Source organism: Triturus cristatus, chromosome 1_1 (assembly GCF_964204655.1).
Source record: "Triturus cristatus chromosome 1_1, aTriCri1.1, whole genome shotgun sequence".
Lineage (NCBI taxonomy): Eukaryota > Metazoa > Chordata > Amphibia > Caudata > Salamandridae > Triturus > Triturus cristatus.
This window is the reverse complement of record NC_140579.1, coordinates 645,919,981-645,990,051: the sequence shown is the minus strand read 5'-3', so window position 1 is coordinate 645,990,051 and position 70,071 is coordinate 645,919,981. Positions and strand designations below refer to the sequence as shown.

The window sequence follows — 70,071 nt, the reverse complement described above, 5'->3', positions numbered from 1 at the left end:
CCCTCTAAAGCAGCTCTGCGTACCTGGTTTCTCTGGCTCTACAGCAGCTCTGCTGACCTGGTTCTCTGGATCTAGAGCTGCTCTGCTGACCTGGTTCTTAGGCTCTAGAGGAGCTCTGCTGTCCTGGTTCTCTGGCTCTAAAGCAGCTCTGCTGACCTGGTTCTCTGGCTCTAGAGCAGCTCCGCTGACCTGGTTCTCTGGCTCTAAAGCAGCTCTGCTGACCTAGTTCTCTGGCTCTAAAGGAGCTCCGCTGACCTGGTTCTCTCCCTATAAAGAAGCTATGCTGACCTGTTTTTTCTGGCTCTACAGCATCTCTGCTGACCTAGTTCTCTGGCTCTAGAGCAGCTCTGCTGACCCAGTTCTTAGGCTCTAGATCCGTTCTGCTGACCTAGTTCTCTGGCTCTAGAGCAGCTCTGCTGACCCAGTTCTTAGGCTCTAGATCTGTTCTGCTGACCTGGTTCTCTGGATCTAGAGCAGATCTGCTGACCTGGTTCTCTCCCTCTAAAGCAGCTCTGCTGTCCTGGTTCTCTGGCTGTAAAGCAGCTCTGCTGACGTGGTTCTCTCCATCTAAAGCAGCTCTGCTGACCTGGTTACTATGGCTCTACAGCAGCTCTGCTGACCTAGTTCTCTGGCTCTAGAGCAGCTCTGCTGACCTGGTTCTCTGGCTCTACAACAGCTCTGCTGAGCTGGTTCTCTGGCTTTGAAGTAAGGGTGGGCGTAGTTCGCGAAGTAGCACTTCGCGAAGCTACGCAAAGTGAAGTTCGCACTACGCGAGCTACGCGTAGCACTTCGCGAACTGCGAAGTAACATGTTCGCACTGTGCAAGATGTTGTTTTCAATGATTGCACAGTGCGGACAAGCAACCGGCACTGTGCAATCATTGAAAATGGCATCTTGCACAGTGCGAGCTGTAGTTTTCTGCTGCTCGAGTAGATTTTTCCTCGAGCTGCAGCTTTCTCAACGCGAACTGGAAGTTTCTCATCGCGAGCGGTCGCGAGCATACGCGACCCCTCGCAATGAGAAACCTGACCTTCTCGCGTTGTGAATCTCGCCGGGAGGTTTATTTTCCATGCTCGCGATCGCGAACAAGGAAAAAGTCTCGCCAGGATGTCATTTTGCTTGCTCGCGGTCGCCAACTTGATGTTGAGGACCGCGAGCAAGCAAAAAATGACCGCAGCACTACGCAACACTACGCTACGCGTGTTCGCACTGTGCTACGTGCAGTTCGCGTAGTGCGAAGTAGCGCGAACTTCGCAAACTACGCGAGAGTAGCGTAGTGCTTCGCCCAGGCCTACTTTGAAGCAGCTCTGCTGACCTCGTTATCTGGCTCTAAAGCAGCTCTGCTGACCTGGTTCTCTGGCTCTAAAGGAGCTCTGCTGACCTGGTTCTCTCCCTATAAAGAAGCTATGCTGACCTGTTTTTTCTGGCTCTAAAGCATCTCTGCTGACCTAGTTCTCTGGCTCTAGAGCAGCTCTGCTGACCCAGTTCTTAAGCTCTAGATCCGTTCTGCTGACCTGGTTCTCTGGATCTAGAGCAGATCTGCTGACCTGGTTCTCTCCCTCTAAAGCAGCTCTGCTGTCCTGGTTCTCTGGCTGTAAAGCAGCTCTGCTGACGTGGTTCTCTCCATGTAAAGCAGCTCTGCTGACCTGGTTACTATGGCTCTACAGCAGCTCTGCTGACCTAGTTCTCTGGCTCTAGAGCAGCTCTGCTGACCTGGTTCTCTGGCTCTACAACAGCTCTGCTGAGCTGGTTCTCTGGCTTTGAAGCAGCTCTGCTGACCTGGTTATCTGGCTCTACAGCAGCTCTGCTGACCTGGTTCTCTCACTCTAAAGCAGTTCTGCTGACCTGGTTCTCTGGCTCTAAAGCAGTTCTGCTGACCTGGTTCTCTCCCTCTAAAGCACCTCTGCGTACTTGGTTTCTCTGGCTCTACAGCAGCTCTGCTGACTTGGTTCACTGGTTCTAGAGCACCTCTGCTGACCTGGTTCTTAGGCTCAAGAGGAGCTCTGCTGACCTGGTTCTCTGGCTCTAGAGCACCTCTGCTGACCTGGTTCTATGGCTCTACAGCAACTCTGCTGACCTGTTTCTCTCCCTCTAAAGCAGCTCTGCTGGCCTGGTTCTCTGGCTCTAGAGCAGCTCTGCTGACCTGGTTCTTAGGCTGTAGAGCAGCTCTGCTGACCTGGTTCTTCGGCTCTAGAGCAGCTCTGCTGACCTGGTTCTCTGGCTCTAAAGCAGCTCTGCTGACCTGGTTCTCTGGCTCCAGAGCAGCTCTGCTGACCTGTTTCTCTCCCGCTAAAGCAGCTCTGCTGTCGTGGTTCTCTGACTCTAGAGCAGCTCTGCTGACCTGGTTGGTAGGCTGTAGAGCAGCTCTGCTGACCTGGTTTTCTGGCTCTACAACAGCTCTGCTGACATGGTTCTCTGGCGTTGAAGCAGCTCTGCTTACCTGGTTTTCTGGCTCTAGAGCAGCTCTGCTGACCTGGTTCTCTCCCTCTTAAGCAGTTCTGTTGACCTGGTTCTCTGGCTCTACAGCAGCTCTGCTGACCTGGTTCTCTGGCTCTAGATCAGCTCTGCTGACCTGGTTCTTAGGCTCTAGAGAAGCTCTGCTGACCTGGTTCTCTGGCTCTACAACAGCTCTGCTGACCTGGTTCTCTGGCTTCAAAGCAGCTCTGCTGACCTGGTTCTCTGGCTCTAGAGCAGCTCTGCTGACCTGGTTCTCTCCCTCTTAAGCAATTCTGTTGACCTGGTTTTCTGGCTCTACAGCAGCTCTGCTGACCTGGTTCTCTGGCTCTAGAGCAGCTCTGCTTACCTGGTTCTTAGGATCTAGAGGAGCTCTGCTGACATGGTTCTCTGGCTCTACAGCAGCTCTGCTGACCAGGTTCTCTGGCTCTAGAGCAGCTCTGCTGGCCTGGTTCTTAGGCTGTGGAGCAGCTCTGCTGACCTGGTTCTCTGGCTCTACAATGGCTCTGCTGACCTGGTTCTCTGGCTTTGAAGCAGCTCTGCTGACCTGGTTCTCTGGCTCTACAGCAGCTCTGCTGACCTGATTCTCTCCCTCTAAAGTAGTTCTGCTGACCTGGTTGTCTGGCTCTAAAGCAGCTCTGCACACCTGGTTCTCTCCCTCTAAAGCAGCTCTGTGTACCTGGTTTCTCTGGCTCTACAGCAGCTCTGCTGACCTGGTTCTCTGGATCTGGAGCTGCTCTGCTGACCTGGTTCTTAGGCTCTAGAGGAGCTCTGCTGTCCTGGTTCTCTGGCTCTAAAGCAGCTCTGCTGACCTGGTTCTCTGGCTCTAGTGCAGCTCCGCTGACCTGGTTCTCTGGCTCTAAAGCAGCTCTGCTCACCTGGTTCCCTGGCTCTAAAGCAGCTCTGCTGACCTGGTTCTCTCCCTATAAAGCACCTCTGGGTACTTGGTTTCTCTGGCTCTACAGCAGCTCTGCTGACTTGGTTCACTGGTTCTAGAGCACCTCTGCTGACCTGGTTCTTAGGCTCAAGAGGAGCTCTGCTGACCTGGTTCTCTGGCTCTAGAGCACCTCTGCTGACCTGGTTCTATGGCTCTACAGCAACTCTGCTGACCTGTTTCTCTCCCTCTAAAGCAGCTCTGCTGACCTGGTTCTCTGGCTCTAGAGCAGCTCTGCTGAGCTGGTTCTTAGGCTGTAGAGCAGCTCTGCTGACCTGGTTCTCTGGCTCTAAAGCAGCTCTGCTGACCTGGTTCTCTGGCTCTAGAGCAGCTCTGCTGACCTGTTTCTCTCCCGCTAAAGCAGCTCTGCTGTCGTGGTTCTCTGACTCTAGAGCAGCTCTGCTGACCTGGTTGGTAGGCTGTAGAGCAGCTCTGCTGACCTGGTTTTCTGGCTCTACAACAGCTCTGTTGACCTGGTTCTCTGGCTCTACAGCAGCTCTGCTGACCTGGTTCTCTGGCTCTAGATCAGCTCTGATGACCTGGTTCTTAGGCTCTAGAGAAGCTCTGCTGACCTGGTTCTCTGGCTCTACAACAGCTCTGCTGACCTGGTTCTCTGGCTTCGAAGCAGCTCTGCTGACCTGGTTCTCTGGCTCTAGAGCAGCTCTGCTGACCTGGTTCTCTCCCTCTTAAGCAATTCTGTTGACCTGGTTTTCTGGCTCTACAGCAGCTCTGCTGACCTGGTTCTCTGGCTCTAGAGCAGCTCTGCTTACCTGGTTCTTAGGCTCTAGAGGAGCTCTGCTGACATGGTTCTCTGGCTCTACAGCAGCTCTGCTGACCAGGTTCTCTGGCTCTAGAGCAGCTCTGCTGGCCTGGTTCTTAGGCTGTGGAGCAGCTCTGCTGACCTGGTTCTCTGGCTCTACAATGGCTCTGCTGACCTGGTTCTCTGGCTTTGAAGCAGCTCTGCTGACCTGGTTCTCTGGCTCTACAGCAGCTCTGCTGACCTGATTCTCTCCCTCTAAAGTAGTTCTGCTGACCTGGTTGTCTGGCTCTAAAGCAGCTCTGCACACCTGGTTCTCTCCCTCTAAAGCAGCTCTGCGTACCTGGTTTCTCTGGCTCTACAGCAGCTCTGCTGACCTGGTTCTCTGGATCTAGAGCTGCTCTGCTAACCTGGTTCTTAGGCTCTAGAGGAGCTCTGCTGTCCTGGTTCTCTGGCTCTAAAGCAGCTCTGCTGACCTGGTTCTCTGGCTCTAGTGCAGCTCAGCTGAGCTGGTTCTCTGGCTCTAAAGCAGCTCTGCTCACCTGGTTCCCTGGCTCTAAAGCAGCTCTGCTGACCTGGTTCTCTCCCTATAAAGAAGCTATGCTGACCTTTTTTTTCTGGCTCTACAGCATCTCTGCTGACCTATTTCTCTTGCTCTAGAGCAGCTCTGCTAACCCAGTTCTTAGGCTCTAGAGCCGTTCTGCTGACCTGGTTCTCTGGATCTAGAGCAGATCTGCTGACCTGGTTCTCTCCCTCTAAAGCAGCTCTGCTGTCCTGGTTCTCTGGCTGTAAAGCAGCTCTGCTGACGTGGTTCTCTCCATCTAAAGCAGCTCTGCTGACCTGGTTACTATGGCTCTACAGCAGCTCTGCTGACCTAGTTCTCTGGCTCTAGAGCAGCTCTGCTGACCTGGTTCTTAGGCTGTAGAGCAGCTCTGCTGACCTGGTTCTCTGGCTCTACAACAGCTCTGCTGAGCTGGTTCTCTGGCATTGAAGCAGCTCTGCTGACCTGGTTATCTGGCTCTAGAGCAGCTCTGCTGACCTGGTTCGTAGGCTATAGAGCAGCTCTGCTGACCTGGTTCTATTGCTCTACAACAGCTCTGCTGAGCTGGTTCTCTGGCTTTGAAGCAGCTCTGCTGACCTGGTTATCTGGCTCTAGAGCAGCTCTGCTGACCTGGTTCTCTCACTCTAAAGCAGCTCTGCTGACCTGGTTTTCTGGCACTAAAGCAGCTCTGCTGACCTGGTTCTCTGGCTCTAAAGCAGCTCTGCTGGCCTGGTTTCTCTGGCTCTACTGCAGCTTTGCTGACCTGGTTCTCTGTCTCTAGAGAAGGTCTGCTGACCTGGTTCTTAGGCTGTAGAGCAGCTCTGCTGACCTGGTTCTCAGGCTCTACAACAGCTCTGCTGACCTGGTTCTCTGGCTTTGAAGCAGCTCTGCTGGCCTGGTTCACTGGCTCTATAGCAGCTCTGCTGACCTGGTTCTCTCCCTCTAAAGCAGTTCTGCTGACCTGGTTTTCTGGCACTAAGGCAGCTCTGCTGACCTGGTTCTCTGGCTCTAAAGCAGCTCTGCTGGCCTGGTTTCTCTGGCTCTACTGCAGCTTTGCTGACCTGGTTCTCTGTCTCTAGAGAAGGTCTGCTGACCTGGTTCTTAGGCTGTAGAGCAGCTCTGCTGACCGGGTTCTCAGGCTCTACAACAGCTCTGCTGACCTGGTTCTCTGGCTTTGAAGCAGCTCTGCTGGCCTGGTTCACTGGCTCTATAGCAGCTCTGCTGACCTGGTTCTCTCCCTCTAAAGCAGTTCTGCTGACAAGGTTCTCTGGCTCTACAGCAGCTCTGCCGACCTGGTTCTCTGGCTCTAGAGCAGCTCTGCTGACCAGGTTCTTAGGCTCTAGAGGAGCTCTGGTGACCTGGTTCTCTGGCTCTAAAGCAGCTCTGCTGACCTAGTTCTCTGGCTCTAGAGCAGCTCTGCTGACCTGGTTCTTAGGCTGTAGAGCAGCTCTACTGACCTGGTTCTTAGGCTCTAGAGCAGCTCTGCTGACATGGTTCTCTCCCTCTAAAGAAGCTATGCTGACCTGGTTTTTCTAGCTCTACAGCATCTCTGCTGACCTGATTCTCTGGCTCTAGAGCAGCCCTGCTGACCTGGTTCTTAGGCTTTAAAGCAGCTCTGCTGTCCTGGTTCACTGGCTCTAATGCAGCAATGCTGACCTGGTTCTCTCCCTCTAAAGCAGCTCTGCGTACCTCGTTTATCTGGCTCTACAGCAGCTCTGCTGACCTGGTTCTCTGCCTCTAGAACAGCTCTGCTGACCTGGTTCTTAGGCTCCAGAGGAGCTCTGCTGACCTGGTTCTCTGGCTCTAAAGCAGCTCTGCTGACCTGGTTCTCTGGCTCTAGAGCAGCTCTGCTGACCTGGTTCTCTGGCTCTAGAGTGGCTCTGCTGACCTGGTTCTCTGGCTCTAGAGCAGCTCTGCTGACATGGTTCTCTGGCTTTAGAGCAGCTCTGCTTACCTGTTTCTCTGGCTCTAAAGCAGCTCTGCTGACCTGATTCTATGGCTCTAAAGCAGCTCTGCAGATCTGGTTCTTAGGCTCTAAAGCAGCTCTGCTGACCTGGTTCTCTGGCTCTAAAGCAGCTTTGCTGACCTAGTTCTCTGGCTCTAGAGTAGCTCTGCTGACCTGGTTCTGTGGCTCTACAGCCACTCTGCTGACCTTTTTCTCTCCCTCTAAAGCAGCTCTGCTGACCTGGTTCTTGGGCTGTAGAGCAGCTCTGCTGATCTGGTTCTTAGGATCTAGAGCAGCTCTGCTGACCTGGTTTTCTGGCGCTAAAGCAGCTCAGCTGACCTGGTTCTCTGGCTCTACAGCAGGTCTGCTGACCTGGTTCTCTGGCTCTAGAGCAGCTCTGCTGATCAGGTTCTTAGGCTCTAGAGGAGCTCTGGTAACCTGGTTCTCTGGCTCTAAAGCAGCTCTGGTGACCTAGTTCTCTGGCTCTAGAGCAGCTCTGCTGACCTTGTTATCTGGCTCTATAACGGCTCTCCTGACCTGACTCTCTGGCTCTACAGCAGCTCTGCTGACTTGGTCAATGGCTCTACAACAACTCTGCTGACCTATTTCTTTCCCTCTAAAGCAGCTCTGCTGACCTGGTTCTCTGGCTCTAGAGCAGCTCTGCTGACCTGGTACTTAGGCTGCAGAGCAGCTCTGCTGACCTGGTTCTTAGGCTCTAGAGCAGCTCTGGTGACCTGGTTCTCTCCCTCTAAAGAAGCTATGCTCACCTGGTTTCTCTGGCTGTACAGTATCTCTGCTGACCTAGTTCTCTGGCTCTAGAACAGGTCTGCTGACCCAGTTCTTAGGCTCTAGAGCAGCTCTGCTGACATGGTTCTCTGGATCTAGAGCAGATCTGCTGACCTGGTTCTCTCCCTCTAAAGTAGCTATGCTGTCCTGGTTCTCTGGCTCTAAAGCAGCTCTGCTCACCAGGTTCTCTGGCTCTAGAGCAGCTCTGCTGGCCTGGTTCTTAGGCTGTGGAGCAGCTCTGCTGACCTGGTTCTCTGGCTCTACAATGGCTCTGCTGACCTGGTTCGCTGGCTCTGAAGCAGCTCTGCTGACCTGGTAGCTGACCTGGTTCTCTGGCTCTAGAGCATCTCTGCTGACCTGATTCTCTCCCTCTAAAGCAGTTCTGCTGACCTGGCTCTCGGTCTCTAAAGCAGCTCTGCAGACCTGGTTCTCTCCCTCTAAAGCAGCTCTGCGTACCTGGTTTCTCTGGCTCTACAGCAGCTCTGCTGACCTGGTTCTCTGGATCTAGAGCTGCTCTGCTGACCTGGTTCTTAGGCTCTAGAGGAGCTCTGCTGTCCTGGTTCTCTGGCTCTAAAGCAGCTCTGCTGACCTGGTTCTCTGGCTCTAGAGCAGCTCCGCTGACCTGGTTCTCTGGCTCTAAAGCAGCTCTGCTGACCTGGTTTTCTGGCTCTAAAGCAGCTCTGCTGACCTGGTTCTCTCCCTATAAAGAAGCTATGCTGACCTGTTTTTTCTGGCTCTACAGCATCTCTGCTGACCTAGTTCTCTGGCTCTAGAGCAGCTCTGCTGACCCAGTTCTTAGGTTCTAGAGCCGTTCTGCTGACCTGGTTCTCTGGATCTAGAGCAGAACTGCTGACCTGGTTTTCTCCCTCTAAAGCAGCTCTGCTGTCCTGGTTCTCTGGCTGTAAAGCAGCTCTGCTGATGTGGTTCTCTCCATCTAAAGCAGCTCTGCTGACCTGGTTACTATGGCTCTACAGCAGCTCTGCTGACCTAGTTCTCTGGCTCTAGAGCAGCTCTGCTGACCTGGTTCTTAGGCTGTAGAGCAGCTCTGCTGACCTGGTTCTCTGGCTCTACAACAGCTCTGCTGAGCTGGTTCTCTGGCTTTGAAGCAGCTCTGCTGACCTGGTTATGTGGCGCTAGAGCAGCTCTGCTGACCTGGTTCTCTCACTCTAAAGCAGTTCTGCTGACCTGGTTCTCTGGCTCTAAAGCAGTTCTGCTGACCTGGTTCTCTCCCTCTAAAGCACCTCTGCGTACTTGGTTTCTCTGGCTCCACAGCAGCTCTGCTGACGTGGTTCACTGGTTCTAGAGCAGCTCTGCTGACCTAGTTCTTAGACTCAAGAGGAGCTCTGCTGACCTGGTTCTCTGGCTCTAAAGCAGCTCTGCTGACCTAGTTCTCTGGCTCTAGGGCAGATCTGCTGACCTTGTTCTCTGGCTCTATAACGGCTCTGCTGGCCTGGTTCTCTGGCTCTACAGCAGCTCTGCTGACCTGGTTCTATGGCTCTACAGCAACTCTGCTGACCTGTTTCTCTCCCTCTAAAGCAGCTCTGCTGACCTGGTTCTCTGGCTCTAGAGCAGCTCTGCTGTGAGAAGTTGGCCTGGCATATGCTGGTCACTAGGTATAGTGGCCACCTTGCACCAGTCCAATTCGACTCTTGGTAGATAGGTTTAAAGACAACCTTTTAAAGCAAGCTATCCTAGTGGTAGCTGTGGAGAGCAGCCTTCAGGCTAAGTCTCTGAGGAATGTAAAGCAGCTTGTTTTACCTTATAATCTCTTGAATTACCAAATGAAAAGACACCACACAGGTATATATATCAAATATATATGTATTTATTTCTAAATATACTCTACTAATCCCTTTATAAGATTAGAGCCAGGTAAACATTCAAAAGATCAACAGCTCTCAATAAATTAAGCACAAATATGGCTGTAGCCCTAGGGGCGTACCAGACCATATACTAAAAAAATGGCTGAACAAACTCGACTTGCAAAATGAAGAGGCCTAGGGCCTTGGGAATCGCTGGGGTTTCACTTCTGCAGTGTTAGCAGGTAAGTAATCAGCCCACAGGAGACGCGTGCAGTGTCTAAACACACATGCGGGTTTTCAATATGTTTCAATGGCAAATGTTGCTGTTTGTGTTTTACAGTTCTAGGGCACTTCGCAAAAGTCAACAGGCAAGCAATTTACAGGGTAAGTATTTCGAGGGCCAACACACACTTGGGCACCGGAGTGCACGAGTTACCTCACCCAGGGAAACTGGGTGCATAGGTGTCCTTTGGTGTCGGGTCGCGATGCTGTTTCCAATGGACGTCACTGGATTCTTGCTGCTTGTGACGACTAGGCCTGGGCGATAAATTCCGTTCCGTTCGCGGAATTTGGGTAATTTCGCGTTCCGCGGAGAACGCGAAATTGCAAAAAAATCTACGTTCCGCAACTTCGCGAAATTTTTTGCTTGTTCGCGTTCTCAATATGCGTGTTCGCGAGATATTTCACCCCGAGCACGCAAACAGCGATCGCGAACAGGAAAAAAGTATCGCGAACAAGCAATTCCGCGTGTTCGCGGAATTTCTGCATGTTCGCGGAGATTTTTACCATTTCGCGGAGATTTGCGTAACGCGATTACGCAAATTCCGCCCACCCCTAGTGACGACTGGAGAGGTGTCCGTTCGAATCCGATGATGGATTGGAGTTGCAGAAGACCTAGAAATTGAGGGGACAGAGTTCAGAGTCACTTGCCAGTGACCGGTGGCCAGCAAGATGGATGACCACAGCTGTCGCGTCTCCTCAGGTCGGTGATGGTGTTTTGTCTCTTCGCTCACGAGGTCCAGGAAGGCTCGACAATGACCACCAGCTGGATTCGGGACGTCCCACAACGTCTGCAGCTGTCGACGGTGTCGGCACCCGGATTAGAGCCAACAAGCCTTGGCAGCCGCAAGTCTCGTATGGAGTGAAGATTGGCAATGGTGCAGACCAGCAAGGTCTGATGTACTTACCCAGCGAGGATAAGTGAGGGCAGTCCCAGAGCAACCAGGCGAGCCCTTGGAATTGATGTGGAAATCTTCAGGTGAGTTACTAGGCAACGGGCAAGCAACCGCAAAGACGTCTTTGCAGGAAAAGTTTAACAACAGTCCACGGTCACTCGAGATGGGGTAGGCCGCTGAAATTCGGTTCTAGACTTGCTAGGGACTTGGACAAAAAGTGGTTCAAAGCACAACTTCGTTGGACGTAGGTTAGGGCTTGCACTTGAAATCAGTGCACGGTTCCCTGGTATTGCTGTTCCTCGTCACTCGTGGGGTCCAGATGCCACAGCTTCGCTTGGGACTCAAAATGGCCGTCGAGAGGTCAGGATATCTGCTTCAGGGGATGCAGGGACTTCGGGCTCTGACGGGAGCGGTAAAGTTTGCAACCGTTGTAGAGAGTTTTGGTGCCTGCCAAGCAGGGGAGTCACTCCTTGACTCCAAGGGAGATTCTTCAGTCTTCCAGAGATAGTGGAAAGTCGAAGGGCCAGGATTCTTCTTAGTTGAGCGTCGTCCAGTTGTAATCTAAATTGCATTGGCAATGTGTGGTATCTTATAGTGAAAAGTTGGGAGGGACTAGCTCTATGACCACTCTTCTAGGAGGGTCAGGGTAGTGGGTGGTTACACCCACTTCCCTTTGTCCAGTTTCGCGCCAGAGCAGGAGCAGGTAGCCCCTGAACCGGTTTGAGCTGGCATATGCACAGAGGAGCCTACTGCTCCCCCAGTGCAGGACTTCAAAGCACTCTAAGAGTGCACCCACCCAGCTCCAATACACTAAATCCTGTCTGGGAGGTGGTGACACCTCCCTGTGACAGGAAACCCTTTGTTGGGCTCCCTCCACTGCGAGTTTCAGACAGCAGCAGGAGGGCAGCCCGGTGTCTGTGCTGGTGGCATCCATTTTGTGATGCCAGGGCTCTGAAAGATTTCTACCGTGTAGTACAGTGGGTACATGTCGTCCCCTCTAGAAGGGTGGGATCCTACTCTCACACCAGTTACTGGTGTGGCGGTAGGATTCCAAGTTGTTTGACACCAAACACGACATGTTTTGATGCAGTCATTCCAAAGTTAGCATTTACCGCAAGGTTATAATGCACTTAAGAGTATATGGTTTAACCGCATCCACAAACAGTAGCGGAGAATAGACTCTGCCAGCTGCAGAGGGGTGCTGCTCAGGCAGAAGCACCCCCTCACATAGTAAGCCATGCACCCTGCCCTTGGGATTGATAGGGCCTACCATAGGGGTGACTGATAGGTTTATATGTGTGTGTATGGTGAGATATAGGAACCTATACCTCAGTGAGGAGTGCTAACACTACCTCACACAGGCTGCAGTAGCAGGCCTGTGGTGTCAGATTGTGAGTGCTTCCCAGGGGTGGCATAATACATGCTGCAGCCCTTGGTAGGCCTGTGAAGTACCAATGCCCTAGGTACCTAAGTTACCATATACTAGGGGCTCATAAGGTACCACAGTATCCAATCACTAGTGCATCTAATATGCACACCAAGTTGTTTAGAGAGATCAGTTAGACTGGGGCCCAGATTAGCAGGGACCCAGCCAGACTATAGCCAGAAACCAGTGTATACATCAGAAAAACGTGGGGGCAACACAAGTGCAGATCCTACTCTCCTACACAACACCCCCCCCCCCCCCAAATGCAGGGACATTAAACTAACCTTGACCAGTTGAGTCTTCATGTTCTAAGTGGAAATACCTTGAGAGTCTATCTGCATTGGCATGTTGGGTCCCAGGTCTACGTTCCACTGTATAGTCCATCCCCTGTAGGGAAATGGACCACCTGAGCAGTTTAGGATTTTCACCTTTCATCTGTTTGAGCCATAGGAGGGGCTTATGGTCAGTCTGAACTATGAAGTGAGTGCCAAACAAGTATGGCCTCAGCTTCTTCAGGGCCCACACCACAGCAAAGGCCTCCCTCTCAATAGCTGACCAACGTTTCTCTCTAGGGGTCAGCCTTCTGCTTATAAAAGCTACTGGCTGGTCTTGACCTTCATCATTAAGTTGAGACAGTAAAGCTCCCACACCCAGCTCTGAAGCATCTGTTTGGACAATTAACTTCTTTTTGTAATCTGGACTCTGTAAGATGGGGGCAGTGCACATTGCCTGCTTGAGGTCATCAAATGCCTTTTGACAGCTAGCTGTCCACTGAACCTTTTTTGGCATTTTCTTGGAGGTAAGATCATTTAAGGGGCTCACTATAGATCCATATCCCTTAACAAACCTCCTGTAATACCCAGTCAGGCCCAAGAAGGCTCTCACCTGTGTCTGGGTGGTTGGAGCTACCCAGTCCATTATGGTCTGGATCTTGCTCTGCAATGGTTGAACTTGGCCTCCACCTACAAGGTGGCCCAGGTACACAACCTGACTCTGCCCTATCTGGCACTTAGTGGCCTTGATAGTGAGGCCTGCTTTCTGCAGGGCCTCCAGTACATTCCTGAGGTGGACCAGGTGATCCTGCCAGGTGGAACTATAGACAGCAATATCATCAAGATATGCTGAGCAATAGGTTTCCATACCAGTCAGAACTTTATTCACCAACCTCTGAAATGTGGCAGGTGCATCCTTCAAACCAAAGGGCATTACCACAAAGTGATAGTGCCCACCAGGGGTCGAAAATGCTGTTTTAGCCTAGGCATCATCAGCTAACTTGATTTGCCAATAGCCTGCTGTAAGGTCAAATGTACTGAGATACTTGGCTGAGGCCAAAGTGTCTATTAGTTCATCTGCCCTTGGTATTGGGTAGGCATCAGTCCTGGTGACTGCATTGAGGCCCCTGTAGTCAACACAAAACCTCATCTCTTTCTTACCGCCCTGGGTGTGAGGTTTTGGGACAAGTACTACTGGGCTAGCCCAAGGGCTATCTGAGGGCTCAATAACACCTAGCTCCAACATTTTCTGGACTTCAGTCCTGATACAGTCCCTGACATGGTCAGGTTGCCTGTAGATTTTACTCTTTACAGGCAGACTGTCTCCAGTGTCCACCTCATGGGTGCACCAGGAAGTCTGACTTGGGGTCGGGCTAAACATATGTCTAAACTGCTGTAGCACTTGTCTACATTCAGTTTGTTGATGTTCAGTGAGGCTGCTTGCCAAAGCAACACCATCAACTGACCCATCTTCAGGGTTCTGTGAGAGCAGGTCAGGGAGAGGGTCACTCTCCTCCTCCTGGTCCTCATCAGTTGCCAGGAGCAAGCTCATGTCAGCCCTGTCCACATATGCTTTAAGTCTGTTGACATGGAGCACCCTAAGGGGGCTCCTGGGAGTGCCAAGATCTACCAAGTAGGTGACCTCTCCCTTCTTTTCAACAATTGTATGGGGGACACTCCATTTGTCCTGGAGAGCTGCTGGGGCCACAGGCTCCAACACCCACACTTTCTGGCCTGGCTTGTAAACAGTCAAGACAGCCTTTTGATCATGCCAAGCTTTTTGGAGTTCTTGGCTTGCCTCAAGGTTTTTACTGGCCTTCTTCATGTACTCTGCCATCCTGGAGCGGAGACAAAGTACATAGTCCACTACATCTTGTTTGGGAGGTTTGAGAGGTAACTCCCATCCCTCCTTCACCAGACATAATGGTCCTCTAACAGCGTGCCCAAACAGAAGTTCAAAAGGGCTGTAGCCAACCACCTTCTGAGGGACCTCCCTGTATGCAAACAGAAGGCAGGGAAGTAAAAGGTCCCATTTTCGCCTAAGCTTCTTTGGGAGTCCTTTAATCATTCCCTTTAGGGTTTTGTTGAATCTCTCAACTAACCCATTGCATTGTGGGTGATAGGGAGTAGTGAATTTGTAGTTTACACCACACTCCTTCCACATTGCAGTTAGATATCCTGACATAAAGTTAGAACCTCTGTCAGAGATTACCTCCTTTGGGAAACCCACTCTGGAGAAAACTCCAATGAGGGCTCTTGCTACCACAGGAGCTGTGGTAGTCCTTAGGGGTATAGCTTCTGGATACCTGGTGGCATGATCCACTACCACCAGTATAAATCTGTGCCCAGATGCTGTTGGTGGGTCAAGGGGACCAACAATGCCAATCCCTACCCTTTCAAAGGGAACCCCCACCACAGGTAGTGGTATCAGGGGGGCCTTTGTGGTGCCACCTGTCTTGTCACTGGCTTGACAAGTGACACAGGAGCGCAAAACTCCTTTGTGTCTTCAGACATGTGTGGCCAATGAAAATGTGGTACAAGCCTGTCCCAGGTCTTGTTTTGGCCCAAGTGTCCTGCCAATGGGATATCATGTGCTAGGGTCAAGAGGAACCCCCTAAACTTCTGAGGAATTACCAGCCTCCTGGTGGCTCCAGGGGTAGTGTTAAATGGTAGCGGCAGTTTCAGTCGATAACCTTTCAAGTATTGCCCGGCGGTAATCGCCTCTCATACCACTCGATAATTTACCAATGAAAGAGGCAGGCGCCGGAGACTGGAAGGCAGGAAACAAAGTTTTATTCCGTCGGACAGAACACATCAGATCAGACAGCAAGGTATCGTCACGAGGTGCTCTAACTGCATCTCTGAGACCTGGTCTCTTATACACAGGTTTATTGCTTTATTACATATGGTACATTCTTGTTGAGGCTTTGATGTACGGAAAGACATTCCTTGGAACCCCCACTTCAAGCTCGTTCCAGCACATATCTACAGTAGAAGTCCCCACCCCACCCACAGTAGGAGATGGCTATCACGCAGCTGGATATTCCGCCAATTCCCGGGGGTGTGTGCAACCGGCCGGGTCTCAGGGGGTAGGGGCTTTGATCCACCGTAATCCCTTTGATGTGGGGTGTTTCCCTTACAGTAGGAGCAATAAACTGCATCCGCAGGGCTAGGTGATGGCCTGGGATCGGTTCGGACAATGGGGCGCAGAGGAAGGGGGTTTATCAAAGAGGGGCATGACCATGTATGGGATGTCGGTCAGGTGTGGAATGTGGTTCCATGGCAGGGTCGCGCTGAATGAGAGGGTTTATGGCCCGTGTATGAGAGAGCGGGGGCGGCCGGCGCGCGGGGGATGCTCGCAGCGCCAGGGGAAAGCGCTGGCGATCGAGAATGAGCGGGGAGAGAGTGGGGTGCCTAAAATGGCGGCCGTGCATTCGCTGTGCGTGGCGCTGGGGAGAGGCAAGATGGCGCAGATAATGTTCAGTTTGCAAGCTAAATTTCCACAGTCCTCCCTTTTAACATATCTCGCCAGCTTGCCTGGCCGACATTTATCTTCGTTAACCTTCAGCTATAATATCGTTAATGTCTTTCGTACATTCCTAAAAGATACAGAGTTTTTAGGGCAGGCAGGAGTAATCTGACACATTTGCTTATAGTTACATACAGTTGATAAAGTAGGCGAGGAGGTAGTACATACAGAGTTACATCAGCTGTGCCGCATGTCAGGCCCAGGGACAGGAGGAGGGGAGTTTGTTTGAGCACAAATAGGATACTGTAAAGCAAACAGGATGTTTCTGGCAAAACAAGGGATATTTCATACATTACTTAAGGCCCAGACTTCGTGTGGATCGAAAATAGTCAGTATAGTCGTGTACATGGCTGGTGTTGTATGAATGTCACTATACAAAGTTACATTTTCTTAACTTCTCAGTGTACAGTCGGAAGTGATTGATGCAACATCATGAAAACCTGATAGGAAGATAGTTAATATAAAAAGGTGGTTGGGAGAGGATTTTCAACTTTGACATGGGTTCTTCTTTCCAGTGTCCTTTTTTTATAAAGAGCCATCACTGGTAAGCTCTTATTGTTGTTCTTCTTTCGTTGGCACTGTTGAGCACCGGCGGTGGAGCTAAGGTCCAGCTCAAATCCAATTTCTCACGTTGCAGGGTGTGACCATTCACTGTTCTCCGATCACAGCCCTGTTCCTTAACACAGTTCACCATAGGTACTTTGAGACAGGGTACCTGCTTTTTGTTCTTCTGTATGTAAGTCAGATTCATAATCCATATAAAAGAGGGTGAGAGAGAGAAGGGTGTGACGTGCTTCGGGATGCCGAGGGAAGAGGGGGTGGAGTGGGATCGGATCAAAAATGTGGACCAAGGGGAGCAGAATCTTCCAGCACTGGGCCCATCAATCGGGCCCGACGGGTTGAGACTTCAGGCACGCTGGTCAGTGAGCAGGGGGGCCTCGATGTAGCACTTCGAGCTTATCATCCTGAAAATGGTGTCTCGTCTCACGCCCTTTTTGCTTCGTAGCTTCCCCCTTGGTCGATGTCATAGATGTTCCATGGTCTGCAGCCAGGCTGTGCGTCACGTCCGACCCCTCCCTTCCGATGGCAGCGCGTTATCTTTAAATGAGTACAAGAAACAAAAATCTTAGAGAGTTGGCAGGGAAGACATTTACATACTTCATCCTCTCTCCCAACCACCGAGTAGTTGCGGACATGCTTTTATCGGTTGCTGTATGATTGGTGTCTATTAACTCTGATGTTAGTGTGTGCGTTACTAATCTATTAATCATTGCTGTGGTGCAAGTTTCTGTGGGTGTCCCTGTCCATCGTCTGGCCCTCTAGGTGCCGATTCCTGCGCCCGATACTGGTTGCAGGAAGCCTGACATCTGTCAAACTTCTAGTCTATTAAAAATTCGAACCGGCTTCTCCGGCAGAGACTCGTTCGTCTCAACACAAGTTTTGTTAATACATACTTCCTTCCGAGGACTGCTAAGTTTATGAAAAGAAAGTGCGAGGTGCTACTGTCACGGGTTCACGAGTATCCATTTCGGGGAGGAACATAAGCTAAGCATTATTTTTGCTGGGGACAATAGGTAACCCTTTATCAGTTTAGGCGATGTATTATTAGTGAATAAGGTCATCAGCTGTTTCGTTCGAAATACTCTAAGGCGGCTAGTATAGGGCTGGGGTTACCTTGGGAGAACGGGGTGCTTTAGACATTCTATTTCGGGGTAATTGGGCGGGGGCAATTCTGGGCGGTGGAGATGGTGTTGTTAAAGCTCTGAAAAAAAACGGAAACCACTGACATATAGTCCCCGTGATGAGGGCCAAATTGGGAGACATCAGTCGTCTTACCTGTCCTTTCTTTTCTCAGCCAATTAAGCTCAATATTTGTAGAAAGGAGAGGTAGTAACGTGGCAAAGTACGGTCATTTTGTTTCAGTCAATTTGTTCGAACACCACCGTGCTCCAGGCCAATTATACACTTACCGAGGAGGTATGTGTCGTTAATTTATTCAAAAAGAAAGAGGGTAAGAAGGCTTTTTAGTGAGGGAGGGAGAGAGAGAGAGAGAGAGAGAGAGAGAGAGAGAGAGAGAGAGAGAGAGAGAGAGAGAGAGAGAGAGAGAGGTAGGTGTGCATCAAGTAGGCTATTTGGCATACATACGACACAAAACGAGAGAGACATGGGTAAGATAATAGGCTACTTGGTGCACACACAACATGGAGTAGCATGGGTCTGTTCCATGTAAGAAAACACAAGCGGGGAAAAGACATAAATTCGGTGATCACGTACACACAAATGCCGGATAGGGTGTGACAGTACATGCATCAAGCGCAGAAACTTAAGACGGAGACTCAGGGCTACGTTGATTATGGGGACCTCTCCTTTCCTGTCCTCCTTTCCTATGCATGCTGCGTACTTTCAGTATTTTGTAGTTTATCCTAGGGGGTGTCGGACCCTTTATTCTCCTCCCTTTGATCGGTGGGCGAGCACTTCAATCATACAGTGACGCTCTCTTCAAGTGACCTAAGCATGAGGTGCATACACATTCATACCGTGTAATCATAGCACACACGCACAATCATGCCATACAGTTTCTCATGTTCTCAATGGTGGTCTGCACTTCACGCACTATCTCACAACGTTTGTCTAAATTTTCCCTGATATTGAACTCGGTGCGGTCCATGTCCACTTCATTCTTCAGTCGGAGCTTCGTCGTGACCTATAGAGGGGAAAAAGAGGGGAGGGGATGTGCAGTATTCAAAGTACCCTAGCGCGCGCAGACACGAAAAAGTTCTACTTACCACGTACCGGGCTAGTCGCAGGAATGGGTGATACCACAGACCTATTATTCTTTTTGTCCGAGACAAAGATGCTCTAATTTATTTCATTTCCTAAATTCGGGTTCCCTTGTCATACATGCATTTCTCAATCGGTCGTGTATTAAGGTGCAAGATACCATACCTTGCGTTCGGCATATACCCTGAGCTATGGTTGACCATTGTTTAACAACTCTTGGAAAAAGATAGGTGTGATGGGTACAAATTCCGTTAATCAAAAAGATTCAGGCAAATGGGGACAGCATTATCTGTTTTCTATTGCTTGGGAGTAACAATCATTTATTCAAAAGAAGAAATCTTTATCAACCTATGTGATTAGTCATGACACTGATTCCGTAATTCTTTCAAGAGGCCCTTTATTTAAAACAATGTCAGTATACAAGATACGGGCCTACAACCGTTCAGGCCGGCCACGGTGTGAGAGGCGTCGAGTGTCATGAGCAACGCTACTACGGCATAAAATCGGTTCCCTCCCCGCCCCTCCCCGACCATCATGTGTGGAAGCATCGCATATATATATATATATATATATATATATATATATATATCTCTCTTTTTAACACAAATGTCACGTGACTGGAACGCCACAAGGGTTTGTAGGCCTCTCCTACATCGGCGCCATCTTGGGGCGAGGTCGGGCCAGAGTACAGTCTAAGTCTTTCCATGAATTAGCTGTTGGACCAGAATTCCTTTCAGTAGTTCGAGAACTTTCGTTAGCGTCAACTTTGCGTCAGCATGGCGTCACTGCGACCCCGTAGAAATGCCATGGTTCGTTCTTGGGGCGGGGCAGCAGGCGGGTTCTTCCGCCGACGCTTCGAACCAGTCTTTCTCACTGCACCAAGCGGAGGCAAGGTGGCTGCCGTCCGGGGCAAAGAGCAATGGCGGCAGTTTGTCCTTACCAGAAGTCCGTGGGAGTCGAGTGTCAAATGACTCCAGCCGATTCTGCAAAGCTGAGGGGAGCATTTTGTCAAGGGTGGGGCCCACGCCCAAGCAGACAAGCTTTCGAGTCCAGAATTGTCTCACGGTGGGCTTAGGCCTGGATCCGGAGGAGCCGACCGCCGGAGTCAAAAGGCAGCAGCAGTAGCAGCTCTTTGGTACAGCCACCGGGTGGGTCCAGTAGCAGCGACAGCAGAAGTTCGGATGGTATCGCCACCGGGATGATTCCAGTAGCAGCAACGACAGCAGTTTGGATGGTATCGCCACCGGGGTGGGTCCCCAATTACTTGGCTGCGGGGGCCCACTCCTCGCGTCGGGCGCTAGTGGCGATCCTGGTGAACCCGTGCTTGGGCGGTTGTCCGGTGGTCGCGTGCAGCGGCAGGGTGCAGCTTAGCTGGCCGGTGAGTCAAAGACGGTTGGGTGCAGCTTAGCTGGCCGGCGAGTCAAAGACGGTTGGGTGCAGCTTAGCTGGCCGGCGAGTCAAAGACGGTTGGGGTGCCCTCATCTGCTGGCGAGCCTCCACCTGGGGAGGTGGGGGAGGCCCGTCCGCGGCGCTTCCCCCGGCCAGGGCACCCCTCCGTTATTGAAGAAAGAAGAAAAGAATGGGAAGATCCGCACAGCGTGTCAGGGTGCAACTCAGCAGACCGATGAAAAAGACGGTTGGGGTGCCCTCATCTGCTGGTGAGCCTCCACCTGGGGAGGCGGGGGAGGCCCGTCCGCGTCGCTTCCCCCCCCACCAGGGCACCCGCCGTTATTGAAGAAAGAAGAAGAAAATGGGAAGATCCGCACAGCGTGGCAGACTCCGCCTTGGCGCTGCCAGAACTTCGGCGCTTCGTATAGCCTCCGGCCTATTCGCACAGTCGTCCGCCACTGATGTCAATGGATTTTTGCATGGCTTTTATAGCCCAAAGTCGACTAAAAGGACCGCCCAAAACAGGCCAATGTTGCAATTTCGAGGAAGGAGAGGCGAGGACGGTGTCACGTGGACGTTAAGGCTTTGGGATGGAGGTTGCAGCAGACTGTCATGTAAATAGTTGTTTTAAAACGTGTTTTAACCTGTTTACCCTGTTGGTGTGTTTGTTATATCTTATAAGTTATTAAAATGTTATAACTATACTACTTCGTTGGAGTGTTTGTACATATTTGCAATCTGGTGACGAGCACAAGGAGGTTACTGTGCAATCGGAAAAATAACATAGCCCAATTGTGCGCGATCTAGCCCTAGTTTGGTGACGTCGATGGTGGGTGTCAGCAGGCTTCCGTTTGTGCAGGATTTTGTCATGCTTTTCAGCGGGGTGGGCAGTAGGGCAGACATGTTTAGGTAGCGAGAGTAATGGAGTCGGGCTACCTCGTGGCCGTCTCGACCGTGAGCTTGGCTCCTTCCCTTGGTTTCATATGTCCCACAAAGGGCTAACTCCTAGCGTTACTTTAGTTTTTGTAAGGTCAAAAAGGATCCCACCAGTGCCTTTACTATTTTGTCGATTCCTGTTCGTTCATCCTTCGTTAGTCGATTCATTCTGGTGGACTCTTTCTTTCTCATCTCAGGGTCATCCAACGTTATTGCCGACGTTGTGTTCAGTACAGGAGGCTCGGCCGGCGCGGAGGCCGTGAGGACCGAGGCCCCTGTACTGCTTTCGCTCGTGTTTGGGGGTTGTGGGTGTTGCACTATTGATTGGGAGGGTGCGTATGGAGGGGGCATGTAAATGATCGGGGGACCTAATAGTAATTCATCATTCGTTCGCTGCTTAGAGGATAACTCAGGGTAGAGCAAAGAAGGGGTCCTAACAGCGTACTGGCCTGATGTTTCGGGCTCCTGTCTTAGTTTAGTTTCCCTTCTCTCCTTTATTTCTTCTTCTAACTTTCTAGCGGCAAGGTGAGCTGCTTTTCGTAATTCCTTTTCTGCTTTTACTTCTTCCCTCTTTTTCCGTTGCGTTGCTTCTTTGCGCCACATGCCGATACTGTCAAGCATAGTAGGCGTCGTCTTATTGCTACGCAGAGCTATTTCTAGCACTTCTATCTTATGGTCGTCGAAGGATCCCATCAGTGGCCACTGACTCTCGGGGTCCTTCTTTGTATATTTATGCCATAGCTTGGTATAAGCTACGGCGACTAGTCCATATTTAGTGAACATGTCCTTATTAGGGGTGCCTTCCAGTGGGGCCGGATGGTCCACCTCTAATAAGCGGTCCGGGCAGAACCAACTACCAATCAGTGGGGAGAAGATAGGCATGACGGGTTTCAATGGGGACAAAAGTCAGCACTACCTATCTTTTCACTGCTTGCAAAGACTAGACAGAATATCTCTATTCCTCGTTATTTGTAAGCAGAGAATACCTCCAAAAGAACCAATATCGAACAACTAGTGTTCGGACAATCAATCAATCAATCAATGGGGAGATAAAGATAGGCACGACGGGTTACAACGGGGACAAAAGTCTGCGTTACCTACCCTTCACTATTTGCAAAGACTAGACAGAATATTTCTATTCTACGTTATTTGCAAACAGAGAATATCTCAAAGAGCACTATTCTTCAAAACAATCAATGTTCGGACAATCAATCAGTGGGGAGATAAAGATAGGCACGATGGGTTTCAACGGGGACAAAAGTCTGCGTTACCTACCCTTCACTATCTGCAAAGGGAGAGAGAGAGAGAATTTCTACTCCTCCCCGTTTGTAGACAGCGAATATCTCAAAGAGAACAATCAATGAGCACAATCAATGAGCAATACTAGTATTCCAAAGCTTCAAACAATCAATCAATTATTTCGCAATTTGTCGTGTATCACGACCTTACCCGGACCGCGTGGACAGTTTCTCGTCTTCCGCCTCCAGCGCCCGATCGTCCTCTACTCTCCGTATTTGCCGCGGCACTCCTGATGGTTCCCAGTCAGGACCGTAGATCACTCGAGAGAGGTCTGCTCGGAACCAGTGAAGTTCGGATGATCGGCTGCCAGACGAGGGTCTATTGGGCAGGAGCACTCCCGATCGTTACAGTCGTTCACTCTGTCGTCGGGACCTCTCCCACTGGATCCACGTGTCGCTGATGGGCCCCACGCTTGGGACGCCAATTGTTAAATGGTAGCGGCAGTTTCAGTCGATAACCTTTCAAGTATTGCCCGGCGGTAATCGCCTCTCATACCACTCGATAATTTACCAATGAAAGAGGCAGGCGCCGGAGACTGGAAGGCAGGAAACAAAGTTTTATTCCGTCGGAGCAGAACACATCAGATCAGACAGCAAGGTATCGTCACGAGGTGCTCTAACTGCATCTCTGAGACCTGGTCTCTTATACACAGGTTTATTGCTTTATTACATATGGTACATTCTTGTTGAGGCTTTGATGTACGGAAAGACATTCCTTGGAACCCACACTTCAAGCTCGTTCCCACACATATCTACAGTAGAAGTCCCCACCCCACCCACAGTAGGAGATGGCTATCACGCAGCTGGATATTCCGCCAATTCCCGGGGGTGTGTGCAACCGGCCGGGTCTCAGGGGGTAGGGGCTTTGATCCACCGTAATCCCTTTGATGTGGGGTGTTTCCCTTACAGTAGGAGCAATAAACTGCATCCGCAGGGCTAGGTGATGGCCTGGGATCGGTTCGGACAATGGGGCGCAGAGGAAGGGGGTTTATCAAAGAGGGGCATGACCATGTATGGGATGTCGGTCAGGTGTGGGATGTGGTTCCATGGCAGGGTCGCGCTGAATGAGAGGGTTTATGGCCCGTGTATGAGAGAGCGGGGGCGGCCGGCGCGCGGGGGATGCTCGCAGCGCCAGGGGAAAGCGCTGGCGATCGAGAATGAGCGGGGAGAGAGTGGGGTGCCTAAAATGGCGGCCGTGCATTCGCTGTGCGTGGCGCTGGGGAGAGGCAAGATGGCGCAGATAATGTTCAGTTTGCAAGCTAAATTTCCACAGTAGGATCTCTAGCCTCAGAATATAGGAGCCCCTCATCCCAATAAACCTTATGGGACCCACTAGCACTCCCAGCAGCCTCAGCAGCAGCCAGCTGTCTGAGGGGTTCAAGACTGGAGCAGCACTGTTGCTGGGGAACAACCTTTACAACGCAACTTTTACAACGCACTACCTTTACAACGCATTTTTTACAACGCATAATCCATTACAACGCATGACATTACAACGCATGACACTACAACGCATTTTTAAAAACTACCTTTACAACGCATTCCATTACAACGCATACTACCATTACAACGCATACCATTACAACGCATAATATTACACTACACTATCCAACACTTACCCTACTGATGCACCCCCTGGAGTTAGAATAGTAATTTTTACCCCTATACTATCCAACACTTACCCTACTGTTGCACCCCCTGGAGTTAGAATAGTAATTTTTACCCCTATACTATCCAACACTTACCCTACTGTTGCACCCCCTGGAGTTAGAATAGTAATTTTTACCCCTATACTATCCAACACTTACCCTACTGTTGCACCCCCTGGAGTTAGAATAGTAATTTTTACCCCTATTCTATCCAACACTTACCCTACTGTTGCACCCCCTGGAGTTAGAATAGTAATTTTTACCCCTATACTATCCAACACTTACCCTACTGTTGCACCCCCTGGAGTTAGAATAGTAATTTTTACCCCTATACTATCCAACACTTACCCTACTGTTGCACCCCCTGGAGTTAGAATAGTAATTTTTACCCCTATTCTATCCAACACTTACCCTACTGTTGCACCCCCTGGAGTTAGAATAGTAATTTTTACCCCTATACTATCCAACACTTACCCTACTGTTGCACCCCCTGGAGTTAGAATAGTAATTTTTACCCCTATACTATCCAACACTTACCCTACTGTTGCACCCCCTGGAGTTAGAATAGTAATTTTTACCCCTATACTATCCAACAATTACCCTACTGTTGCACCCCCTGGAGTTAGAATAGTAATTTTTACCCCTATACTATCCAACACTTACCCTACTGTTGCACCCCCTGGAGTTAGAATAGTAATTTTTACCCCTATACTATCCAACACTTACCCTACTGTTGCACCCCCTGGAGTTAGAAAAGTAACTTTTACCCCTATACTATCTAATACTTACCTTAAATGTAATTTAATATTATGCGTTGTAATGGTATGCGTTGTAAAGGTAGTATGCGTTGTAATGGAAATGCGTTGTAAAGGTATTTTTTAAAAATGCGTTGTAGTGTCCTGCGTTGTAATGTCATGCGTTGTAATGGATTATGCGTTGTAAAAAATGCGTTGTAAGTGCATGCGTTGTAAAAGTGTGCGTTGTAACGTCATACATCCCTGTTGCTCTTTGCTCAGATCTTCCCTGATAGGGCCCCCTGCCCCCAAGAACTCAACCTGACCAGGCTCAAGTTCCTCTGGGGCAGTTCCTTCTACAGGCTCTGCTTCGCCTCCCTCAGGAGGGGAATCTGAGATCTGAGACAGAGGGGAAGGCCCAGACTTAACCCTACTGCTCTTCCTCTTGGGTAGCACCTGGTCCATAGTTTCAGGATCCAGAGCTGGTTCAGCTTTATGCATTTTGGCTTGTGACCTGGTGTGAGAAGTTGGCCTGGCATATGCTGGTCACTAGTTATAGTGGCCACCTTGCACCAGTCCAATTCGACTCTTGGTAGATAGGTTTAAAGACAACCTTTTAAAGAAAGCTATCCTAGTGGTAGCTGTGGAGAGCAGCCTTCAGGCTAAGTCTCTGAGGAATGTAAAGCAGCTTGTTTTACCTTATAATCTCTTGAATTACCAAATGAAAAGACACCACACAGGTATATATATCAAATTTATATGTATTTATTTCTAAATATACTCTACTAATCTCTTTATGAGATTAGAGCCAGGTAAACATTCAAAAGATCAACAGTTCTCAATAAATTAAGCACAAATATGGCTGTAGCCCTGGGGGCGTACCAGACCATATACTAAAATAATGGGTTAACAAACTCGAGTTGCAAAAGTAAGAGGCCTAGGGCCTTGGGAATCGCTGGGGCTTCACTTCTGCAGTGTTAGCAGGTAAGTAATCAGGCCACAGGAGACGCGTGCAGTGTCTAAACACACAAGCGGGTTTTCAATGCGTTTCAATGGCAAATGTCGCAGTTTGTATTTTACAGTTCTAGGGCACTTCGCAAAAGTCAACAGGCAAGCAACTTACAGGGTAAGTATTTCGAGAGCCAACACACACCTGGGCACCGGAGTGCACGAGTTACCTCACCCAGGGAAGCCGGGTGCATAGGTGTCCTTTGGTGTCGGGTCGCGATGCTGTTTCCAATGGAGATCACTGGATACTTGCTGCTTGTGACGACTGGAGAGGTGTCCGTTCGAATCCGACGATGGATTGGAGTTGCAGAAGACCTAGAAATTGAGGGGACAGAGTTCAGAGTCACTTGCCAGTGACCGGTGGCCAGCATGATGGATGACCACAGCTGTCGCGTGTCTTCAGGTCGGTGATGGTGTATTGTCTCTTCGCTCACGAGGTCCAGGAAGGCTCGACGATGACCAGCAGCTGGATTCGGGAGGTCTCATAACGTCTGCAGCTGTCCACGGTGTCGGCACCCGGATTGGCACCAACAAGCCTTGGCAGCCGCAAGTCTTGTGTGGAGTGAAGATTGGCAATGGTGCAAACCAGCAAGGTCTGATGGACTTACTCAGTGAAGGTAAGTGAGGGCAGGCCCAGAGCAACCAGGCGAGCCCTTGGAATTGATGAGAAAGTCTTCAGGTGAGTTACTAACCAATGGGCAAGCAAACGCGAAGACGCCTTTGCAGGAAAAGCTTAACAACAGCCCACGGTCACTCGGGACGGGGTAGGTAGCTGAAATTCGGTACTAGACCTGCTAGAGACTTGGCCAACAAGTGGTACAAAGCACAACTTCGTTGGACGTAGTTTAGGGCTTGCACTCGAAATCAGTGCACGGTTCCCTGGTATTGCTGTTCCTCGTCACTCGTGGGGTCCAGATGCTACAGATTCGCTGGGGACTCAAAATGGCCGTCGAGAGGTCAGGAAATCCACTTCAGGGGATGCAGGGACTTCGGGCTCCGGCGGGAGCGGTAAAGTCTGCAACCGTTGTAGAGAGTTTTGGTGCCTGCCAAGCAGGGGAGTCACTCCTTGACTCCAAGGGAGATTCTTCAGTCTTCCAGAGATAGTGGAACGTCGAAGGGCCAGGATTCTTCTTAGTTGAGCGTCGCCCAGGTGTAATCTAAATTGCATTGGAAATGTGTGGTATCTTATAGTGAAAAGATGGGAGGGACTAGCTCTATGACCACTCCTCTAGGAGGGTCAGGGTAGTGGGTGGTTACACCCACTTCCCTTTGTCCAGTTTCGCGCCAGAGCAGGGGCAGGTAGCCCCTGAACCGGTTTGAGCTGGCTACTGCTCCCCCAGTGCAGGACTTAAAAGCACTCTAAGAGTGCACCCACCCAGCTCCAATACACTAAATCCTGTCTGGGAGGTGGTGACAACTCCCTGTGACAGGAAACCCTTTGTTGGGCTCCCTCCACTGCGAGTTTCGGTCAGTAGCAGGAGGGCAGCCCGGTGTCTGTGCTGGTGTCATCCATTTTGTGATGCCAGGGCTCTAGAAGATTTCTACCGTGTAGTACAGTGGGTACATGTCGTCCCCTCTAGAAGGGTGGGATCCTACTCCCCCACCAGTTACTGGTGTGGGGGTAGGATTCCAAGTTGTTTGACACCAAACACGACATGTTTTGATGCAGTCATTCCAAAGTTAGCATTTACCACGAGGTTATAATGCACTTAAGAGTATATGGTTTAACCGCATCCACAAACAGCAGCAGAGAATAGACTCTGCCAGCTGCAGAGGGGTCCTGCTCAGGCAGAAGCACCCCCTCACATAGTAAACCAAGCACCCTGCCCTTGGGATTGATAGGGCCTACCATAGGGGTGACTGATAGGTTTATATGTGTGTGTATGGTGAGATATAGGAGACTATACCTCAGTGAGGAGTGCTAACACTACCTCACACAGGCTGCAGTAGCAGGCCTGTGGTGTCAGATTGTGAGTGCTTCCCAGGGGTGGCATAATACATGCTGCAGCCCCTGGTAGGCCTGTGAAGTACCAATGCCCTAGGTACCTAAGGTACCATATACTAGGGGCTCATAAGGTACCACAGTCTCCAATCACTAGTGCATCTAATATGCACACCAATCATTTAAGGGAGTAAGCAGATAGGATGGGGTCCTGGATAGCAGGATCCCAGCCAGACTAGTCAAAAACCATTCAAACACCAGGAAAAAAGTGGGGGCAACCATATAGTCAGATTCCACCTTCCTACATACCCCCCCCCCCCAAACGAAAGGAGATAAGGCTAACCTTGCCCAGTTAAGCCTTTATTCCCTGAGTGACCATATAAGGAAGAACCTGCACTAGCATGGTTGCTCCCTGTCTCATGGTCCACTTGGGAAATCCTACCCCAAGAGGTTTTGGAGTTTCTCCAAAGTCTAGGGAAATTACCTGTATTGTTTTCTGGTACAGAAGTAGGCTGGTGGGGTGTCTTAGTGTGAAAATGAGGCCCTATTTGGGGTGGTCTCAACTTCCTCCGCACACTGGTCACCATGGAAGCCTTTCTGTCCATGACTGTGTCATACCTGGCCCTAATGGTCAACCTCTGGCTGCCTACAGCTGGGGGTTGGGTCCCTCTGGTTGGAGTAGTGGAGGGCATTGGAATGTTTGGGGCAACTATGCCCCAGGTTTCCCTGTGCCCAACAAAGTCCATCTGGGGGGTACCTGTACCTAGGGGTAAGGGGGATCCCTCAGTTTGTAGAGGAATATTCACCTGGCTAGAACTACTCTGCTGGGTGTCCCTAATCTGCTGATGAGGGGGTTCCTCTGGACAGGGGCCCATTAAGGGTCCACTGACCTCCCTGACCTCTGCAGCCCTGGGCTGACTGAGGCAGGGTAGAGAGGGGCAGGGTACCTGCTCCAGACTGGGTGCCCCCTTGGAAGGACCCCCTGCCATCAGAGTTGTGGCCAGGACAGGCCTGACCACTTCTGGGGCAGTTACTTCACAAGGGGCAGGGTCAGTTCCCTTAGAAAGCTGACCCTTACCTTTAGTCTGGTGGGGGGAGGACTGTTCCTCACCCCCTATGCTCTCTGTTTGTGTGGAGTGATCCATAGTTTCAGGCTTCACTCCCCTTAATTTCTCCTGGGGTGGAGGTGAGGCCCTCAGGGTCTCATCCACTCTCTCAGGGATGCCTAACATTCTTAAATGGGCATTGTGGTCTACCTCAGCCCAGGCTGAGATTTCCAGATCATTCCCCAGTAGACAATCCACAGGCAAGGTTGGGAACACTGCCACTCTCTTTGGGCCAGTGACCCCTCCCCAGCTGAGATTTACCACTGCCATGGGGTGGTCTGTCCTAATTCCATCAATATTGGTCACCTGGTAGCTAAACTCAGGTAAAAGCTGTTCTAGGGGCACTAGTCTCTTTGTCACCATGGTGACACTGGCCCCTGTGTCCCTGTAGGCCACAGCCTTCTGACCATTGATCATGGGCTCTTGTTTGTACCTGCCCAAGATATTGGGACTCATGGTAAAGTTGGCAAACCCCATGCCACCATCACAGACTAGAGTTGCTTGTGTAGGGTACCTGGTTAGGCCAGAGTCCACCTGAGTTCCCCAAGAAAGCCCAACTAATTTTTTGGGTGAACTCCCACCACCTGGGGGATTACTACTGGTAGTAACAGGAGGTGTTGGAGCTGCAGAGGGAGGAACATTTTCTTTATTGCCATTCTTTGGACAGCTGGAGTCAGTTTTCCAGTGTCCAGGTTGCTTGCACACATGGCAATATGGTTTCTTATTGGAAGAGGAAGGATTTTGGGACCCACCCCCAGAACTGGGTTTTTGGGGCCCTTCAGAGGACTTTTCTGTTTTATCATCCCCACCTTTCTCTTTGGGCTTAGTGGAATCTTTCTTCTGGTCACCACCTTGGTTCTTGGGCCTAACCCTGGTTCTGACCCATTTGTCTGCCTTCTTTCCCAATTCTTGGGGAGAGGTCAGATCAGAGTCCACCAGGTACTGGTGTAAGAGTTGGGTTTGACAATTATTAAGGATCTCCTCTCTCATAATCAAATTATACAATCCTTTAAAGTTAGTGACTCTACTGCCAACTATCCAACCCTCCAGAGCCTTGGTAGCATAATCTACAAAGTCCACCCAATCCTGAGTCTGTGCTTTCTGGGTGTCTCTGAACTTGAACCTGTACTGTTCAGTGGTTAAGCCAAACCCATCTATTAATGCACTCTTCAGGGATTCATAATCATTAGCATCCTCTTCTCTAACAGTGAGGAGCTTGTCTCTACCTTTATCTGAAAAGGAGAGCCACAAGATTGCTGCCCACTGTTTCTGGGGGACCTGTTGAACTTTACAGGCCCTCTCCATAGCAGTTATCCATTTGTGGATATCATCCCCACTCTGGTAGGGAGGAACAACCTTGGACAGGTTCCTATGATCTGGCATGTAATCTCTGCCTCTAGGGACACTGTTGCTGCCACCAGGGGTATCTAACCCCTCCTTCTTTGAAGCTCTTTGGAGCTCGAAGGCTTCCCTATCTAAGGCCAATTGCTTGGTTCTGAGGGCAAGCCTAGCTTCCTCATACTGGAGCATCTTGAACCTTCTTTCAGAGGAGGTCTCCCTGGGAAAGTTGGAGTTCCTCTGTGGAATAGATTCTCTTCCAGAATGATATGACCTGTCAGAGTCCCTTGAGAGGGACCTAGGCCTGTCTCCCACTCTGTCAGCTCTCTTAGGGAGATTTCCTCTATTATCTTCAGACCCTTCTGGGTCTGGCCCTTCACCCACAGAGTCCAGGTCATCTTGATTGTCATCATCAGACACAGAGACTATGTGTGACCCACCCCCTGATGCAGACCCACTAGCTCCTAGAGCTTGTCTCAGGTCATCTGCTACTAACAGATCTATCAGGTGTTGTGATGAGGGACTCCTGCCCACCCTCAGATTTCTTTCAAAGCATAAGGTCTTCAGTTCAGTGTAGGCTATATCTTTGTACTGAGATAGGGTGGACCCACTGGCTCCACCCTGGTGAGACATATTAGTGTTGTGCAGTGTTGTACTACCTACACTAGTTGAGGCCTACTGGACCTAGCTTGAGCTGTAGCAAGGGTGTGCTTGTCCCTTCACAAACAGCTCTAAGTTCAGTAGAACTTATTGATACTAGCTTGACTTTATATGTACCTTGAGTACCTTAAGTGGTTTTCAGTTAGTAATTCAAATAGAGATTTTCTGGTAAAACAATGGCAAGCTGGAATCCCACACGCTGCCCACCAATGTGAGAAGATGGCCTGGCATATGCTGGTCACTAGTTATAGTGGCCACCTTGCACCAGTCCAATTCGACTCTTGGTAGATAGGTCTAAAGACAACCTTTTAAAGAAAGCTATCCTAGTGGTAGCTGTGGAGAGCAGCCTTCAGGCTAAGTCTCTGAGGAATGTAAAGCAGCTTGTTTTACCTTATAATCTCTTGAATTACCAAATGAAAAGACACCACACGGGTATATATATCAAATATATATGTATTTATTTCTAAATATACTCTACTAATCTCTTTATGAGATTAGAGCCAGGTAAACATTCAAAAGATCAACAGTTCTCAATAAATTAAGCACAAATATGGCTGTAGCCCTAGGGGCGTACCAGACCATATACTAAAATAATGGGTTAACAAACTCGACTTGCAAAAGTAAGAGGCCTAGGGACTTGGGAATCGCTGGGCTTCACTTCTGCAGTGTTAGCAGGTAAGTAATCAGCCCACAGGAGACGCGTGCAGTGTCTAAACACACACACGGGTTTTCAATGTGTTTCAATGGCAAATGTTGCGGTTTGTATTTTACAGTTCTAGGGTACTTCGCAAAAGTCAACAAGCAAGCAACTTACAGGGTAAGTATTTCGAGAGCCAACACACACTTGGGCACTGGAGTGCACGAATTACCTCACCCAGGGAAGCCGGGTGCATAGGTGTCCTTTGGTGTCGGGTCGCGATGCTGTTTCCAATGGAGATCACTGGATACTTGCTGCTTGTGACGACTGGAGAGGTGTCCGTTCGAATCGGACGATGGATTGGAGTTGCAGACGACAAAGAAATTGAGGGGACAGAGTTCAGAGTCTCTTGCCAGTGACCGGTGGCCAGCAAGATGGATGACCACAGCTGTCGCGTCTCTTCAGGTCAGTGATGGTGCTTTGTCTCTTCGCTCACGAGGTCCAGGAAGGCTCGACGATGACCAGCAGCTGGATTCGTAAGGTCCCACAACGTCTGCAGCTGTCGACGGTGTCGGCACCCAGATTGGCACCAACAAGCCTTGGCAGCCGCAAGTCTCGTGTGGAGTGAAGATTGGCAATGGTGCAGACCAGCAAGGTCTGATGGACTTACCCAGTGAAGGTAAGTGAGGGCAGGCTCAGAGCAATCAGGCAAGCCCTTGGAATTGATGTGGAAGTCTTCAGGTGAGATACTAGCCAACGGGCAAGCAACCGCAAAGATGCCTTTGCAGGAAAAGTTTAACAACAGCCCACGGTCACTCGGGATGGGGTAGGCCGCTGAAATTCGGTACTAGACCTGCTAGGGACTTGGACAACAAGTGGTCTAAAGCACAACTTCGTTGGACGTAGTTTAGGGCTTGCACTCGAAATCAGTGCATGGTTCCCTGGTATTGCTGTTCCTCGTCACTCGTGGGGTCCAGATGCCACAGCCTCACTGGAGACTCAAAATGGGCATCGAGAGGTCAGGAAATCCATTTCAGGGGATGCAGGGACTTCGGGCTCCGGCGGGAGCGGTAAAGTTTGCAATGGTTGTAGAGAGTTTTGGAGCCTGCCAAGCAGGGGAGTCACTCCTTGACTCCATGGGAGATTCTTCAGTCTTCCAGAGATAGTGGAACGTCGAAGGGCCAGGATTCTTCTTAGTTGAGCGTCGTCCAGGTGTAATCTAAATTGAATTGGCAATGTGTGGTATCTTATAGTGAAAAGATGGGAGGGACTAGCTCTATGACCACTGGGCTCCCTCCACTGCGAGTTTCGGTCAGCAGCAGGAGGGCAGCCCGGTGTCTGTGCTGGTGGCATCCATTTTGTGATGCCAGGGCTCTGAAAGATTTCTACTGTGTAGTACAGTGGGTACATGTCGTCCCCTCTAGAAGGGTGGGGTCCTACTCCCACACCAGTTACTGGTGTGGGGGTAGGATTCCAAGTTGTTTGACACCAAACACAACATGTTTTGATGCAGTCATTCCAAAGTTAGCATTTACCGCGAGGTTATAATGCACTTAAGAGTATATGGTTTAACCGCATCCACAAACCGCAGCGGAGAATAGACTCTGTCAGCTGCAGAGGGGGCCTGCTCAGGCAGAAGCACCCCCTCACATAGTAAGCCATGCACCCTGCCCTTGGGATTGATAGGGCCTACCATAGGGGTGACTGATAGGTTTATATGTGTGTGTATGGTGAGATATAGGAACCTATACCTCAGTGAGGAGTGCTAACACTACCTCACACAGGCTGCAGTAGCAGGCCTGTGGTGTAAGATTGTGAGTGCTTCCCAGGGGTGGCATAATACATGTTGCAGCCCTTGGTAGGTCTGTGAAGTACCAATGCCCTAGGTACCTAAGGTACCATGTACTAGGGGCTCATAAGGTACCACAGTATCCAATCACTAGTGCATCTAATATGTACACCAAGTTGTTTAGAGAGATCAGTTAGACTGGGGCCCTGATTAGCAGGGACCCAGCCAGAGTATAGCCAGAAACCAGTGTATACATCAGAAAAAAAGTGGGGGCAACACAAGTGCAGATCCTACTCTCCTACATCTGCTGACCTGGTTCTTAGGCTGTAGAGCAGCTCTGCTGACCTGGTTCTTCGGCTCTAGAGAAGCTCTGCTGACCTGGTTCTCTGGCTCTAAAGCAGCTCTGCTGACCTGGTTCTCTGGTTCTAGAACAGCTCTGCTGACCTGGTTCTCTGCCTCTAATGCAGCTCTGCTGTCCTTGTTCACTGGCTCTAAAGCAGCTCTGCTGACGTGGTTCTCTCCCTCTAAAGCAGCTCTGCTGACGTGGTTCTCTGACTCTAGAGCAGCTCTGCTGACCTGGTTCGTAGGCTGAAGAGCAGCTCCGCTGACCTGGTTCTTAGGTTCTAGAGCAGCTCTGCTGACCTGGTTTTCTGGCGCTAAAGCAGCTCTGCTGACCTGGTTCTCTGGCTCTAAAATAGCTCTCCTGACCTGGTTCTCTGGCTCTAGAGCAGCTCCGCTGACCTGGTTCTCTGGCTGTAAAGCAGCTCTGCTGACCTGGTTCTCTGGCTCTAAAGCAGCTCTGCTGACCTGGTTCTCTCCCTATAAAGAAGCTATGCTGACCTGTTTTTTCTGGCTCTACAGCATCTCTGCTGACCTGGTTCTCTGACTCTAAAGCAGCTCTGCTGACCTGGTTCTCTCCCTCTAAAGAAGCTATGCTGACCTGGTTTTTCTGGCTCTACAGCATCTCTGCTGACCTAGTTCTCTGGCTCTAGAGCAGCTCTGCTGACACAGTGCTTAGGCTCTAGAGCAGTTCTGCTGACATGGTTCTCAGGATCTAGAGCAGATCTGCTGACCTGGTTCTCTGCCTCTAACGCAGCTCTGCTGACCTGTTTCTCTGGCTCTAGAGCAGCTCTGCTGACCTGGTTCTCTGGCTCTAGAGCGGCTCTGCTGACCTGGTTCTCTGGCTCTAGAGCAGCTCTGCTGACCTGGTTCTCTGGCTTTAGGGAAAAGGGGTGGGCAGCGCACTCCTATTGACTGGCTGATCAAAAAAGTTTAAACTTGATGATATAGGTGCTGCAGCGTGATGCTCGCTGTCAATCGAGCATAGAAGAAACTAGAGAAGAGGAAACAACCAACTAATGGTTGACGCTGCGCACTGTGCTAAGGGTAACAACAGTTACACATAGTTAATCACATTAACCAAACATCAAAGAATACAGAAGAGTACCGTTAATGGAAACATATATTTTCAACATATATGTGAAGAAAACATCATATTACATCATCATATGGAAATGAAAATATGTACATGGTAATAGTCAACTACCACAAACAATTCAAAACTGTGATATACAAATTAGTGCTTCAAGATGATCACAAGATGGTATATTGATGAGCCCAATGCATTTCGGGACTTAGCTGTCCCTTCATCAGGGGCAATCTGTGGAAAAATACATATATATCATAATTAATAGCATCCGCTAAATATTTATATATATACAAGAAGAGTCCATGGTGGAGAAGTATGTGGTTGGTGTGTTAGATAACACTTGCCAATAACCCAAACGTATGATAAATAGACCTTATTTATGCTGCTATAGATAGGAAAAAATATGATGTAGACACCCAGGAACGTGATTGCATAACCGATGAAAGTGACTCAAGAGAGAGCAATAGAGGTAAGTAGTAGTGCAAGAAAATAAAAGAAGTAATCCAGAATGAGTATATAGTGTAATGTTATGAAGTATAGAGGTAGCTGAATAAAGCCTCACCTCAAATGATATGTTTACAAGTTTATAAAAAGAAATATAAATGATTGTGTTCAACAATCTGCAACCGGATAAGCTGAAAAGTAAAAGAAAGAATGAATAAATGCAGATGTACGAATGAAAGAGGAATGTATAAGGAGAAGAGGGCGCAGCCCTACTCACCGACTGTATGGTATTTATCAAATGAAGGAGAAAAAAACTGGAAAAAATGCAAGAAAACATCGTTTTAAAAAAAAGAGGAAATGAAAACTATGAAGTGTGTTTATTACGCTAATGGAAATAGAGCCGAGAACGATTACTATACTCACTTTAAAACAGAAGGAGGGAGTATGCGTGCCAAGGTCTTTTGAAGTAGTAAGTGTCACACAAAGAAAACTCAGAGGTCTGTGACGAATCCAAACTTCAATGCAGTGCGTGAAAAACAATTGTGCTCGTTCCGGCGCTGAAGCAAGCGCTATAATAAACGAAAAAATCGAATTATAACTAAACCTGACTTGCTAACATAGCAGATAGTGATCCAATTACTAGTTGAATACTGCACGAGTGCAGGGTACTTACACGGGAATGCCGACAGCGATGCCCAGAACCGGTAGACACACTGGCGTCCTGTTGGAACAACGGGATGTTCAGGTGTAAATCGCGCGCGAATAAATGAGGTTTGAGATACCGGAAACAAGGTAGGGGACCTAATAAAAAGAGAAAGGGGACTGGCGGGTGACGCCATATTTGAGAAGGTATTTCATAAACCAGCAAAGATAAGAAATGGGGATGTGGAACAATAAAATAGAGCAAAGTAGAGTTATATACCAAAAAATGGGTTAAAAGAATAAACTAAATGTGAACTACTAAAAAGAAGTAAGGAAAACCTGAAAACACGTAAAAAGAATCACAACCGATGAATATCCGAATACTAATCTGATCTGGGAAAATGATTGACGTGATGTTGAAATAATCGACAAGAATACCGAGACACCGTTATTGGGGAATTACCATTAGATGCTAAATAAGTAAGGTGAAACCGTGTGTATACATAAAAGAGATGACAAATAAAACATATAATAAAGAGGAAATGAATACTGAAAAATGAACCCGAGAACGAGGACATAAAAATATGTGTAATGTGTGACATAAAAACTGGTGGGAATCTGGATGTATGTATGGTGTGAGATAGATATTGGTACTCAAGAGGCTAAGGCATCTATGGAAAATGAAAACGTGTGTATAAAGTATTTATGTAAACTTAACTAGCCAATGAAAGAAAAGAATGGTTAGAAAAAGTGTGCTGATCAACAACAAGAGGAAAGGTGATTACCCATATAGTGAAGATATTGAAAAAGAAGACAATAATGAGTCACTAAGTACATAAAGAAAGATATGAATACAAAAAATACTATATTTACAAGAAGCATGAAAGGTCTAAACCATCATTGAGCCCGCATGGGGCCAAGGTCTGCAATTTCTGGATCCAAAAAATCTCTCTGCGCAGAAGAAAATTGGTGGTGTCTACGCCTGGTCTAACATCAATAGTTTCGATAATCTGAAAACGGAGTTGGGAAATTGTATGTTTAGCTTCTGACCAATGCATGGCAAGGCTCGAAGTGCTGCTTTTGTTCCTAATCCTGGATTTATGTTCTGTGATGCGTGTTTTTACTTTCCGCTCAGTTTTACCTACGTAAGCCTTGCCGCAAGGGCATTTGATGCAGTAGATAACATGAGTAGTGTTACAGTCACTGTTGTGTTTCATGCGAATGTGAGAACCTGATGTAGGATGAGTTAAAATGTTTCCTGTTATTACGTTGTTGCAGTGGATACATGCATGGCATTTGCGGGTTCCATGGTAGACATCAGGTTTGTCAACAGTCTTCGAAGATTTCAAAAGGTTCCGTAAATTTTTGCCTCTGGTGTATGCAAACATGGGTTTCTCTATGAAGAGATTTTGAAAATCTTGTTCCTGTTGGAGCAGTTCCCACCGTGAGAGGATGATGTTCTTGATTTTGGTTGAGGAAGTAGAAAAACTACTAACAAATATAAGTCTTTTAGAAGGTGTTCGCGGTTTCTGTTTCAGTAAATCTGCTCTTTATGAAGCCATGGCTCGTGTTAAGCAATTGTGTAACACCTCCTGTGGATATCCTCTCGATGCAAATTTTTTGGAGGTGATTTGTAATTGATAAGTGCTGTTGTCAGGATCCGAACAAATTCTACGTATTCGAGTGAATTGAGACAATGGTAAATTGTTGATTAGATGACGGGGATGGAAACTGGAAAAGGTCAGAAGACTGTTGCGATCAGTGCGTTTATGGAAGACTGTGGTGTTGAATTGATTCGTAGGTGTTTTGGTGACTTGTACATCCAAGTAATGAATGGAATCTTTGTGAATAGTGTAAGTCAATTGGATATGGGTGTGGGTCCTGTTAAGGGTCTCTATCATAGAAGAAAAAGACTGTACTGAGTCACTCCAAATCAAAAATATATCGTCTATATAACGAAGATATAGACGTATTTTGGACCACCATTCAGTGTTTGAGATGATGTTGTCTTGTTCATATTGTGCCATGTAGATGTTCGCATAGGCAGGTGCTCCCGAAAAGCCCATCGAAGTTCCATTCAGTTGTGCATAAAATTGCTGTTGGTACTGAAAGTAGCTATTATGTAAGCAAAATTTCAAGAGTTGCAAAATTAAAACCTTCTCAATGTTAATGTCATCCACTTTGAGTAAAGCCCATTCTACCGCCTCAAGTCCTGCAGCATGTGGGATCGAAGTGTAGAGAGCTGTGACATCAATAGTGCACAAGAAAATGGAATCTTGAGGATCAATGGTCATCTGTTGGAGTTTTTGGAGAAAGTGAGTAGTGTCTTTAAGATAGGTTTTCCAAGATTGTACAAACTTCTGTAGGTAATGGTCCAGGAATTTTCCAATGGGGTCAAAAATAGATTTACAACCTGATACTATTGGACGAAACGGGGGATCATGGGGATCCTTATGAATTTTAGGGATCATGTATAGGTGAGGACGTTGTGGATTGGATGATGATAAAAAAAGCCGTGTGTTATCGTCGATCCATTCTTGTTCAAATGCCGCGTTTAGAATAGTACTGAGTAGATCAGACAATTGTGCGGTGGGATCACATGATAGTGGCAAATAGGTATTGGTATCAGAGACATGTGTCAAAACTTTAGAGTGGTAGTATTCTGAGTCCATCACCACTATGGCACCTCCTTTATCAGCCGGTTGGATTGTGATCAAAGGATTGTTGGACAATTTAAGTAGTACTTGACGTTCATGTTTCGACGTGTTGCTGTGGTGTTTAGGTCTATAGTTAAGTTTTTCCAAGTCCTTGTTGACCAACGTCTCAAAGCTGTCCAAAGTTTTGTGTGATGTCGGTGGCATGAAGGTGCTCTTTGGTTTAAAATGGTGTTGAATGGAAAAATCATCTTGTATGGCATTTGTTGCAACATCACTGAAGAAATGCTTTAATCGAATCGTGCGCATAAATCTGAAAAATTCTCCTTGAGTTTGTAGGTGGTTGGCATGAGACGTGGGTACAAACGATAGTCCGCGTCCCAAAAGGGACTTTTCTTGATTATTTAGAGTGTATGATGATATGTTACTCACTAATTCACCGTTTTCCCGCTGCGTAAAGCTTTGCCGCTGCCTTCCTTTCCCTCTCCTGGTTTTTCTTGTGTTGTTGATTTGGACGTTTCTCTTGGTGGGGGTGGGCGCCCCTGATCCGTGGCCTGTGATAAAAAAGAGGACGTGGATGCAGTAGAAGTGGTAGGCATAGTTACAATTGGTGCATTATCCCCTGTTAAAGGAGAACCAGATTGTTGGACTAGATTCACTGAAGAGGCCGGTATGCGGCTTGTGGTAGTGTCTTTTTCTGACGCCAGACTTTCGTCCGAAGTGGTAGGTGTTTTCTTGTTGTTGAATCTTTTGCGAGTATATATCTCGGCCCACGTGTAAACCTCATTCAGTTTATAGTCGATGGTGTCGCGTCTATACTTTCGTAACTTGCCTTCTTGTAGCTCCCTTTCATTGCCATCCAGTTTTTGGTTAAGGATTTCCAAGTGTAACTTCCAAGAGTCTGCTTCCATGCGAAATTCTAACTAAGTTTTTAAGGAAAAAATTTCTTCTTCTAAGTCTTTGATGGTTTTCGACAATTCTTCAATGATTAAGAGTATGAGATCTAATGAGCACTTATTAAGGATTGAGTACCATTTGTCCATGAATGCTGTATTCAGATGAAAGCGAAATAGCATTGGTTTGATGGCCAGACGTAGTCCACGTGGAATTCTCTTTGCCTTGTGATATTGAACAAGGGTGGAGGCATGAAGTCTCTGATTAAGCTGTCTCCTAGTAATGAATTCAAGTTGCCGGAGTTGTTGGGTAATGGATCCACCATGGGTGTCCGTGATTTTAACTTCTTGTATGAGTGAATATATTTGGGAGGCCTCATCTGAGGTATAAGCTTTCGTGTTGGCTCTATTGTCCGTGATATTTGTAATGGCGTAAAATGACATGGTTATCAAGTGGGTGCTGCTGCTGAGACAGAAGAGTGCATATACGGAAAAGGGGTGGGCAGCGCACTCCTATTGACTGGCTGATCAAAAAAGTTTAAACTTGATGATATAGGTGCTGCAGCGTGATGCTCGCTGTCAATCGAGCATAGAAGAAACTAGAGAAGAGGAAACAACCAACTAATGGTTGACGCTGCGCACTGTGCTAAGGGTAACAACAGTTACACATAGTTAATCACATTAACCAAACATCAAAGAATACAGAAGAGTACCGTTAATGGAAACATATATTTTCAACATATATGTGAAGAAAACATCATATTACATCATCATATGGAAATGAAAATATGTACATGGTAATAGTCAACTACCACAAACAATTCAAAACTGTGATATACAAATTAGTGCTTCAAGATGATCACAAGATGGTATATTGATGAGCCCAATGCATTTCGGGACTTAGCTGTCCCTTCATCAGGGGCAATCTGTGGAAAAATACATATATATCATAATTAATGGCATCCGCTAAATATTTATATATATACAAGAAGAGTCCATGGTGGAGAAGTATGTGGTTGGTGTGTTAGATAACACTTGCCAATAACCCAAACGTATGATAAATAGACCTTATTTATGCTGCTATAGATAGGAAAAAATATGATGTAGACACCCAGGAACGTGATTGCATAACCGATGAAAGTGACTCAAGAGAGAGCAATAGAGGTAAGTAGTAGTGCAAGAAAATAAAAGAAGTAATCCAGAATGAGTATATAGTGTAATGTTATGAAGTATAGAGGTAGCTGAATAAAGCCTCACCTCAAATGATATGTTTACAAGTTTATAAAAAGAAATATAAATGATTGTGTTCAACAATCTGCAACCGGATAAGCTGAAAAGTAAAAGAAAGAATGAATAAATGCAGATGTACGAATGAAAGAGGAATGTATAAGGAGAAGAGGGCGCAGCCCTACTCACCGACTGTATGGTATTTATCAAATGAAGGAGAAAAAAACTGGAAAAAATGCAAGAAAACATCGTTTTTAAAAAAAGAGGAAATGAAAACTATGAAGTGTGTTTATTACGCTAATGGAAATAGAGGCGAGAACGATTACTATACTCACTTTAAAACAGAAGGAGGGAGTATGCGTGCCAAGGTCTTTTGAAGTAGTAAGTGTCACACAAAGAAAACTCAGAGGTCTGTGACGAATCCAAACTTCAATGCAGTGCGTGAAAAACAATTGTGCTCGTTCCGGCGCTGAAGCAAGCGCTATAATAAACGAAAAAATCGAATTATAACTAAACCTGACTTGCTAACATAGCAGATAGTGATCCAATTACTAGTTGAATACTGCACGAGTGCAGGGTACTTATACGGGAATGCCGACATTAACATTGAGAAGGTTTTAATTTTGCAACTCTTGAAATTTTGCTTACATAATAGCTACTTTCAGTACCAACAGCAATTTTATGCACAACTGAATGGAACTTCGATGGGCTTTTCGGGAGCACCTGCCTATGCGAACATCTACATGGCACAATATGAACAAGACAACATCATCTCAAACACTGAATGGTGGTCCAAAATACGTCTATATCTTCGTTATATAGACGATATATTTTTGATTTGGAGTGACTCAGTACAGTCTTTTTCTTCTATGATAGAGACCCTTAACAGGACCCACACCCATATCCAATTGACTTACACTATTCACAAAGATTCCATTCATTACTTGGATGTACAAGTCACCAAAACACCTACGAATCAATTCAACACCACAGTCTTCCATAAACCCACTGATCGCAACAGTCTTCTGACCTTTTCCAGTTTCCATCCCCGTCATCTAATCAACAATTTACCATTGTCTCAATTCACTCGAATACGTAGAATTTGTTCGGATCCTGACAACAGCACTTATCAATTACAAATCACCTCCAAAAAATTTGCATCGAGAGGATATCCACAGGAGGTGTTACACAATTGCTTAACACGAGCCATGGCTTCATCAAGAGCAGATTTACTGAAACAGAAACCGCGAACACCTTCTAAAAGACTTATATTTGTTAGTAGTTTTTCTACTTCCTCAACCAAAATCAAGAACATCATCCTCTCACGGTGGGAACTGCTCCAACAGGAACAAGATTTTCAAAATCTCTTCATAGAGAAACCCATGTTTGCATACACCAGAGGCAAAAATTTACGGAACCTTTTGAAATCTTCGAAGACTGTTGACAAACCTGATGTCTACCATGGAACCCGCAAATGCCATGCATGTATCCACTGCAACAACGTAATAACAGGAAACATTTTAACTCATCCTACATCAGGTTCTCACATTCGCTTGAAACACAACAGTGACTGTAACACTACTCATGTTATCTACTGCATCAAATGCCCTTGCGGCAAGGCTTACGTAGGTAAAACTGAGCGGAAAGTAAAAACACGCATTACAGAACATAAATCCAGGATTAGGAACAAAAGCAGCACTTCGAGCCTTGCCATGCATTGGTCAGAAGCTAAACATACAATTTCCCAACTCCGTTTTCAGATTATCGAAACTATTGATGTTAGACCAGGCGTAGACACCACCAATTTTCTTCTGCGCAGAGAGATTTTTTGGATCCAGAAATTGCAGACCTTGGCCCCATGCGGGCTCAATGATCGTTTAGACCTTTCATGCTTCTTGTAAATATAGTATTTTTTGTATTCATATCTTTCTTTATGTACTTAGTGACTCATTATTGTCTTCTTTTTCAATATCTTCACTATATGGGTAATCACCTTTCCTCTTGTTGTTAATCAGCACACTTTTTCTAACCATTCTTTTCTTTCATTGGCTAGTTAAGTTTACATAAATACTTTATACACCCGTTTACATTTTCCATAGATGCCTTAGCCTCTTGAGTACCAATATCTATCTCACACCATACATACATCCAGATTCCCACCAGTTTTTATGTCACACATTACACATATTTTTATGTCCTCGTTCTCGGGTTCATTTTTCAGTATTCATTTCCTCTTTATTATATGTTTTATTTGTCATCTCTTTTATGTATACACACGGTTTCACCTTACTTATTTAGCATCTAATGGTAATTCCCCAATAACGGTGTCTCGGTATTCTTGTCGATTATTTCAACATCACGTCAATCATTTTCCCAGATCAGATTAGTATTTGGATATTCACCGGTTGTGATTCTTTTTACGTGTTTTCAGGTTTTCCTTACTTCTTTTTAGTAGTTCACATTTAGTTTATTCTTTTAACCCATTTTTTGGTATATAACTCTACTTTGCTCTATTTTATTGTTCCACATCCCCATTTCTTATCTTTGCCGGTTTATGAAATACCTTCTCAAATATGGCGTCACCCGCCAGTCCCCTTTCTCTTTTTATTAGGTCCCCTACCTTGTTTCCGGTATCTCAAACCTCATTTATTCGCGCGCGATTTACACCTGAACATCCCGTTGTTCCAACAGGACGCCAGTGTGTCTACCGGTTCTGGGCATCGCTGTCGGCATTCCCGTGTAAGTACCCTGCACTCGTGCAGTATTCAACTAGTAATTGGATCACTATCTGCTATGTTAGCAAGTCAGGTTTAGTTATAATTCGATTTTTTCGTTTATTATAGCGCTTGCTTCAGCGCCGGAACGAGCACAATTGTTTTTCACGCACTGCATTGAAGTTTGGATTCGTCACAGACCTCTGAGTTTTCTTTGTGTGACACTTACTACTTCAAAAGACCTTGGCACGCATACTCCCTCCTTCTGTTTTAAAGTGAGTATAGTAATCGTTCTCGCCTCTATTTCCATTAGCGTAATAAACACACTTCATAGTTTTCATTTCCTCTTTTTTTAAAAACGATGTTTTCTTGCATTTTTTCCAGTTTTTTTCTCCTTCATTTGATAAATACCATACAGTCGGTGAGTAGGGCTGCGCCCTCTTCTCCTTATACATTCCTCTTTCATTCGTACATCTGCATTTATTCATTCTTTCTTTTACTTTTCAGCTTATCCGGTTGCAGATTGTTGAACACAATCATTTATATTTCTTTTTATAAACTTGTAAACATATCATTTGAGGTGAGGCTTTATTCAGCTACCTCTATACTTCATAACATTACACTATATACTCATTCTGGATTACTTCTTTTATTTTCTTGCACTACTACTTACCTCTATTGCTCTCTCTTGAGTCACTTTCATCGGTTATGCAATCACGTTCCTGGGTGTCTACATCATATTTTTTCCTCTATAGCAGCATAAATAAGGTCTATTTATCATACGTTTGGGTTATTGGCAAGTGTTATCTAACACACCAACCACATACTTCTCCACCATGGACTCTTCTTGTATATATATAAATATTTAGCGGATGCCATTAATTATGATATATATGTATTTTTCCACAGATTTCCCCTGATGAAGGGACAGCTAAGTCCCGAAATGCATTGGGCTCATCAATATACCATCTTGTGATCATCTTGAAGCACTAATTTGTATATCACAGTTTTGAATTGTTTGTGGTAGTTGACTATTACCATGTACATATTTTCATTTCCATATGATGATGTAATATGATGTTTTCTTCACATATATGTTGAAAATATATGTTTCCATTAACGGTACTCTTCTGTATTCTTTGATGTTTGGTTAATGTGATTAACTATGTGTAACTGTTGTTACCCTTAGCACAGTGCGCAGCGTCAACCATTAGTTGGTTGTTTCCTCTTCTCTGGCTTTAGAGCAGCTCTGCTGACCTGTTTCTCTAGCTCTAAAGTAGCTCTGCTGACCTGATTCTATGGCTCTAAAGCAGCTCTGCTGACCTGGTTCTTAGGCTCTAAAGCAGCTCTGCTGACCTTGTTCTCAGGCTCTAAAGCAGCTCTGCTGACCTGGTTCTCTGGCTCTAAAGCATCTCTGCTGACCTAGTTCTCTGGCTCTAGAGCAGTTCTGCTGACCTGGTTCTCTGGATCTAGAGCAGATCTGCAGACCTGGTTCTCTCCCTCTAAAGCAGCTCTGCTGACCTGGGTTCTCTGGCTCTACTGCAGCTTTGCTGCCCTGGTTCTCTGGCTCTAGAGCAGCTCTGCTGACCTGGTTCTTAGACTGTAGAGCAGCTCTGCTGACCTAGTTCTGTGGCTCTAGAGCAGCTCTGCTGACCTGATTCTAGGGCTCTAAAACAGCTCTGATGACCTGGTTCTCAGGGTCTAAAGCAGTTCTGCTGACCTGGTTCTCTGGCTCTAAAGCAGCTCTGCTGATCTATTTCTCTCCCTCTAAAGCAGCTCTGCTGATCTGGTTCTCTGGATCTAGAGCAGCACTGCTGACCTGATTCTTAGGCTGTAGAGCAGCTCTGCTGACCTGGTTCTTAGGCTCTAGAGCAGCTCTTCTGACCTGGTTCTCTCCCTCTAAAGGAGCTATGCTCGCCTGGTTTCTCTGGCTCTACAGCATCTCTGCTGACCTAGTTCTCTGGCTCTAGAACAGCTCTGTTGACCCAGTTCTTAGGCTCTAGAGCAGCTCTGCTGACCTGGTTCTCTGGATCTAGAGCAGATCTGCTGACCTGGTTCTCTGGATCTAGAGCAGATCTGCTGACCTGGTTCTCTGCCTCTAATGCAGCTCTGCTGTCCTGGTTCTCTGGCACTAAAGCAGCTCTGCTGACGTGGTTCTCTCCCTCTAAAGCAGCTCTGCTGGCCTGGTTTCTCTGGCTCTGCAGCAGCTCTGCTGGCCTGGTTCTCTGGCTCTAGAGCTGCTCTGCTGACCTGGTTCTTAGGCTGTAGAGCAGCTCTGCTGACCTGGTTCTCTGGCTCTAATGCAGCTCTGCTGTCCTTGTTCACTGGCTCTAAAGCAGCTCTGCTGACCTGGTTCTCTACCTCTAAAGCAGCTCTCCGTACCTCGTTTATCTGGCTCTACAGCAGCTCTGCTGACCTGGTTCTCTGGCTCTAGAGCAGCTCTGCTGACCTGGTTCTTAGGCTCCAGAGGAGCTCTGCTGACCTGGTTCTCTGGCTCTAAAGCAGCTCTGCTGACCTGGTTCTTTGGCTCTAGAGCAGCTCTGCTGACCTGGTTCTCTGGCTCTAGAGCGGCTCTGCTCACCTGGTTCTCTAGCTCTAGAGCAGCTCTGCTGACCTTGTTATCTCGCTCTTTAACGGCTCTGCTGACCTGATTCTCTGGCTCTACAGGAGCTCAAGTAAATACAAAACGATCTGCTATACCTATAATCTTTTAAATGTTGCATATAAGTCAATTTTTGAAAAGAGAAGAACCACTCTATCTAGACCATGCATAAATCAAGATGAAAAACAATTAACGATATTTATCTTTTTTTATTTTGTTTTGATTTCTGAATTAATTGAAAAAAACTTATTTAATAAGTGTGCATATTAATATTGCAAAGACATTTTAACGAACAAAGGCCAAAATGGTCCTACAAAACAATAATGCCCATGGAAAGCCTAAGACATAAAATCATTCAGTACTCTCATTCATACTCAATCACACCATAATCACATATAAAGCATACATCCTAAGGGGTAAAAAAGTGAACAATTTAGAGGCCCAACGTGGTAGGCTAGTCTATTAAGGCGTGAAGACACACAAATAGAAAATAGGACATGAATATTAATACAATCAAAAATATCCAATAATGGAAAGTAATGAATCTGTGTGAGGAACTATTCAGTTCAAGACGCCGACGCGCGTTTCGGTGTGACACCCCCTTTCCTGGGGTAACACCTTCTTCAGGGCATGAAATTATTCAAATTCGGTTTCCATGGGACCTATCAGATAATAGACACAAAATATGAACATAGTATACAAATTTTGAATTGTTACATTGAGGGATCTAACATTTTCAACACTTAGACATTTCAATCATCAAATTGGATGGGCACTGGTCTAGGCAATTGAGTGGTTGAGAACATGATACATTGTTTATATTAAAACGTTGCACACATCGAACAGATAAGTGGAGAAAATAAGAAATAGAACAAATAGAGTGAGGTTTGTAAAAGAAACAATATGAGGACAGTTTATGACAGGAGCCCAAGAGTTGTTTAAGGGTTGCTGCTAACATTCCTATTTCTAAACGCCAACAGATGGCTAAGAGATAAGGTACACATGCGTGCTCACCAATAAACATAGGGGAAATATCCTCAGGTTCAGTAAGACAAGTTCAAAATTTCTTGCAGGGGACGTGAATAGCAGTAGAAAAGAGCTCGTCCTCTAAGGGAGTTAATGAATCTGAGAGCAAGTAAGGAAAGAGATTTTGGTTAAGTTATGGAGACTGAAATGAATGAATACTAAATAACAAAAGCCACAAAACATGGGATTGATCTACCTGGGGTTCAGTGAGTCCCACAATATCTTTAGTGGTTGCTAACAGACAAGTCAGTTGAAATTCTGAGTCTGGAAAGAGAAGTACAAAACACTATCATTGAGTCGTTCTACAAAAGACTCCAGATAACGATCAACAAACTTAATTGTCGAGGTGAGCTACCTACTTGATTAAAAAGGAAAGAACTTGATTCCGCTGCTTGGCCCAAAACGTGAGGGCGACTCCGAGGAAGTGGGGTAGGTGATGAGTAATATGGCAATTCCTCCAGATCTAAGAGTCAAGAAACACTCGGTGTTAGAAAGTAATAAAAAAAAAAAGAAGAAAAAACGAGAGGTTTGTGAGCACCTTTACTAACATAGTTCCGCCGTTTTTAACAATTCGCTCACCGTAGAGAAATATCCAGACTGGATAGTTAGAAAGGAGAAAACCACGTAACTCGGATTGGATATGTAAATTAGGCAATAACGCGGACTTGACGCGAACTCTAAAAATAATCAAAGAACAATAGGTGTTAGCGTTAATGAAGAGCGCGGGGGATTTAAAAGGGTTCCAACTAGCCTAGTTGCACCAATTATTAAAGCCGCTTACCGTGAGGATGTGTCTCGGCAAAGTGAAACACCCGTCTAAGCTCACTCGAGCCGAGCAGATAATGGGAGGCGCTTCTTCCTCAAGAGGGTCTTTCTATACTGAAGAGGCCACGTAGCTCCGATAAGATGGCTGGGTAATGATGTATATTTGCCGCGAGTTCTAAACATAAACAGAAAGCAGATGCTGTTAGCGCTCACCGGGAGCGCAGGGAGTTTGGGAAAGCTTCACCTTGAAATATGACAACGTTTTTTGAGGCTGCTTACCGTGGAACCGTTTCTTAGCTGGATAGAAATTCGTCTGAGCTCGCTCGGGCAGCACGGACTGTTGAAAAATACTCCTCCCTCAATGAGGCTCTCTCCGAGGAAAGAGGAACGAACAGTTTGACGGCACTCAGCTGTTTAAATATCGTTAGGGGGAGTGCACAAACTACGTCAAAAAGCGGCATGTAAGAGGTGGCTAAGGATCACACCAGGAATATCGGACCGGATTTTTCAGAACTGGTAACAGGGGCTGGTCATTAAGAAGTGCATTAACTGCACTATTGTTGCGTGGAGGCCCAGTGTGGAACGTGTTGAGTCGCACAATTTGTAGGAAAGAATTCAAAAGATCAAAATAAACATAGCTCCGGTGAGAAATATCGGACCGGATTTTTCAGGACTGGTCATTAAGAAGTGCATTAACTGCACTATTATTGCGCGGAGGCCCAGTGTGGAACGTGTTGAGTCGCACAGTTTGTAGGAAAGAATTCAAAAGATCAAAATAAACATAGCTCCGGTGAGAGATATATGGGGACAATCCAAATGAGATTAGTAAGTGTCATATAACGTTACAGGAATATGAGGTTAATGAATCAAAGTCCGAAACAGATTTAGCGTGGGAACTGCGATCGAGGAAGAACAAAATGATGGAGGTAGTCTTAGAAGGCAGGTAACTCGCTGTATTAAGGGGATTATATAATTGCGTTTTCCCAAGGTAATTCCTCGTTTAATCCCTGTGTTTTGGAGTCCAGAAGAAAAATCCAAAAAACTTCTCGCTTCTTTCGAATGCGAGCGCTGTCGATGCCCTTTTGTGTTCTGACCTTCTCTAAGATGGTCCAACGCAGTTCTTTCTCTGTATGTTTGGAGTCCATCCAGTGTTTAACCAATGGGGCTGCGAGATTGTTGCGCCTGATGTTGGACTTATGTTCCCCTATGCGTGTTTTGCATTCTCTGCCAGTCTCCCCCACATAGGGGATGTCACAGGGGCATAAGATGACGTATATGCAGTTCGATGTTTTGCAGTTAGTCATTTCTTTGAGGTTGATTGTCCTACCATTGATTACGAAATTGTCACCAATAATGGCATTAGGACATGCCTGGCAGCTTCCACATTGATAGTGACCCACAACGGGGGTGCTGCCAGTTATGGATCTCTGTGTCGCAATGTTTCGTTCTGGCAGTTTAGCCCTTACCAACATGTTTTTGAGGTTTTTATTCCGTCGGAATGCGAAAAGAGGTTTCGGGATCCTAGTTGTCTGGTTGTCCAGATTGAGTAGATGCCATTGTGAGTTGACAATTTGACGTATTTTGTGGTTTATGGGGGAGTGTTTGATGACACAAACCAGTTTTTCCATCTCATTTTCTTTCTCTTTGGGGATGAACAGCGCATCCCTATTGTAATATCTCGCTCTCTTGAGAGCATCCCTAACAAGTCTGTTGGGGTACCCTCTGAGTATGAATTTTTGTTTCATAAGCTCTGAATGAAAGAGATAATCTTTGACCGAAGTGCAGTTTCTACGAAGTCGTAGAAACTGGCTGAATGGAATGCTTGATTTCTGGCTGTTGGGGTGAAAGCTCTTGAAGTGGAGCAGGGTATTCCTAGCGGTAGGTTTCGTGAAGAGTGATACCTGAAGTTGATGGTCTTCATGTTTGACATAAACATCCAGGAATTCTAGTTTCTCCACACTTCTTTGTGCTGTAAAACGGAGATTGGAGTCTGCTGAATTAATCCAAGAGATGAATTCATTAAGAGAACCTTGGTCACCGCTCCAGACAAAAAATATATCGTCGATGAAGCGTGACCAGTGACGGATGTTCTCGTAGAAGGGGGCCACCTCGTTATAGATGTTTCGATCTTCGAAGTGCCCCATATATAGACAGGCGACACTGGGCGCACAGGCCGCCCCCATGCTTACTCCCTGAATTTGATGATAAAAATCACCGTCAAACTCAAAAAAGTTTTCTTCTAGAACAATTTCCAAGCATTGGATCAGAAATGTTTTGTTGTGTAGTGAGGTTTCTGATTCGATTTTGTCTTTAACTGTTCTCAGGGCATCTCCTTGTGGGATATTCGAGTATAAGGACTCGATATCCATGGTGACTAAAATTTCTCGTTCAGGATCGAACTGCAGACCCTCTATTTTGGAAATAAAATGTCCTGTATCCTTGACATAGGATTGGAGCATGGTAACCAAAGGTTGCAGAAACCGATCAATATATTTTGAAAGTGGTTCTGTCGCTGATCCTATAGTGGATACAATGGGTCTCATTGGGGGGTCTTTTTGATTTTTATGAGTTTTAGGAACTCCATAAATAATCGGGATCCGGGTATGAGTGGGGGTAAGATACTCTGCTTCTTTTTCGCATATTTCCCCCCTCTCTACGGCTGATGTCACCACCTGAAGGATTCTACGTTTCAGTCTAGGTTCCGGATTGATGTTGATTTTTGAATAATGTCTAGGTGCCCCCAAGAGTGCATGCATTCTATCCTTATAGTCACAAGTGTCAAAAATTACTATGCCTCCCCCTTTATCACATGGTTTCAATGTGATATCTTTGTTGTTTTTCATGATGGAAAGGGCATTATTTTCTTCCCTAGTGATATTGTTGGTGGGAAAGGGGACAAATGAGGTTATTTTTTCAATCTTGTTCAGGACAGCTTTCTCAAAGAGGTCTACTTCTTTGCCAATTTGATCAATAGTGGGGGTAAAGTTCGATGGTGGTTTAAAACCGGAACGGTTCTCATTATCATTATATACCTCTCTGTTCTGGAAAAATTTCTTGAGTCTGATTTTACGGAAGAAAGCATGCATGTCTGTCATGAGTTCGAATTTATTCATCTTAACTGAAGGAACAAAGGATAAGCCTTTGGTGAGTAAAGCTTCAGTGGGGTCATCCATCGTGTATGTTGATAAGTTAAACACTGGAATTTTCTCTATGTTCGCCAGTATTGGTTCTGGCGAGTCCTGATGTATCTTTGTGGTTGAGCTGGTTCCTGGTATCTCTGTTGTTGGACTGGTTCCTGATATTGACTTCTCTGATGTGTACCCTGGTACTGATTTCGGTATTGGTTTTGAAATCGTGGGCGGAATCCGCCCCTTCGATTCCCTAAAAAACGATTCTCACTCTGATGTCTCTCCGTGTCTGATCTGTATTGGGGGGTTTGATAAGATGGCCCCTCACTGTCTGAGTCAGTTGTATCTGAGAATGTTATAATGCGTTTGTTGCTCCACTGGGGGTTGGGGTTACCAGTCAGATTGTCATTTGTTGAAGAATAGAAGTTTTCGGATAGATAAGGATAGGCTTTTTCCTGGGAGAACAGTCTAATATCCTTTCTTAACTTGTCTGTTTTCCTTTTAAGTAGATATTCACTGAATGAATCTAACTCTATCACAATCTCTTCTAATTTCTTCTTGCCTTCCTCGAGGCCACTTGATGCTTTAAGTTTGTCTTCTAGGTCCTGGATCTCCTTATTTAATAGCTGAATTACCTCCCTGGCAGTTTCGACAATCAGAATCATCCAGTCCCTAGAGCATCTATTAGATATCAGGGCCCATTTTTCAAGGAATTGCCTAATCTACAGGAGCTCTGCTGACTTGGTCAATGGCTCTACAGCAACTCTGCTGACCTATTTCTCTCCCTCTAAAGCAGCTCTGCTGATCTGGTTCTCTGGCTCTAGAGCAGCACTGCTGACCTGATTCTTAGGCTGTAGAGCAGCTCTGCTGACCTGGTTCTTAGGCTCTAGAGCAGCTCTTCTGACCTGGTTCTCTCCCTCTAAAGGAGCTATGCTCGCCTGGTTTCTCTGGCTCTACAGCATCTCTGCTGACCTAGTTCTCTGGCTCTAGAACAGCTCTGTTGACCCAGTTCTTAGGCTCTAGAGCAGCTCTGCTGACCTGGTTCTCTGGCTGTAGAGCAGCTCTGCTGACCTGGTTCTCTGGATCTAGAGCAGATCTGCTGACCTGGTTCTCTGCCTCTAATGCAGCTCTGCTGTCCTGGTTCTCTGGCACTAAAGCAGCTCTGCTGACGTGGTTCTCTCCCTCTAAAGCAGCTCTGCTGGCCTGGTTCTCTGGCTCTAGAGCAGCTCTGCTGACCTGGTTCTCTGGCTCTAGAGCGGCTCTGCTGACCTGGTTCTCTGGCTCTAGAGCAGCTCTGCTGACCTGGTTCTCTGGCTTTAGAGCAGCTCTGCTGACCTGTTTCTCTAGCTCTAAAGCAGCTCTGCTGACCTGATTCTATGGATCTAAAGCAGCTCTGCTGACCTGGTTCTTAGGCTCTAAAGCAGCTCTGCTGACCTTGTTCTCAGGCTCTAAAGCAGCTCTGCTGACCTGGTTCTCTGGCTCTAAAGCATCTCTGCTGACCTAGTTCTCTGGCTCTAGAGGAGCTCTGCTGACCCAGTTAATAGGCTCTAGAGCAGTTCTACTGACCTGGTTCTCTGGATCTAGAGCAGATCTGCAGACCTGGTTCTCTCCCTCTAAAGCAGCTCTGCTGACCTGGGTTCTCTGGCTCTACTGCAGCTTTGCTGACCTGGTTCTCTGGCTCTAGAGCAGCTCTGCTGACCTGGTTCTGTGGCTCTAGAGCAGCTCTGCTGACCTGATTCTAGGGCTCTAAAACAGCTCTGATGACCTGGTTCTCAGGCTCTAAAGCAGTTCTGCTGACCTGGTTCTCTGGCTCTAAAGCAGCTCTGCTGACCTGGTTCTCTCCCTCTAAAGCAGCTCTGCGTACCTGGTTTTTCTGGCTCTACAGCAGCTCTGCTGACCTGGTTCTCTGGCTCTAGAGCAGCTCTGTTGACCCAGTTCTTAGGCTCTAGAGCAGCTCTGCTGACCTGGTTCTCTGGCTGTAGAGCAGCTCTGCTGACCTGGTTCTCTGGATCTAGAGCAGATCTGCTGACCTGGTTCTCTGCCTCTAATGCAGCTCTGCTGTCCTGGTTCTCTGGCACTAAAGCAGCTCTGCTGACGTGGTTCTCTCCCTCTAAAGCAGCTCTGCTGGCCTGGTTCTCTGGCTCTAGAGCAGCTCTGCTGACCTGGTTCTCTGGCTCTAGAGCGGCTCTGCTGACCTGGTTCTCTGGCTCTAGAGCAGCTCTGCTGACCTGGTTCTCTGGCTTTAGAGCAGCTCTGCTGACCTGTTTCTCTAGCTCTAAAGCAGCTCTGCTGACCTGATTCTATGGATCTAAAGCAGCTCTGCTGACCTGGTTCTTAGGCTCTAAAGCAGCTCTGCTGACCTTGTTCTCAGGCTCTAAAGCAGCTCTGCTGACCTGGTTCTCTGGCTCTAAAGCATCTCTGCTGACCTAGTTCTCTGGCTCTAGAGGAGCTCTGCTGACCCAGTTAATAGGCTCTAGAGCAGTTCTGCTGACCTGGTTCTCTGGATCTAGAGCAGATCTGCAGACCTGGTTCTCTCCCTCTAAAGCAGCTCTGCTGACCTGGGTTCTCTGGCTCTACTGCAGCTTTGCTCACCTGGTTCTCTAGCTCTAGAGCAGCTCTGCTGACCTTGTTATCTCGCTCTTTAACGGCTCTGCTGACCTGATTCTCTGGCTCTACAGGAGCTCTGCTGACTTGGTCAATGGCTCTACAGCAACTCTGCTGACCTATTTCTCTCCCTCTAAAGCAGCTCTGCTGATCTGGTTCTCTGGCTCTAGAGCAGCACTGCTGACCTGATTCTTAGGCTCTAGAGCAGCTCTTCTGACCTGGTGCTCTCCCTCTAAAGGAGCTATGCTCGCCTGGTTTCTCTGGCTCTACAGCATCTCTGCTGACCTAGTTCTCTGGCTCTAGAACAGCTCTGTTGACCCAGTTCTTAGGCTCTAGAGCAGCTCTGCTGACCTGGTTCTCTGGATCTAGAGCAGATCTGCTGACCTGGTTCTCTGGATCTAGAGCAGATCTGCTGACCTGGTTCTCTGCCTCTAATGCAGCTCTGCTGTCCTGGTTCTCTGGCACTAAAGCAGCTCTGCTGACGTGGTTCTCTCCCTCTAAAGCAGCTCTGCTGGCCTGGTTTCTCTGGCTCTGCAGCAGCTCTGCTGACCTGGTTCTCTGGCTCTAGAGCTGCTCTGCTGACCTGGTTCTTAGGCTGTAGAGCAGCTCTGCTGACCTGGTTCTCTGGCTCTAATGCAGCTCTGCTGTCCTTGTTCACTGGCTCTAAAGCAGCTCTGCTGACCTGGTTCTCTACCTCTAAAGCAGCTCTCCGTACCTCGTTTATCTGGCTCTACAGCAGCTCTGCTGACCTGGTTCTCTGGCTCTAGAGCAGCTCTGCTGACCTGGTTCTTAGGCTCCAGAGGAGCTCTGCTGACCTGGTTCTCTGGCTCTAAAGCAGCTCTGCTGACCTGGTTCTTTGGCTCTAGAGCAGCTCTGCTGACCTGGTTCTTTGGCTCTAGAGCGGCTCTGCTGGCCTGGTTCTCTGGCTCTAGAGCAGCTCTGCTGACCCAGTTAATAGGCACTAGAGCAGTTCTGCTGACCTGGTACTCTGGATCTGGAGCAGATCTGCAGACCTGGTTCTCTCCCTCTAAAGCAGCTCTGCTGACCTGGATTCTCTGGCTCTACTGCAGCTTTGCTGACCTGGTTCTCTGGCTCTAGAGCAGCTCTGCTGACCTGGGTTCTCTAGCTCTACAACAGCTATGCTGACCTGGTTCTCTGGCTTTGAAGCAGCTCTGCTGTCCTGGTTCTCTGGCTCTAGAGCAGTTCCGCTGAACTGGTTCTCTCCCTCTAAAGCAGTTCTGCTGACCTGGTTCTCTGGCTCTAAAGCAGCTCTGCTGACCTGTTTCTCTAGCTCTAAAGCAGCTCTGCTGACCTGATTCTATGGCTCTAAAGCAGCTCTGCTGACCTGGTTCTTAGGCTCTAAAGCAGCTCTGCTGACCTTGTTCTCAGGCTCTAAAGCAGCTCTGCTGACCTGGTTCTCTGGCTCTAAATCATCTCTGCTGACCTAGTTCTCTGGCTCTAGAGGAGCTCTGCTGACCCAGTTAATAGGCTCTAGAGCAGTTCTGCTGACCTGGTTCTCTGGATCTAGAGCAGATCTGCAGACCTGGTTCTCTCCCTCTAAAGCAGCTCTGCTGACCTGGGTTCTCTGGCTCTACTGCAGCTTTGCTGACCTGGTTCTCTGGCTCTAGAGCAGCTCTGCTGACCTGGTTCTTAGACTGTAGAGCAGCTCTGCTGACCTGGTTCTGTGGCTCTAGAGCAGCTCTGCTGACCTGATTCTAGGGCTCTAAAACAGCTCTGATGACCTGGTTCTCAGGCTCTAAAGCAGTTCTGCTGACCTGGTTCTCTGGCTCTAAAGCAGCTCTGCTGACCTGGTTCTCTCCCTCTAAAGCAGCTCTGCGTACCTGGTTTTTCTGGCTCTACAGCAGCTCTGCTGACCTGGTTCTCTGGCTCTAGAGCAGCTCTGCTCACCTGGTTCTCTAGCTCTAGAGCAGCTCTGCTGACCTTGTTATCTCGCTCTTTAACGGCTCTGCTGACCTGATTCTCTGGCTCTACAGGAGCTCTGCTGACTTGGTCAATGGCTCTACAGCAACTCTGCTGACCTATTTCTCTCCCTCTAAAGCAGCTCTGCTGATCTGGTTCTCTGGCTCTAGAGCAGCACTGCTGACCTGATTCTTAGGCTGTAGAGCAGCTCTGCTGACCTGGTTCTTAGGCTCTAGAGCAGCTCTTCTGACCTGGTTCTCTCCCTCTAAAGGAGCTATGCTCGCCTGGTTTCTCTGGCTCTACAGCATCTCTGCTGACCTAGTTCTCTGGCTCTAGAACAGCTCTGTTGACCCAGTTCTTAGGCTCTAGAGCAGCTCTGCTGACCTGGCTCTCTGGGTCTAGAGCAGATCTGCTGACCTGGTTCTCTGGATCTAGAGCAGATCTGCTGACCTGGTTCTCTGCCTCTAATGCAGCTCTGCTGTCCTGGTTCTCTGGCACTAAAGCAGCTCTGCTGACGTGGTTCGCTCCTTCTAAAGCAGCTCTGCTGACCTGGTTCTCTGGCTCTAGAGCTGCTCTGCTGACCTGGTTCTTAGGCTGTAGAGCACCTCTGCTGACCTGGTTCTCTGGCTCTAATGCAGCTCTGCTGTCCTTGTTCACTGGCTCTAAAGCAGCTCTGCTGACCTGGTTCTCTACCTCTAAAGCAGCTCTCTGTACCTCGTTTATCTGGCTCTACAGCAGCTCTGCTGACCTGGTTCTCTGGCTCTAGAGCAGCTCTGCTGACCTGGTTCTTAGGCTCCAGAGGAGCTCTGCTGACCTGGTTCTCTGGCTCTAAAGCAGCTCTGCTGACCTGGTTCTTTGGCTCTAGAGCAGCTCTGCTGACCTGGTTCTCTGGCTCTAGAGCGGCTCTGCTGACCTGGTTCTCTGGCTCTAGAGCAGCTCTGCTGACCCAGTTAATAGGCACTAGAGCAGTTCTGCTGACCTGGTTCTCTGGATCTAGAGCAGATCTGCAGACCTGGTTCTCTCCCTCTAAAGCAGCTCTGCTGACCTGGTTCTCTGGCTCTAGAGCTGCTCTGCTGACCTGGTTCTTAGGCTGTAGAGCAGCTCCGCTGACCTGGTTCTCTGGCTCTAATGCAGCTCTGCTGTCCTTGTTCACTGGCTCTAAAGCAGCTCTGCTGACCTGGTTCTCTACCTCTAAAGCAGCTCTCTGTACCTCGTTTATCTGGCTCTACAGCAGCTCTGCTGACCTGGTTCTCTGGCTCTAGAGCAGCTCTGCTGACCTGGTTCTTAGGCTCCAGAGGAGCTCTGCTGACCTGGTTCTCTGGCTCTAAAGCAGCTCTGCTGACCTGGTTCTTTGGCTCTAGAGCAGCTCTGCTGACCTGGTTCTCTGGCTCTAGAGCGGCTCTGCTGACCTGGTTCTCTGGCTCTAGAGCAGCTCTGCTGACCCAGTTAATAGGCACTAGAGCAGTTCTGCTGACCTGGTTCTCTGGATCTAGAGCAGATCTGCAGACCTGGTTCTCTCCCTCTAAAGCAGCTCTGCTGACCTGGATTCTCTGGCTCTAATGCAGCTTTGCTGACCTGGTTCTCTGGCTCTAGAGCAGCTCTGCTGACCTGGGTTCTCTGGCTCTACAACAGCTATGCTGACCCGGTTCTCTGGCTTTGAAGCAGCTCTGCTGTCCTGGTTCTCTGGCTCTAGAGCAGTTCTGCTGAACTGGTTCTCTCCCTCTAAAGCAGTTCTGCTGACCTGGTTTTCTAACTCTAAAGCAGCTCTGCGTACCTGGTTTCTCTGGCTCTACAGCAGCTCTGCTGACCTGGTTCTCTGGCTCTAGAGCAGCTCTGCTCACCTGGTTCTCTGGCTCTAGAGCAGCTCTGCTGACCTTGTTATCTCGCTCTATAACGTCTCTGCTGACCTGATTCTCTGGCTCTACAGGAGCTCTGCTGACTTGGTCAATGGCTCTACAGCAACTCTGCTGACCTATTTCTCTCCCTCTAAAGCAGCTCTGCTGATCTTGTTCTCTGGCTCTTGAGCAGCACTGCTGACCTGGTTCTTAGGCTGTAGAGCAGCTCTGCTGACCTGGTTCTTAGGCTCTAGAGCAGCTCTTCTGGCCTGGTTCTCTCCCTCTAAAGGAGCTATGCTCGCCTGGTTTCTCTGGCTCTACAGCATCTCTGCTGATCTAGTTCTCTGGCTCTAGAACAGCTCTGTTGACCCAGTTCTTAGGCTCTAGAGTAGCTCTGCTGACCTGGTTCTCTGGATCTAGAGCAGATCTGCTGACCTGGTTCTCTCCCTCTCAAGCAGCTCTGCTGACTCAGTTCTCTCCCTTTAAAGCAGCCCTGCTGACCTGGTTTCTCTGGCTCTTCAGCAGCTCTGCTGACCTAGTTCTCTGGCTCTAGAACAGCTCTGTTGACCTGGTTCTCTGGATCTAGAGCAGCTCTGTTGACCTAGTTCTTAGGCTCTAGAGGAGATCTGCTGTCCTGGTTCTCTGGCTCTAAATCAGCTCTGCTGGCCTGGTTCTCTGGCTCTAGAGCAGCTCTGCTGACCTGGTTCTGTGGCTCTAGAGCAGCTCTGCTGACCTGATTCTAGGGCTCTAAAACAGCTCTGCTGACCTGGTTCTCAGGCTCTAAAGCAGATCTGCTGACCTGGTTCTCTCCCTCTAAAGCAGCTATGCTGTCCTGGTTCTCTGGCTCTAAAGCAGCTCTGCTGACCCAGTTCTCTCCCTTTAAAGCAGCCCTGCTGACCTGGTTTCTCTGGCTCTTCAGCAGCTCTGCTGACCTAGTTCTCTGGCTCTAGAACAGCTCTGTTGACCTGGTTCTCTGGATCTAGAGCAGCTCTGTTGACCTAGTTCTTAGGCTCTAGAGGAGATCTGCTGTCCTGGTTCTCTGGCTCTAAATCAGCTCTGCTGGCCTGGTTCTCTGGCTCTAGAGCAGCTCTGCTGACCTGGTTCTCTTGCTCTAGGGCGGCTCTGCTGACCTGGTTCTCTGGCTCTAGAGCAGCTCTGCTGACCTGGTCCCTAGGCTCTAGAGAAGCTCTGCTGACCTGGTTCTCTGGCTCTACATCAGCTCTGCTGACCTGGTTCTGTGGCTCTAATGCAACTCTGCTGATGTGGTTTCTCTGGCTCTACAGCAGCTCTGTTGACCTGGTTCTCTGGCTCTAGAGTAGCTCTGCTGACCTGGTTCTTAGGCTCTAGAGGAGCTCTGCTGAGCTGTTTCTCTGGCTCTAAAGCAGCTCTACTGACCTGGTTCTCTGGCTCTAGAGCAGCTCTGCTGACCTGGTTCTCTTGCTCTAGAGCGGCTCTGCTGCCCTGGTTCTCTGGCTCTAGAGCAGCTCTGCTGACCTGGTTTTCTGGCTTTAGAGCTGCTCTGCTGACCCAGTTTTCTGGCTCTAGAAGAGCTCTGATGACCTGGTTCTATGGCTCTACAGCAGCTCTGCTGACCTGGTTCTATGGCTCTAAAGCTGCTCTACTGAACTGGTTCTCTCCCTCTAAGGCAGCTCTGCTAACCTGGTTCTGTGGCACTAAAGCAGCTCTGCTGACGTGGTTCTCTCCCTCTAAAGCAGCTCTGCTGACCTGGTTTCTCTTGCTCTGCAGCAGCTCTGCTGACCTGGTTCTCTGGCTCTAGAGCTGCTCTGCTGACCTGGTTCTTAGGCTGTAGAGCAGCTTTGCTGACCTGGCTCTCTGGCTCTAATGCAGCTCTGCTGTCCTGGTTCACTGGCTTTAAAGCAGCTCTGCTGACCTGGTTCTCTACCTCTAAAGCAGCTCTCCGTACCTCGTTTATCTGGCTCTACAGCAGCTCTGCTGACCTGCTTCTCTGGCTCTAGAGCAGCTATGCTGACCTGGTTCTTAGGCTCCAGAGGAGCTCTGCTGACCTGGTTCTCTGGCTCTAAAGCAGCTCTGCTGACCTGGTTCTCTGGCTCTAGAGCAGCTCTGCTGACCTGATTCTATGGCTCTAAAGCAGCTCTGCTGACCTGGTTCTGTGGCTCTAACGCAGCTCTGCTGACGTGGTTTCTCTGGCTCTACAGCAGCTCTGTTGACCTGGTTCTCTGGCTCTAGAGCAGCTCTGCTGACCTGGTTCTTAGGCTCTAGAGGAGCTCTGCTGACCTGTTTCTCTGGCTCTAAAGCAGCTCTGCTGACCTGGTTCTCTGGCTCTAGAGCAGCTCTGCTGACCTGGTTCTCTGGCTCTAGAGCGGCGCTGCTGACCTGGTTCTCTGGCTCTAGAACAGCTCTGTTGACCTGGTTCTCTGGATTTAGAGCTGCTCTGCTGACCTGGTTCTCTGCCTCTAAAGCAGCTCTACTGACCTGATTCTATGGCTTTAAATCAGCTCTGCTAACCTGGTTCTTAGGCTCTAAAGCAGCTCTGCTGACCCGGTTCTCTGGCTCTAAAGCAGCTCTGCTGACCCAGTTCTCTGGCTCTAGAGGAGCTCTGATGACCTGGTTCTATGGCTCTACAGCAGCTCTGCTGACCTGGTTCTCTCCCTCTAAAGCAACTCTGCTGACCTGGTTCTCTGGCTCTAGAGCAGCTCTGCTGACCTGATTCTTAGGCTGTGGAGCAGCTCCTCTGACCTGGTTCTTAGGTTCTAGAGCAGCTCTGCTGACCTGGTTTTCTGGCGCTAAAGCAGCTCTGCTGACCTGGTTCTCTGGCTCTTAAGTAGCTCTCCTGACCTGGTTCTCTGGCTCTAGAGCAGCTCTGCTGACCTGCTTCTCTACCTCTAAGGCAGCTCTGCTGACCTGGTTCTCTGACTCTAAAGCAGCTCTGCTGACCTGGTTCTCTCCCTCTAAATAAGCTATGCTGGCCTGGTTTTTCTGGCTCTACAGCATCTCTGCTGAGCTAGTTCTGTGGCTCTAGAGCAGCTCTGCTGACCCAGTTCTTAGGCTCTAGAGCAGTTCTGCTGACATGGTTCTCTGGATCTAGAGCAGAACTGCTGGCCTGGTTCTCTCCCTCTAAAGCAGATCTGCTGACCTGGTTTCTCTTGCTCTAGAGCAGCTCTGCTGACCTGGTTCTCTGTCTCTAGAGCGGCGCTGCTGACCTGGTTCTCTGGCTCTAGAGCAGCTCTGCTGACCTGGTTCTCTGGATTTAGAGCTGCTCTGCTGACCTGGTTCTCTGCCTCTAAAGCAGCTCTACTGACCTGATTCTATGGCTCTAAATCAGCTCTGCTAACCTGGTTCTTAGGCTCTAAAGCAGCTCTGCTGACCTGGTTATCTGGCTCTAAAGCAGCTCTGCTGACCCAGTTCTCTGGCTCTAGAGGAGCTCTGATGACCTGGTTCTATGGCTCTACAGCAGCTCTGCTGACCTGGTTCTCTCCCTCTAAAGCAGCTCTGCTGACCTGGTTCTCTGGCTCTAGTGCAGCTCTGCTGACCTGGTTCTTAGGCTGTGGAGCAGCTTCGCTGACCTGGTTCTTAGGTTCTAGAGCAGCTCTGCTGACCTGGTTTTCTGGCGCTAAAGCAGCTCTGCTGACCTGGTTCTCTGGCTCTAAAGTAGCCTCCTGACCTGGTTCTCTGGCTCTAGAGCAGCTCTGCTGACCTGCTTCTCTACCTCTAAGGCAGCTCTGCTGACCTGGTTCTCTGACTCTAAAGCAGCTCTGCTGACCTGGTTCTCTCCCTCTAAAGAAGCTATGCTGGCCTGGTTTTTCTGGCTCTACAGCATCTCTGCTGAGCTAGTTCTGTGGCTCTAGAGCAGCTCTGCTGACCCAGTTCTTAGGCTCTAGAGCAGTTCTGCTGACATGGTTCTCTGGATCTAGAGCAGATCTGCTGGCCTGATTCTCTGCCTCTAATGCAGCTCTGCTGCCCTGGTACTGTGGCACTAAAGCAGCTCTGCTGACGTGGTTCTCTCCCTCTAAAGCAGCTCTGCTGACCTGGTTTCTCTTGCTCTGCAGCAGCTCTGCTGACCTGGTTCTCTGGCTCTAGAGCTGCTCTGCTGACCTGGTTCTTAGGCTGTAGAGCAGCTTTGCTGACCTGGCTCTCTGGCTCTAATGCAGCTCTGCTGTCCTGGTTCACTGGCTCTAAAGCAGCTCTGCTGACCTGGTTCTCTACCTCTAAAGCAGCTCTCCATACCTCATTTATCTGGCTCTACAGCAGCTCTGCTTTTCTGGCTCTAGAGCAGCTCTGCTGACCTGGTTCTTAGGCTCCAGAGGAGCTCTGCTGACCTGGTTCTCTGGCTCTAAAGCAGCTCTGCTGACCTGGTTCTCTGGCTCTAGAGCAGCTCTGCTGACCTGATTCTATGGCTCTAAAGCAGCTCTGCTGACCTGGTTCTTAGGCTCTAAAGCAGCTCTGCTGACTTGGTTCTCTGGCTCTAATGTAGCTCTGCTGACCTGGTTCTGTGGCTCTAACGCAGCTCTGCTGACGTGGTTTCTCTGGCTCTACAGCAGCTCTGTTGACCTGGTTCTCTGGCTCTAGAGCAGCTCTGCTGACCTGGTTCTTAGGCTCTAGAGGAGCTCTGCTGACCTGTTTCTCTGGCTCTAAAGCAGCTCTGCTGACCTGGTTCTCTGGCTCTAGAGCAGCTCTGCTGACCTGTTTCTCTGGCTCTAGAGCGGCGCTGCTGACCTGGTTCTCTGGCTCTAGAGCAGCTCTGCTGACCTGGTTCTCTGGATTTAGAGCTGCTCTGCTGACCTGGTTCTCTGCCTCTAAAGCAGCTCTACTGACCTGATTCTATGGCTCTAAATCAGCTCTGCTAACCTGGTTCTTAGGCTCTAAAGCAGCTCTGCTGACCTGGTTCTCTGGCTCTAAAGCAGCTCTGCTGACCCAGTTCTCTGGCTCTAGAGGAGCTCTGATGACCTAGTTCTATGGCTCTACAGCAGCTCTGCTGACCTGGTTCTCTCCCTCTAAAGCAGCTCTGCTGACCTGGTTCTCTGGCTCTAGAGCAGCTCTGCTGACCTGATTCTTAGGCTGTGGAGCAGCTCCGCTGACCTGGTTCTTAGGTTCTAGAGCAGCTCTGCTGACCTGGTTTTCTGGCGCTAATGCAGCTCTGCTGACCTGGTTCTCTGGCTCTAAAGTAGCTCTCCTGACCTGGTTCTCTGGCTCTAGAGCAGCTCTGCTGACCTGGTTCTCTCCCTCTAAAGCAGATCTGCTGACCTGGTTTCTCTTGCTCTGCAGCAGCTCTGCTGACCTGGTTCTCTGGCTCTAGAGCTGCTCTGCTGACCTGGTTCTTAGGCTGTAGAGCAGCTTTGCTGACCTGGCTCTCTGGCTCTAATGCAGCTCTGCTGTCCTGGTTCACTATCTCTAAAGCAGCTCTGCTGACCTGGTCCTCTACCTCTAAAGCAGCTCTCCGTACCTCGTTTATCTGGCTCTACAGCAGCTCTGCTGACCTGCTTCTCTGGCTCTAGAGCAGCTCTGCTGACCTGGTTCTTAGGCTCCAGAGGAGCTCTGCTGACCTGGTTCTCTGGCTCTAAAGCAGCTCTGCTGACCTGGTTCTCTGGCTCTAGAGCAGCTCTGCTGACCTGATTCTATGGCTCTAAAGCAGCTCTGCTGACCTGGTTCTTAGGCTCTAAAGCAGCTCTGCTGACCTGGTTCTCTGGCTCTAATGTAGCTCTCCTGACCTGGTTCTCTGGCTCTAGAGCAGCTCTGCTGACCTGCTTCTCTACCTCTAAGGCAGCTCTGCTGACCTAGTTCTCTGACTCTAAAGCAGCTCTGCTGACCTAGTTCTCTCCCTCTAAAGAAGCTATGCTGGCTTGTTTTTTCTGGCTCTACAGCATCTCTGCTGACCTAGTTCTCTGGCTCTAGAGCAGCTCTGCTGACCCAGTTCTCTGGCTCTAGAGGAGCTCTGATGACCTGGTTCTATGGCTCTACAGCAGCTCTGCTGACCTGGTTCTCTCCCTCTAAAGCAGCTCTGCTGACCTGGTTCTCTGGCTCTAAAGGAGCTCTCCTGACCTGGTTCTCTGGCTCTAGAGCAGCTCTGGTGACCTGCTTCTCTACCTCTAAGGCAGCTCTGCTGACCTGGTTCTCTCCCTCTAAAGAAGCTATGCTGGCCTGGTTTTTCTGGCTCTACAGCATCTCTGCTGAGCTAGTTCTGTGGCTCTAGAGCAGCTCTGCTGACCCAGTTCTTAGGCTCTAGAGCAGTTCTGATGACATGGTTCTCTGGATCTAGAGCAGATCTGCTGGCCTGGTTCTCTGCCTCTAATGCAGCTCTGCTGCCCTGGTTCTGTGGCACTAAAGCAGCTCTGCTGACGTGGTTCTCTCCCTCTAAAGCAGCTCTGCTGACCTGGTTTCTCTTGCTCTGCAGCAGCTCTGCTGACCTGGTTCTCTGGCTCTAGGGCTGCTCTGCTGACCTGGTTCTTAGGCTGTAGAGCAGCTTTGCTGACCTGGCTCTCTGGCTCTAACGCAGCTCTGCTGTCCTGGTTCACTGGCTCTAAAGCAGCTCTGCTGACCTGGTTCTCTACCTCTAAAGCAGCTCTCCGTACCTCGTTTATCTGGCTCTACAGCAGCTCTGCTGACCTACTTCTCTGGCTCTAGAGCAGCTCTGCTGACCTGGTTCTTAGGCTCCAGAGGAGCTCTGCTGACCTGGTTCTCTGGCTCTAAAGCAGCTCTGCTGACCTGGTTTTCTGGCTCTAGAGCAGCTCTGCTGACCTGATTCTATGGCTCTAAAGCAGCTCTGCTGACCTGGTTCTTAGGCTCTAAAGCAGCTCTGCTGACCTGGTTCTCTGGCTCTAATGTAGCTCTCCTGACCTGGTTCTCTGGCTCTAGAGCAGCTCTGCTGACCTGCTTCTCTACCTCTAAGGCAGCTCTGCTGGCCTGTTTTTTCTGGCTCTACAGCATCTCTGCTGACCTAGTTCTCTGGCTCTAGAGCAGCTCTGCTCACCCAGTTCTTAGGCTCTAGAGCAGTTCTGCTGACATGGTTCTCTGGATCTAGAGCAGATCTGCTGATCTGGTTCTCTGCCTCTAATGCAGCTCTGCTGCCCTGGTTCTCTGGCACTAAAGCAGCTCTGCTGACGTGGTTCTCTCCCTCTATAGCAGCTCTGCTGACCTGGTTTCTCTGGCTCTGCGGCAGCTCTGCTGACCTGGTTCCCTGGCTCTAGAGTTGCTCTGCTGACCTGGTTCTTAGGCTGTAGAGCAGCTTTGCTGACCTGGCTCTCTGGCTCTAATGCAGCTCTGCTGTCCTGGTTCACTGGCTCTAAAGCAGCTCTGCTGACCTGGTTCTCTACCTCTAAAGCAGCTCTCCGTACCTCGTTTATCTGGCTCTACAGCAGCTCTGCTGACCTGCTTCTCTGGCACTAAAGCAGCTCTGCTGACGTGGTTCTCTCCCTCTAAAGCAGCTCTGCTGACCTGGTTTCTCTGTCTCTGCAGCAGCTCTGCTGACCTGGTTCTCTGGCTCTAGAGTTGCTCTGCTGACCTGGTTCTTAGGCTGTAGAGCAGCTCTGCTGACCTGGTTCTCTGGCTTTAGAGCTGCTCTGCTGACCTGGTTCTCTGCCTCTAAAGCAGCTCTACTGTCCTGATTTTATGGCTCTAAATCAGCTCTACTAACCTGGTTCTTAGGCTTTAAAGCAGCTCTGCTGATCTGATTCTCTGACTCTAAAGCAGCTCTGCTGACCTAGTTCTCTGGCTCTAGAGTAGCTCTGCTGACCTGGTTCTCTGGCTCTAGAGCAGCTCTGCTGACCTGATTCTATGGCTCTAAAGCAGCTCTGCTGACCTGGTTCTTAGGCTATATGCAGCTCTGCTGTGCTGGTTTACTGGCTCTAAAGCAGCTCTGCTGACCTGGTTCTCTACCTCTAAAGCAGCTCTCCGTACCTCGTTTATCTGGCTCTACAGCAGCTCTGCTGACCTGCTTCTCTGGCTCTAGAGCAGCTCTGCTGACCTGGCTCTTAGGCTCCAGAGGAGCTCTGCTAACCTGGTTCTCTGGCTCTAGAGCAGCTCTGCTGACCTTGTTCTTGGGCTGTAGAGCAGCTCTGCTGACCTGGTTCTTAAGTTCTAGAGCAACTCTGCTGACCTGGTTTTCTGGTGCTAAAGCAGCTCTGCTGACCTGGTTCTCTGGCTCTAAAGCAGCTCTCCTGACCTGGTTCTCTGGCCCTAGAGCAGCTCTGCTGACCTGCTTCTCTACCTCTTAAGCTGCTCTGCTGATCTGGTTCTCTGTCTCAAAAGCAGCTCTGCGGACATGGTTCTCTCCCTCTAAAGAAGCTATGCTGACCAGGTTTTTCTGGCTCTACAGCATCTCTGCTGACCTAGTTCTCTGGCTCTAAAGTAGCTCTCCTGACCTGGTTCTCTGGCTCTAGAGCAGCTCTGGTGACCTGCTTCTCTACCTCTAAGGCAGCTCTGCTGACCTGGTTCTCTGACTCTAAAGCAGCTCTGCTGACCTGGTTCTCTCCCTCTAAAGAAGCTATGCTGGCCTGGTTTTTCTGGCTCTACAGCATCTCTGCTGAGCTAGTTCTGTGGCTCTAGAGCAGCTCTGCTGACCCAGTTCTTAGGCTCTAGAGCAGTTCTGCTGACATGGTTCTCTGGATCTAGAGCAGATCTGCTGGCCTGATTCTCTGCCTCTAATGCAGCTCTGCTGCCCTGGTACTGTGGCACTAAAGCAGCTCTGCTGACGTGGTTCTCTCCCTCTAAAGCAGCTCTGCTGACCTGGTTTCTCTTGCTCTGCAGCAGCTCTGCTGACCTGGTTCTCTGGCTCTAGAGCTGCTCTGCTGACCTGGTTCTTAGGCTGTAGAGCAGCTTTGCTGACCTGGCTCTCTGGCTCTAATGCAGCTCTGCTGTCCTGGTTCACTGGCTCTAAAGCAGCTCTGCTGACCTGGTTCTCTACCTCTAAAGCAGCTCTCCATACCTCATTTATCTGGCTCTACAGCAGCTCTGCTTTTCTGGCTCTAGAGCAGCTCTGCTGACCTGGTTCTTAGGCTCCAGAGGAGCTCTGCTGACCTGGTTCTCTGGCTCTAAAGCAGCTCTGCTGACCTGGTTCTCTGGCTCTAGAGCAGCTCTGCTGACCTGATTCTATGGCTCTAAAGCAGCTCTGCTGACCTGGTTCTTAGGCTCTAAAGCAGCTCTGCTGACCTGGTTCTCTGGCTCTAATGTAGCTCTGCTGACCTGGTTCTGTGGCTCTAACGCAGCTCTGCTGACGTGGTTTCTCTGGCTCTACAGCAGCTCTGTTGACCTGGTTCTCTGGCTCTAGAGCAGCTCTGCTGACCTGGTTCTTAGGCTCTAGAGGAGCTCTGCTGACCTGTTTCTCTGGCTCTAAAGCAGCTCTGCTGACCTGGTTCTCTGGCTCTAGAGCAGCTCTGCTGACCTGTTTCTCTGGCTCTAGAGCGGCGCTGCTGACCTGGTTCTCTGGCTCTAGAGCAGCTCTGCTGACCTGGTTCTCTGGATTTAGAGCTGCTCTGCTGACCTGGTTCTCTGCCTCTAAAGCAGCTCTACTGACCTGATTCTATGGCTCTAAATCAGCTCTGCTAACCTGGTTCTTAGGCTCTAAAGCAGCTCTGCTGACCTGGTTCTCTGGCTCTAAAGCAGCTCTGCTGACCCAGTTCTCTGGCTCTAGAGGAGCTCTGATGACCTGGTTCTATGGCTCTACAGCAGCTCTGCTGACCTGGTTCTCTCCCTCTAAAGCAGCTCTGCTGACCTGGTTCTCTGGCTCTAGAGCAGCTCTGCTGACCTGATTCTTAGGCTGTGGAGCAGCTCCGCTGACCTGGTTCTTAGGTTCTAGAGCAGCTCTGCTGACCTGGTTTTCTGGCGCTAATGCAGCTCTGCTGACCTGGTTCTCTGGCTCTAAAGTAGCTCTCCTGACCTGGTTCTCTGGCTCTAGAGCAGCTCTGCTGACCTGGTTCTCTCCCTCTAAAGCAGATCTGCTGACCTGGTTTCTCTTGCTCTGCAGCAGCTCTGCTGACCTGGTTCTCTGGCTCTAGAGCTGCTCTGCTGACCTGGTTCTTAGGCTGTAGAGCAGCTTTGCTGACCTGGCTCTCTGGCTCTAATGCAGCTCTGCTGTCCTGGTTCACTATCTCTAAAGCAGCTCTGCTGACCTGGTCCTCTACCTCTAAAGCAGCTCTCCGTACCTCGTTTATCTGGCTCTACAGCAGCTCTGCTGACCTGCTTCTCTGGCTCTAGAGCAGCTCTGCTGACCTGGTTCTTAGGCTCCAGAGGAGCTCTGCTGACCTGGTTCTCTGGCTCTAAAGCAGCTCTGCTGACCTGGTTCTCTGGCTCTAGAGCAGCTCTGCTGACCTGGTTCTTAGGCTCTAAAGCAGCTCTGCTGACCTGGTTCTTAGGCTCTAAAGCAGCTCTGCTGACCTGGTTCTCTGGCTCTAATGTAGCACTCCTGACCTGGTTCTCTGGCTCTAGAGCAGCTCTGCTGACCTGCTTCTCTACCTCTAAGGCAGCTCTGCTGACCTAGTTCTCTGACTCTAAAGCAGCTCTGCTGACCTAGTTCTCTCCCTCTAAAGAAGCTATGCTGGCTTGTTTTTTCTGGCTCTACAGCATCTCTGCTGACCTAGTTCTCTGGCTCTAGAGCAGCTCTGCTGACCCAGTTCTCTGGCTCTAGAGGAGCTCTGATGACCTGGTTCTATGGCTCTACAGCAGCTCTGCTGACCTGGTTCTCTCCCTCTAAAGCAGCTCTGCTGACCTGGTTCTCTGGCTCTAAAGGAGCTCTCCTGACCTGGTTCTCTGGCTCTAGAGCAGCTCTGGTGACCTGCTTCTCTACCTCTAAGGCAGCTCTGCTGACCTGGTTCTCTGACTCTAAAGCAGCTCTGCTGACCTGGTTCTCTCCCTCTAAAGAAGCTATGCTGGCCTGGTTTTTCTGGCTCTACAGCATCTCTGCTGAGCTAGTTCTGTGGCTCTAGAGCAGCTCTGCTGACCCAGTTCTTAGGCTCTAGAGCAGTTCTGATGACATGGTTCTCTGGATCTAGAGCAGATCTGCTGGCCTGGTTCTCTGCCTCTAATGCAGCTCTGCTGCCCTGGTTCTGTGGCACTAAAGCAGCTCTGCTGACGTGGTTCTCTCCCTCTAAAGCAGCTCTGCTGACCTGGTTTCTCTTGCTCTGCAGCAGCTCTGCTGACCTGGTTCTCTGGCTCTAGGGCTGCTCTGCTGACCTGGTTCTTAGGCTGTAGAGCAGCTTTGCTGACCTGGCTCTCTGGCTCTAACGCAGCTCTGCTGTCCTGGTTCACTGGCTCTAAAGCAGCTCTGCTGACCTGGTTCTCTACCTCTAAAGCAGCTCTCCGTACCTCGTTTATCTGGCTCTACAGCAGCTCTGCTGACCTACTTCTCTGGCTCTAGAGCAGCTCTGCTGACCTGGTTCTTAGGCTCCAGAGGAGCTCTGCTGACCTGGTTCTCTGGCTCTAAAGCAGCTCTGCTGACCTGGTTTTCTGGCTCTAGAGCAGCTCTGCTGACCTGATTCTATGGCTCTAAAGCAGCTCTGCTGACCTGGTTCTTAGGCTCTAAAGCAGCTCTGCTGACCTGGTTCTCTGGCTCTAATGTAGCTCTCCTGACCTGGTTCTCTGGCTCTAGAGCAGCTCTGCTGACCTGCTTCTCTACCTCTAAGGCAGCTCTGCTGGCCTGTTTTTTCTGGCTCTACAGCATCTCTGCTGACCTAGTTCTCTGGCTCTAGAGCTGCTCTGCTCACCCAGTTCTTAGGCTCTAGAGCAGTTCTGCTGACATGGTTCTCTGGATCTAGAGCAGATCTGCTGACCTGGTTCTCTGCCTCTAATGCAGCTCTGCTGCCCTGGTTCTCTGGCACTAAAGCAGCTCTGCTGACGTGGTTCTCTCCCTCTATAGCAGCTCTGCTGACCTGGTTTCTCTGGCTCTGCGGCAGCTCTGCTGACCTGGTTCCCTGGCTCTAGAGTTGCTCTGCTGACCTGGTTCTTAGGCTGTAGAGCAGCTTTGCTGACCTGGCTCTCTGGCTCTAATGCAGCTCTGCTGTCCTGGTTCACTGGCTCTAAAGCAGCTCTGCTGACCTGGTTCTCTACCTCTAAAGCAGCTCTCCGTACCTCGTTTATCTGGCTCTACAGCAGCTCTGCTGACCTGCTTCTCTGGCACTAAAGCAGCTCTGCTGACGTGGTTCTCTCCCTCTAAAGCAGCTCTGCTGACCTGGTTTCTCTGTCTCTGCAGCAGCTCTGCTGACCTGGTTCTCTGGCTCTAGAGTTGCTCTGCTGACCTGGTTCTTAGGCTGTAGAGCAGCTCTGCTGACCTGGTTCTCTGGCTTTAGAGCTGCTCTGCTGACCTGGTTCTCTGCCTCTAAAGCAGCTCTACTGTCCTGATTTTATGGCTCTAAATCAGCTCTACTAACCTGGTTCTTAGGCTTTAAAGCAGCTCTGCTGATCTGATTCTCTGACTCTAAAGCAGCTCTGCTGACCTAGTTCTCTGGCTCTAGAGTAGCTCTGCTGACCTGGTTCTCTGGCTCTAGAGCAGCTCTGCTGACCTGATTCTATGGCTCTAAAGCAGCTCTGCTGACCTGGTTCTTAGGCTATATGCAGCTCTGCTGTGCTGGTTTACTGGCTCTAAAGCAGCTCTGCTGACCTGGTTCTCTACCTCTAAAGCAGCTCTCCGTACCTCGTTTATCTGGCTCTACAGCAGCTCTGCTGACCTGCTTCTCTGGCTCTAGAGCAGCTCTGCTGACCTGGCTCTTAGGCTCCAGAGGAGCTCTGCTAACCTGGTTCTCTGGCTCTAGAGCAGCTCTGCTGACCTTGTTCTTGGGCTGTAGAGCAGCTCTGCTGACCTGGTTCTCTGGCTCTAGAGCTGCTCTGCTGACCTGGTTCTGAGGCTGTAGAGCAGCTTTGCTGACCTGGCTCTCTGGCTCTAATGCAGCTCTGCTGTCCTGGTTCACTGGCTCTAAAGCAGCTCTGCTGACCTGGTTCTCTACCTCTAAAGCAGCTCTCCGTACCTCGTTTATCTGGCTCTACAGCAGCTCTGCTGACCTGCTTCTCTGGCTCTAGAGCAGCTCTGCTGACCTGGTTCTTAGGCTCCAGAGGAGCTCTGCTGACCTGGTTCTCTGGCTCTAAAGCAGCTCTGCTGACCTGGTTTTCTGGCTCTAGAGCAGCTCTGCTGACCTGATTCTTTGGCTCTAAAGCAGCTCTGCTGACCTGGTTCTTAGGCTCTAAAGCAGCTCTGCTGACCTGGTTCTCTGGCTCTAATGTAGCTCACCTGACCTGGTTCTCTGGCTCTAGAGCAGCTCTGCTGACCTGCTTCTCTACCTCTAAGGCAGCTCTGCTGGCCTGTTTTTTCTGGCTCTACAGCATCTCTGCTGACCTAGTT

The 70,071-nt window shown here is 48.8% G+C and overlaps 3 long non-coding RNA genes across 4 annotated transcripts; 1 reads left to right on the top strand and 2 right to left on the bottom strand.

The window, feature by feature from the left end:
* Positions 1–34,879: 34,879 nt before the first annotated feature.
* LOC146870756 (uncharacterized) lies at positions 34,880–35,537 on the bottom strand. Its single transcript, XR_014959450.1, has 4 exons — positions 35,435–35,537; positions 35,185–35,330; positions 35,039–35,075; positions 34,880–34,952 (listed from the first exon to the last, which is right to left on the bottom strand). It is a non-coding gene; the product is annotated as an uncharacterized LOC146870756 (long non-coding RNA).
* A 4,670-nt stretch (positions 35,538–40,207) lies between these two features.
* Positions 40,208–40,725, bottom strand: LOC146870755 (uncharacterized). Its single transcript, XR_014959449.1, has 3 exons — positions 40,513–40,725; positions 40,367–40,403; positions 40,208–40,280 (listed from the first exon to the last, which is right to left on the bottom strand). It is a non-coding gene; the product is annotated as an uncharacterized LOC146870755 (long non-coding RNA).
* Positions 40,726–42,813: 2,088 nt separating this feature from the next.
* On the top strand, positions 42,814–44,016 carry LOC146870754 (uncharacterized). Of its 2 annotated transcripts, XR_014959447.1 has the most exons (5): positions 42,814–42,916; positions 43,021–43,166; positions 43,276–43,312; positions 43,399–43,471; positions 43,801–44,016. It is a non-coding gene; the product is annotated as an uncharacterized LOC146870754 (long non-coding RNA). The 2 variants fall into 2 exon arrangements; XR_014959448.1 differs by lacking the exon at positions 43,399–43,471.
* Positions 44,017–70,071: the final 26,055 nt, after the last annotated feature.